Below are 72,089 nucleotides of genomic sequence, written 5' to 3'. Positions count from 1 at the left end.
AATATCATCAGTAGCAACAATTTCAGGATCTAAAAGCTGAAATCTGACTTCATCTAGTTGAGTATCAAGTCGTTGAATGGAGGTTTCAGACTCCTGGGTAGTTTGAGCAGTGAATGTAACAAACAGCCCATTGATAGAAAAAGCTGCTGTTCCTGTAATGACGTCAACATGACAGTTTGGTTTGATATGTCAGCCTCCTCTCCATCATAGAAGAGGCGACTGATGGATCTGATGATCCAGAGCAGTGCTTGCTTCAGAGTCAATACATTTAATCAGCTGGGATTTTCCACTTCCTGCTCCACCGCTGACATAGAAGTAAAATGGATGAGGGTTCAAAGCCCAGAAACTGAATACACCAGTCTCTCACTGCACAGAACACACAGGCCTGGTTCTGGTTCCGGTTCTGATCCATTGTGCGTAACACAGCTGGACCAATTGAAGGCTGTTCCCTGATGACTCTGACTTCTGTTCCAGCATCAGACTGATGACTGGAGTCGGGGCAACATCCTGTTGTTTTCATCATCAGATTATCTCAGATTCTCATCACACTGTAATCTCACAGCTTCAGATTCAGCAGCAAGAATCCACCATTCATCATCACATTGTCTCTGTTTGGTTCTGGTTCTTCCACTGCATCTGAATCTCCTCACTAAAGTTTCTCATGTTTGTCTGTCTTGATGCTTTTCACAGACTCAATGTCCTCAGAACAGGAAGTTGTTTGCAGCCAGAATAGTAGAAGAACTGATGGGTTTGGACCATCATAGTGTTGAAATAATAATGGTGCCGACTGAATACCAAAATGAATCAGCAGCATTTTAATGCTGGGTGAAAAAAGAGCCAACCAGGCAGACAAGAAGGTGAAATCAGAGACAAACAGTTTCTCCACAGCAGAGAAATGGATCACGGCGCTCTTCCTCCACCTCCTCGCCGCGCCCCATCCTCATCCTCCACCACCTCCACTGAGTTCTGATGGGTCGGTTCAGATCCTCTCTGGAGATCAGACACCAGAACAGAGGCGGATCAGAACCAAAGCCAGCAGCTCTGCTGAAGCTCAGGAGAACTCTGAGTCCAGATGTGGACCCTGGTCTCCTCCAGAACCTCCTCTGTTCTGCTGTGGAGGAACTGTGTGGCTCCAGTTCTGCAGCAGGACCTTCTCAGCTGCAGCAGAAGAAGAAAGGACTTCCTGTGTTCAGTTGGATAGAAACCTGGATATTTTCTAGCTTGTGGTTCTGCTTCCAGCATAGATGTTCTCCAGGGTTCTGATCTGGATCTAGTGGACTGTAGAGCTCATCAGGTTTCCTCTCATCCACTTTGAGATCTTCAGCCTCCTTTAGATTCAACCTGAAGCTTCTTCTGACAGATAGCTGCAGCTGATATTTATAGCATGATGTTTATTATTCTAGCCTCAGTTTTCTGTTCTTCATGTGACTCCACTGAATCCAACTCTGATGTCGTCCACTTCACAAGTGATGAAGATCCATTTTTCTTTCACTTCCTGCTGATTTCTTTCCAAAGCTCCATTTTTTCCAGGAGGATCTTCAACGTTCTCTTTAGATGATGAAGGAACTCAGACTGACTCCACCGGCTGGTGCTCCAGGTGAGCAGAAACAAACAAACCCTAAAGTCATTCATAATGAAACCTTAGAACTGGTTCTGGTTCTGATGACTTTTTACCGTCTCTGACATGCAGCTCTGGAAGAAATGAAGAGGCCACTGCACTGAAGCTCATTGAAAACCTCCTGGTTATTCAGCAAATATTGATTTCTGATCTCTTCCTGAGTTCATGTATTAGTATTGTTGTTTCTAAATCAACTTGTTTTCTTTGCATTATTTGAGGTCTGAAGATCTTTTTCCTTATTTTCACCATTTCTCATTTTCTGCTAATAAATACTTGGAATTTCTGAGAAATGTTGTCAGTAGTTCATAGAATAAAAGAACAAAGTTCATTTTACTCAAAGAGTTCAGTTGATTCCGAGTTAAAAAGGTTCTGGTTCCATTGGTGAACCTGGATCAGCAGAATAACAGCAGATCCAGTTTTTATGAAAAGTGATCCTGTCTTCAGGCGTCAACAGAGTAACTTTCCTCTGACTCCCAGTCAGTCTGACCAGTCCTGACTTGTTTCTTCTCTTAAGACTTTCAGACCAGTCCTGACTTGTTTCTCCTCATAACACTTTCAGTTTAAACAAACCTGTTTATTTGTGGCACCAGTCTGGATCTACTGTGGTTCTGTTGGGTCTCAGCTTGTTTTCAGACTTTCTTCATCAACTCTTTGGATCATTTGATCAAACTGTAAGTTTGCTTTGTTTCCTTCTTGAACTTTGTCATCAGGATATTCCTGCTTGTTTCTGCTCTGATGTTTGGACAAATGTTCACTTCTGATTTCAGCTAAAAAACTAAAATCTCTGCTGTTTGAAGGCTAATCTACAGGATTATTAGGTCATTGATAAAACTGGAACCAATCACATGATGAACAGCTGATGTTTTACTGTTTTCTTCTCTGAACTAATTCATCATTTTATTTCCAGGAATCAAACTCCAGACTCAACCATTAATGTCAAACAGTTTCTTGCTGCTTTGTTTCAAAATGACATATTACTTTCACATGTCTTTGATTCAGTCAGATTATGAATTAGTTGAACTTTGATGTAGCAGATACATCACTTGTACACTTGTACAGTTTAATAATTAACTAATTAAAATCCTTCCTGTTGTTCAGGTTGAATCAGTGAATGTAAATGTTGCTCCATGTCTCCATCTAGTGGACTGATAGTAGAAGTGCAGCAGCTGATGGCAGCTTCCTCTGCCTCTCTGCTGTCTGACTGCATTCACCTGACACTGATATGAAGCAGAGAAGAAGAGCCAATCAGAGGAGGAGCAGCGGATCTTTTTCCAGCACTAATGATGTAAAGGATGATCAGAGTTGATGTGCAGATGAATGATGTGTGTTTCCTCTGCAGGTGAAGCTAGAAAGTGTGTGTGAGCTGATGTGGATTCAGCAGCATGGATCAGTGTGAGGACAGAGAGGAGGGAGTCCCTCCCTCTAAAACCACTCTGTGTGGGGAAGATGAGAGCCAGAGCAAAGGTCAGAGGTGAGGTCACCATCTCTAACTGTCCACAGCCCTTTTCACACAGCGTTCACTATATCAGGCCAGAACAGACGTGGTGATGAAGCTGCTGCTGCTCCTCTTTGCTGATTAAGTTTTAATCATCGTGTTTCTGTCAGGATCCATCAGAGACTCAAACCAGAACCAGATCCACAGCCAAAACCAGAACCAGAGACAGAACAGTTTCAGAACCAGAGCCAGAACCAGAACCAGAGCCAGAAACAGAGCCAGAACCAGAACCAGTTTCAGAACCAGAGCCAGAAACCAGTTTCAGAACCAGAGCCAGAACCAGAACCTGTTTCAGAACCAGAACCAGTTTCAGAACCAGACCCAGAACAGGACCAGAACCAGAGCCAGAACCAAAACCAGAGCCAGAACCAGTTTTAGAACCAGAGCCAGAACCAGTTTCAGAACCAGAGCCAGAACCAGAACCTGTTTCAGAACCAGAACCAGAACCAGAACCTGAACCTGTTTCAGAACCAGAGCCAGAGCCAGAACCAGAACCAGTTTCAGAACCAGAGCCAGAACCAGAACCTGTTTCAGAACCAGAACCAGTTTCAGAACCAGAGCCAGAAACAGGACCAGAACCAGTTTCAGAACCAGAACCAGTTTCAGAACCAGAGCCAGAAACAGGACCAGAACCAGAACCAGAACCCAGCTGTGTGTCCTTTAAGTGACAGGTCAAAGGATGACATCATTAACTTTAAATCTCCTGGATCTCCACCATCAGAGAGGTGAGCTGTTTCTAACTGCTGTAACTTCTGTTTATATCTGTTATTGTGGCCATGTGATGATAAGTTCTGTTGGGTTCTGTTGTCATGAAAACATTGGACTGAATTTCAGGTTATTTTTCTTTTCATACGTCAAAGATGTAACACGTATGATGTCTCCATGAAACATGTTCCAATAATGAACATGTTACTATGAACACAATAAAGTTCAACTGGCTCCTTTGTATAAAAATCGAACAGGTCCGTTTGGATCCACAGTCTCTACCTAGAGCTTCACTAGTTTACAGAATCTCTAAATCTGATCTGATGTTTACCTGACATCAATTTAACCATCATTCATTGGACAGTTATTGACTCCATACAGAAAGAATCTTATAAATCCTCAGTCAGGACTCACTCTTATAAACTATTATGTTGACATGACATTTGGACCAGAAACATTTAACTGGGTTTTATTCTGTTTTGTTTAAGTCTAATTTTTCCAAATGAAACATTAATTTATTTTGTCTGATATTAATATTAACACAAGAACAAATAGACAGAAGTGAATTTTATTTCTAGGTTGATATTTGAATATTTCTCTAAAATCTGACAAAAGACAGATTCATTCTGAAATAAAACATTTTCTATGAATTATTTTTATGATTCCACCTCTGAAGTTCAAACATCATCCAACATGGCAGATTATCAACCATTTCTACAGTTAAACTAAATATTTAGTGGATCTGATTGAGCAGTGGGCTTCAGTGTCTCTAACGGACCATCTGGTTCTGATTGAAGCTCCATCAGATCCTCCTTGGATGGTCAGAGTGGAAATGATTCCTGGTTCTACTCCATGTCAGAGCTCAACACTAAGATCACCAAACTGTTCTCTCAGTCATTTCAAACCAACATGTTGGTCTCAGAAACAAATCTTTCTGCTCTTTAAAGAGGCTGGACATTATTCAGGAGGATCAATGATCAGGAACATGTTGGAGGATTGGACCGTTCTGATAGGAATCATTTAGAACATCAGGTTGATGATCGGACTGGTTCTGTTTTTGGTTTACAACTTTTTATTTTACAGTCACAGAAAAGATTATCTTGAAAGCAAACAGATAGTTTCTAATGAGAGTTTTTCTTTCAGGATCCATCAGAGATTCAAACCAGAACCAGAACCAGAACCCAGCTGTGTCTCCTTTAAGAGTGACATATCAATGGATCGTCCCATTAACTTTAAATCTCCTGGATCTCCATCATCAGAGAGGTGAGCTGTATCTAATTGCTGTAACTCTGGAAACTGAACCAGTAAGAACTCAGATGTTTCCAGTTATATTTCCAGAGGTTTGATCCATTATCTACAGAAATCAGCTGCTCTGTTCTCATGAAAACACCTTCATATCTTTATCTCTGGATGTTGATGATGATGTTCTGCTGCTTCCTGGCTCCATGTCAGACTAACAGTGGATCACATTTCCACTGGGAAATACCTGGTAAAGCCATTCTGGTCCATCAGGACTTGGTTCCTGTGTGCATTGTGAGAGCAGTTCAGCAGGAAGGAAAGCTTCATGATGTGGTTGGTGAGATCTGCTGGAACTCAACCAAACTGAGCTGATGTGGACCATCAGAGGTTCTGCTGGTTCTTAATGGGATCAGCAGGAACATTAAATCTTTACAACTACTTAGATCACCTGGTTCACTGCTCACATCCAGATATCACTTCATGGACCTTTACCTTCTGATTGTCTCTGTGTGGACAGATACAATGTGAGCTCACTGGCTTCCAGGGATCTACAGGATCCATTTTAAATCCTCTATAACATCCAGGAGAGGATCCCACATGGACACAAACCCACATATTTCAGACCTCCTCCATGTCCACATCACCTCAGATCTAGTCATCAGAACCTGATGGATGTCCCACACTGTCCTGAAGACCTGTGTGGACAGAGCCTTCACTTCCACTGTCCCCAAGCTCTGGGAAACTGTCTCCACCAGCATCAGATCTGCTGACAGTTTGGACTGTTTGAAGTCCAAGTTCAAAATCAACTTTTTAAAACTGCTACTGGTTTATTCTGGTGTTACTTTTCTTCATCTATGTAGTTAATCTTCCTCTTTCTTAAGTCTTTGTATTGTGTCTATTTTTCTGCTTTAAGGGCTTTTATTGTGAACCTTTTAATGATTTAATGTTACCTGTTGGATGAATATTTCCTGACTTCCTAATTGTTCCTGGTTCCTCCACAGAGTGGACCAGCAGAGCTCAGAGGTTCCCAGGGGTCCATCTGCCCAGCAGAATCAAACACAGCTGGACTCCATATTTATGGTCTGTATATGAACAACAACTATTTTCCATGAGTTCTGTTCAAAGTCACCTTCATGCTGCACTTTGTCGACCAGAGGACTGTCAGTCTGTCCAACATCCATCTGGTGTTTGGCTCCATGATTTTACTCTGATGTTTCCTTCATCTATTATTCTGTTCCAGCTGCTGGAGGACAACATTGTTACTTTTGTGAAGAAAGAACTGAAGAAGATCCAGAAAGTTCTGAGTCCAGATTACCCAGAACATTCAGAGAGTCAGAGAGATGATGAGGTGTTGAAAGGTGATGATGAAGAGCAGAGGAGGAGCAGCAGAGAGGCAGTGATGAAGATCACACTGAACTTCCTGAGGAAGATGAAGCAGGAAAAGCTGGCTGACCATCTGCAGACCAGTAAGAGGATTTCTAAAGAACTTTGAAATGATAGATAAATTACACATTTACTAAAATTTGAAGAGATGGAATCACATTTATGTAAAGCATCTTCAGAATATAATGTTATTTAGGTCTTGATTTTACTTTTTGTCTTATTTTAGAACGTCTTGCTGCAGTTTGTCAACATCAACTTAAATCTGGTCTGAAGAAGAAGTTCCAGTCTGTGTTTGAGGGGATTGCTAAAGCAGGAAGTCCAACCCTTCTGAACCAGATCTACACAGAGCTCTACATCACAGAGGGAGGGACTGGAGAGGTCAATGATGAACATGAGGTCAGACAGATTGAAACAGCATCCAGGAAAACACACAGACCAGAAACAACAATCAGAAAAGAAGACATCTTTAAAGTCCCACCTGGAAGAGATCAACCAATCAGGACAGTGATGACAAAGGGAGTGGCTGGCATTGGGAAAACAGTCCTAACACAGAAGTTCACTCTGGACTGGGCTGAAGACAAAGCCCACCAGAACATCCAGTTCATATTTCCATTCACCTTCAGAGAGCTGAATGTGCTGAAAGAGAAAAAGTTCAGCTTGGTGGAACTTGTTCATCACTTCTTTAGTGAAACCAAAGAAATCTGCAGCTTTGAACACTTCCAGGTTCTGTTCATCTTTGATGGCTTGGATGAGAGTCGACTTCCACTGGACTTCCACAACAAGGAGATCCTGACTGATGCTACAGAGTCCACCTCAGTGGATGTTCTGCTGACAAACCTCATCAGGGGGAAACTGCTTCCCTCTGCTCTCCTCTGGATAACCACACGACCTGCAGTAGCCAATCAGATCCCTCCTCAGTGTGTTGGCATGGTGACAGAGGTCAGAGGGTTCAATGACCCTCAGAAGGAGGAATACTTCAGGAAGAGATTCAGAGATGAGAAACAGGCCAGCAGGATCATCTCCCACATGAAGACATCACGAAGCCTCCACATCATGTGCCACATCCCAGTCTTCTGCTGGATCACTGCTACAGTTCTGGAGGATGTGTTTGGAGACTAGAGAGGGAGGAGAGCTGCCCAGAACCCTGACTGACATGTACATCCACTTCCTGGTGGTTCAAACCAAAGTGAAGAAGGTCAAGTATGATGGAGGAACTGAAACAGATCCACACTGGAGTCCAAAGAGCAGGAAGATGATTGAGTTTCTGGGAAAACTGGCTTTTGATCAGCTGCAGAAAGGAAACCTGATCTTCTATGAATCAGACCTGACAGATTGTGGCATCGATATCAGAGCAGCCTCAGTGTACTCAGGAGTGTTCACACAGATCTTTAAAGAGGAGAGAGGTCTGCACCAGGACAAGGTGTTCTGCTTCGTCCATCTGAGTGTTCAGGAGTTTCTGGCTGCTCTTCATGTTCATCGAAACTTCATCAACTCTGGGGTCAACCTGATGGAAGAAAAACAAACATCTAAGAAATCTTCATTATTTAATAAACCTAAACTAAAGTCTCTCCATCAGAGAGCTGTTGACCAGGCCTTACAGAGTCCAAATGGACACCTGGACTTGTTCCTTCGCTTCCTCCTGGGACTTTCACTGCAGACCAATCAGAGACTCCTACAAGGTCTGGTGACAAAGACAGGAAGTAGATCACAAACAAATCAGGAAATAGTTCAGTACATCAAGAAGAAGATCAGTGAGAAAGTGTCTGCAGAGAAAAGCATCAATCTGTTCCACTGTCTGAATGAACTGAATGATCGTTCTCTAGTGAAGGAGATCCAACAGTCTCTGAGTTTAGGAAGTCTCTCCACAGATAAACTGTCTCCTGCTCAGTGGTCAGCTCTGATCTTCATCTTACTGACATCAAGAAAAGATCTGGATGTGTTTGACCTGAAGAAATACTCTGCTTCAGAGGAGGTTCTTCTGAGGCTGCTGCCAGTGGTTAAAGCCTCCAACAAAGCTCTGTAAGGACACAGATTGATAATGCATTTATGTGGATATAAATCTGCTATTGATGAGGTAAATATTCATGTTTTATTTTATTTATCAGTGCATTGTGTCTTAAAAGTGTCTCTGGGAGACAGATTTCCTTGAGCATCTGGACATAATGTTACATATTCAAGTAGTAAAATATCTCCTTTTAATGCTAAAATTGATTCACTTACTTCCTTATGGAATTGTATAATTCTCCTTCCAGCCTTCTTTTTTCCTGTCATTCTGTCCTTTAAAACTGGAGGATTATACCATGAACATCAATAGGTGTGAAATACAGGGCTGAAACAATTCCACGAATGATTCGAATATTAAAATTCCTCAAGAAAAATGTACCTGCCTCCTATGAAACATAATTAGTTTGGTTTTTTTTGTTCACCTGGTTCCCGCCAGAACATTATTTGAGTTGCGCGGAGCTCTGACTTCTGCCTCTGAGTTCTTGATGAAAGTTAAGTGTTGGCGGCATAACGTCCAATCTTCAAGTTCGGCCGTTGGGGATTTATTGATTGATGATCATGCCTGGGATATTTATTTCAATCGTCTTTGGGGGATTAATCGACATCCTTAAAATGACTGGCAGCAGCATTTCTCCTCCGGGAGCTGCTGGTTCAGAGCGAATGGTGGGAATAGCGATGTGGGGGATTAACTAACGCCATGTCTGTGAAATATTACTATCAGTAATGAATAGTGAAGGTTCAACAGCGAGAGGAGAACCAGCGTCTTTCACTGAATTGTTTATCAGGTTATTTTAGCTTTCTGACTGTGATGCTGATCCAGGTGACTGTTGGTAGTTGAGCTGCTTTACCTGCTGTCTGGTCGCTCAGGATGTCATTTTGTTTCTGCATTGAGCCTCAATGTAGCCAAACTCCATCAAGTGCTTGTTTTATAAATGTCATATTAGATTCGTTGTGTTGATGCATTTTAACATGCTTCACCTTCGAGGTAATTTTCAGCTGCATCACACAAACTTCCCCATTCACTATCAGAGTGTTATGTTACAAGGGTTGTTTGTTGCTGTGCAGTGAGAAGGAAAGATGAGATGAGCTGCACATGCAGGCTGAGAAGTGAGATTAATGTGATCGGTTTTGGTGATCAGCAACAGGAGACAGAAATTGGTGATCACTGATCATACACTTTTTCACGACATCGGCAGATTATGATCAGTGGCCGATCAGTCGGCTAACCTCTAATTAATTCATAAATATCATGTTAGGAAGGTCTAAGGACATAAATGCATGCTCTTGTTTTGCAGAAACTACTTTGGGATTAAATGGACTGTACAACTTTGCAAACAGCAGCCCATTAAAACATTAGGATTCTTTCACCTGGTGCTTAATGTACCTAGGAACAAAACCATCTACTGGTATTTACTGATTATTTATTGGTACATTGTTTCCTAGTCTGCTGCTAGTAAAAGAGAGACAGACTCTCATCAGCAACTGAATTAATGCAGTTTATTGTAGATTTTAATATTTCTCTTGCCAGCCTCCTTGTTGCCTTTAGTTCAGTCCTTCATGGCTGGAGACCCAAATATAGACTGAACCAATTCATAACAAAAAGCAACATGATTATAAATAACACAGTCCATTAAATCAGTAAAGAGGAACATTGTTGACTGGAAAAAAGATATTTTGAAGAATTTTTTAATAACAGATTTTCCTCCCTGTCTCCTCAGACTGAGTGGCTGTAACCTCTCAGAGAGAAGCTGTGAAGCTCTGTCCTCAGTTCTCAGCTCCCAGTCCTCCAGTCTCAGAGAACTGGACCTGGGTAACAACAACCTGCAGGATTCAGGAGTGAAGCTTCTCTCTGCTGGACTGAAGAGTCCAAACTGCAACCTGGAAACTCTCAGGTAAAATGTTCTCAATCCTGGTGAAACCAGATTTCTGTTCATTACCTGCTATAAGATATTATGTAAATTTTATTTCAGTATCAGATTATAACATCAGTAGATGTCTGACTGTGATGAGGCTAATCATGCTAAGTCTTGACACATAAACTCAGCTGGTTTTCATTTATTCCAGGCTGAAAGAACCAAGAAGAGAGGAATGTAGAAAGATGGAGATCAGGCTTTAACTGTTGTGTAACGCTGGACACTTGACAGATTGATGAATACTGCACGTCCACAAAGAAAGATTATTGCAGATTCTTCATCCAACCAGTTTGTTAGACTTTCTCTTTCATTTTACAAATGAAATTTTTTTTAAATTTATCACCTACAGAATGAAATGCAGCTTTATTTCTATTTTATGTTATTAACAGGTGAATTTCCAGTTTCTTGAGTGTTTATATCATAATTAATATAATTTTTTGCATGCTTGCCTCCCATAAAAATATCAGTCTTTGGGTTTTACCTCAATGTTGTCATTTTCTCATCATGTGATGAATTGTGTGTCTGCAGCTTATCAGGCTGTTTGGTCTCAGAGGAAGGCTGTGCTTCTCTGGCCTCAGCTCTGACCTTTAACCCCTCCCATCTGAAAGAGTTGAACCTGAGCTACAATCATCCAGGAGACTCAGGAGTGAAGCTGCTGTCGGCTGGACTGAAGGATCCACACTGGAGACTGGAAGCTCTCAGGTATGGAGGAACCTGCTGCAGGAGCAGAGAAGGTCTGATAGAGGAGGAAGAGGGAGAAATGTCTTTAGTCAGTCTGCTGGGAAACATTTAGTATGAAGATTAAAATTTATTATGCTAATTCAGTATCTGGCTTGTATTTATTACAGTTAAATTATAAATATTGCTGGTAATTTTGGATGTGTAAGTTTGCAAACTACATCCAATTGAAAACGATAAGAATCTTCCACATGGTTCTGTATGAAACCTGGGAAACCAACCCATCTACTGAACCACAATAACATGGTATTCAGAGCAGCAGGGGGCCAAATATAGCTCCATGTGGAACCAAGAGGTTGGAGAGAGAAAATCAGATGAAACTGTTTCCTATCAGAGTTCAGTTTGTCTCTCTGTCTTCACAAACCAGGAGCATCATGGGCTGGGCGGGGCTTCCACTGATGGATCTACTGAGGAAATACAAGAAGCTGATTGGCTGATGGACAGGAAGTTAAAATATGAAGATTAATAACATCATAAATCAGATATTATTGGTGTTGTGTATAGATGTAGTGCTGGATCACATGATGTTATTAGTGATTATAGATCAGCTGTTGCTCACCTGGTGACTTTAGTCAGTGATGATGGAGGAGGTTTAGTTTTTACTGATCACTTTAAGCTTTTATGTTTTTATCTCTGATCTTTGTTTAAACCTGTTAATTTGGTTTTAATGCTTTTGGACACAAATATCTGTTATCCACTGATGTTCTGGATCTTTGATGATATTGAGGAAAATAAAATCATCTTAACTGCAGATTGGATTTAAGTTTTGATCAGAGATTTTGTTTGACAGTCGCTAATAATTAGTAATAAAGAGACATGGCTGAGAGCAAATATAGATTTTAGAATCAGATTAAATGTTTCAGTGACAGGAAGAAAGAAAACAAGAAACATAAATAGAAGAATTGATCAAGAAAGATATAATTATTATCAATAACATGTAGTAACTTTAATGCATATGGAATATAATGGGATGGAAACAGAAAACTGAAAGTAACTGAAAGAGCAGAAGAACATTTAGAGATACGAACTGATGATGTTTGAATGATGGAAAAGAGACAAAAGATGTTGATGAAGGAAACGGATCAGTTCTTGATTTAACACTCGTGTTTAGGAAGATTTCAGCTGATTGTGGAAATTCTTCTGACTAAGAACGTGAGGAGAGCCTGGAGCTAAATAGGAACTGGAAATAATAATGAATTTATTCTGATTCAACTTCTTCAAACTGTCACATCACTCATTCAGGAGTCTAAGGAGTTCAGCTGTTAGATTCCTATGATGATTTACTGAGGATAGAAACATTAAAACCATGTTGGATGGAGCTTCAGACCAATCAGCCCCCAGAAGCAAAGAGGAGAAGAAAAGCAGCTCCATGGTGATCAGATGGATGTTTAAAGATCTCAGAGTGAAATAAATAAATTCAGATTTAAAGCAACCTTAAAATATAAAACACATGAAAAAGTGAAGAAAACTATTCATAATGCAAAGAGTTTTAGAAGTTTAGTAGATCCATCTATATGGCAGTTTATCTCCACCAGGGGCGACATCTGGAAAATGATCAAAAGTATGAATGAAATCAGGGATAAAAGAAATTCCTTGTTTTCCTGAAGGAAGGAAGAATTGAAGTGAATAATGGAAAAAGTAGAAAATGTAGAAATGAGAGCAGAAACTGGTTCAGATCCAAAGTTCTGATAAATTTACTAGGAAAGATAAAAAGACAAGATCAGCTCATCCAGAACTTCTGCAGTGGAGGGAGGATTACTTTCACAAGCCATTACTGCAGCTGCTGGGTTCAGGATGCTGCTTCTTCTTCTTGGGCTCATTGTAAATGTGTGCAGCGCCACCTGGTGGTGCTGGTTGGTAGAGGAAGTGCTGAAAGGTTGGAGGTGTTTGTCAGAGGTGTGTGATGATGGAAGCCTCTCCCTGGTTTGTGTGTCTGAGCTCAGAGATCAAATCTTTGATTCTTGTTGAATCTTTGTTGAATGTGATGCAGCTTCTCCTTTTTAATGTTTGTATTTCTGGATATTACAGTGAGGCCACAGCAGGTTTTCAGCAGCAGGGCTGTTTAGTGTTTCATTCCTTCATCTGTGTGTGGGAGTGTGGATGGATCAGGTATCCAGGTGTTGATCAGAGTTTAGATTGATTGTATTTTAATGCTAATTATTAAATCAGGTTGAGCTTCCAGAAATGTTTCCTTAGTTTCCTGATGTCCTTTTAAGCTTCAGTGAGTTTCTTCAGGTTGTTACTGAGGGATTTCGTTTCGCCTCTCGTTTGGAGGTTTTCCTGTGTTTGGATAAAGGAGTTGTGTTGCGGCAGCACCAACTGTCCTTCCTACATCCACTGCAGTTTGCAATCCAGATGTTGGACTGTTCCTGTCTCAGTGGAGGACAATGTGTGTCTGAGAGACATGTAATGTCCAGGTTTGCTGCTGAAAGAGACTGATGGTCTGACCCCCCTCCTCCTTTCAGGGTGGAGCCTGCTGGAGGCCGATTCTTGACTCCAGGTGTGAGGAAATGTAAGTGTGTTTTTCATCTGATTCATGACAACAAAGCAGCTCACATTCAACCATCTTCAAACTGTCACATCACTCATTCAGGAGTCAAAGTGTCAATAAATGATCAATAACTGCAGCTGGATTGTGTTTGTTCTCTCCATCAGATTCCTGTCAACTCACCATCGACACAAACACAGTGAACAGAAACCTCAAACTGTCTAAAGACAACAGGAAGGTGACATGGGTGGAGAAGCTTCAGTCATATCCTGATCATCCAGACAGATTTGATTACTGGTATCAGCTGCTGTGTAGAACTGGTCTGACTGGTCGCTGTTACTGGCAGGTTGAGTGGAGAGGAGGAGTTAATATATCAGTGAGTTACAGAAGAATCAGGAGGAAAGGAGACCGTGGAGACTGTTGGTTTGGGGGGAATGATCATTCCTGGAGTCTGAGATGCTCTAGTAATGGTTGTTACTCTGTCTGGCACAATAACATAGAAACTCGTCTCTCCTCCTCCTGTGTCTAACAGAGTAGCAGTGTATGTGGACTGTCCTGCTGGCATTCTGTCCTTCTACAGAGTCTCCTCTGACTCACTGATCCTCCTCCACACCTTCAACACCACATTCACTGAACCTCTGATTCCTGGATTTACAGTCTGCTGGTCCAGTTCTGGTTCCCCTTCAGTGTTTCTGAGCTGATTTGAGTCTAAAGAGTCTAAAGTTTCTCGTCCTGCTAGAAAATCTCACTGATTAAAAGATAATTCAGTCTCTATATGTCTGTTTCATTCAGAAACATATTTTTATGGATCCAAACTGTTTCTTGGTTAAACTCGTCTAACAACCCTGGGATTATTCCAGGATTATAACTGTGTCATCATGTTGGTTTTTCTGTTTCCAGTCAAAAATTCACAATGAATCTCAGGATTTTTTTTCTCTTGATTTTTTATCTTTCATTTATCATCAGATTCTTTGAATTTACTGCAGTTTTTCTCAATCACTGGATATTTTTTGTTTCTGTTATCTCCTTATTTTTAAGTAATCTTGGTTTTTTTTTTTTTTTTTTTTGTTTTTTTTCTTTTGTTTTTTTATTTTTATTTTTTTTTCTGTTGTTCCTGTTTAAATGTCAATAATTTTTTTTTCAATTTTAACTTTGACTTGTCATTTACATTTAAATATTCCCATATTGAAACTAGTTGAAGTTGACGGTGCTTTGCAGAATAACAGGGAGATCATGTTATTATATTTAGTTTAAATCAGAACCTGCTGTTGTTGTTGCACATCTCCTCCCATCCTTCTCTCTCTACTCTCTCTCTCTACTTCCTCTTCTGAGAGGACGAGATGAGCTTCCAGCTCTCCGTCTAACGGGGGAAATGAGTTTCCTAAATCTGCTGGGATTCACCCTGTAGAAGTAGGAAGGAGAATTAAAGCAAAGTTTACAGGAGACAAAAACAACCAGATTGATTTTATTGAAGTTTAACTCTATTGCTGGGTCTTGATGTTATTGTGTGATTAACTTTAAGGGTAACTTTATCTATTGTTACTGTTAAATTAAAATCTAGAACATGGGGAACTGGGATGATCTCGGGTTTTCTTGACAGTGAAGAAATTTTCCACCTTGGAAAAAAATCCCAGAAACTGGAAGATCAGATTTGGACAGAAAAGGTCCGATTTCTTTGAAAAATATCTGAAAATTTAAAATATGATTTTGTTAACAAAAATGAATTGAGTCTCTTTGTTGCTGACAACAGCAGACATGGTTCAGCTTAATGGACCCAACATGTTGGAGAAGGAAGAGAGGAAAATATTCTGCTTCTCTGTGATTGTCATGTTATTATCAAATTGGTCATAAAATATTAATATTTATAGAAATACAGCCATCAAACCTGACCCAGTTCTACTGGTTCTGTCAGGAGGAATGGACCAGAACTCCAACAAGCTCTCATGAGAACCTTGTGGAGGAAACCCTGATATTTGACAAAGTTTCATGGAAATTTAACCAAAACCTGAGGAGATAAAATTCAGATTTACTGGAGGTTATTAGAGTTCTGGGTCCTAAATGTTTTTACTACATATAAATGATATTTATAATGAATCTAACTGGTTCATATTTACTTTATGTGCTGATGGTTCTACATTATGAAGCTCTGGGACGTTTTCAGAAGCTTCTTTTTAGAATCCACCATGGGTCCATTAAGCCCACTATGGGTTTAATGGACCACATCCAACAGCTATGATGAAATGTATTATGAAATTGTCCAAATGCACCAAGTCTTGCTGCATCCACCATGTTGGAGCCATTAAATAAAAGCATTGAACAAATTGGTATGGCAAGAAATACAATATCACTAATTTATGGCAAAAGAAGTTTTGATATTTAGTAACAAGACAATAAAAAGTGATGTCAAGCTCATGATAATACAGAAATAAAATGAGTTTATGAAATCTTATTTTTGCAAATGGTAATAGATCACAAATTGGAAGGAAAATCTTGACAGTCTTAAAGCTAATTCAATAAAAAAAATACTTAATTGATCCTAAAGAGAAATTAAATTTTGTTGTAACTCATAAATTCAAAGTCTTCAAAGGGTTTTTGTAAATCATGATGGCGGTTGGCAGGTAAGATCTCTTAACCCTTTCATCCATTAATTATAATATTTTTAAGTCAATGTTATTTTTCCAAAGTGGTTTTGATTTTCTTAAGAAATTTAAAAATGGTCTGAAAAGAATTTTGTAAAACAAAATATATCAAATTATTCAAATATCCACTCAGGTGGACAACATGCACTTACATTTTTTACTAATGAAATGCTTTATATATCAAAATGTAAATATATTTTGACATTAGTTTATGGTCAGTGATCTCATGCGGTGCTTTAGGCCAGTGGTGTCCAAAGTCTGTCCTGGAGGGCTGACATCCTGCATGTTGTAGTTCTGATTCAACAAACCTGAACCAAATGATGATTAGAGGCCTAAGCAGGACACTGACATGATGAGGAGGAAGTTACAACCAGGCAGAATCAAGAAGTCAAATTTCTTTCATTTGTAATGAGAATCTGAGCATCTGGTTTGGTTGATCCAGAAGGTTCTGGACTGATCCAGAATCCCAGAACAACTGGACTTCAGTCACACCTTAAACAGAACATTTTTCTAAATCCAGAGTGGACCGCTTGATTTCTTTGGACCTGAAACATAAAGTGCTGTGAAAAGTATTTGCTCCTTTACAGATTATTTCTGTTTTGCCTTTTTGTCGATCTGAAATGTTTCAGATCATCAAACTGATTTTAACATTTGATGAAGAAAAACTGATTAAATATAATAAACAGTTTTCAAATTATGATTTTATTCATTAAATGAAAAGAGCAAAAAAAAAAAAAAACAACAAACAAAACCAAGACAAACTCAAAGCTGGAAAAACAAGACAAGAATTGAAATAATTAAAGAAAGTTTAAATTACTGTTAATGGCAAGAATACAAAGTGTAGACTGAAAAAAGTTCAGATAGAAAAACAAACTTTTCAAACTTTCACTCTTTTCTACATAAATCATCCAAATCAAAGCAGCAAAATATTTCCTGTTTATTTTTCTAAAACATCTTCAAGGATTTCCAGCTAAGTTTGTAGAGAAACTAAAAAAAACATCATAAATCTTATTTATTTGTTTAGCAAATATTTTAACGAGAGAAAAACATTTTTATCTCCTCACTAAATTATTGCAAACTAGAAATCCCTCTAACTGAAATACAAGTGTTTTAATATTCATCCTAAATAAATCATTTTCTATTAGTTTATAGTTTCTTTCATTTCTAACAATGTTTTTCTTTACACCATGAAAGTTTATTATAGACTTTGTAAATAATCAATGTTGTTCTGATCTTTACTAAATCAGAACATTTTAAAGTTTTCACTTTCATTTATTTATTTCCTTGTTACTAAATATTAAAATGTTTCCATAATTTAGTGTTAATCTATTTTTGTCACATCATTAATATTTGTAATTCTCCTTCCATTAAACTGTTGCTGCTCCAAACTGACCAGATCAAAATAATGAATCAGCAAATAAAGTAAATGTTAACAAATCAGATGCATTGCATAAATTATTTATGTAAAGTAATAAAGTTTAGGATCCAGTTCTGACCCTTGTGGTTTTCATCAGGTAACTTCTAGTAAATTATAATTCATATTATTTGTACATTTTGATGTTTTGAGTAACTTTTACCCAGGAATGTGAAATTAATCATGATTCAGAAATAAGAATAATTATATAAATATATATTGGAGACAGTTTATATGAGCTATAGTAATAATCTGTATTATAATAATGTTATTTCAGCTGCAGTAGTTTGGTGATATCAGGAACTACTCATTATTTTGTTGGATCTTTCTGATTATTTTCAGTTTGTATTTATAGTCAGTTCAGTTACTGCTGCAGGAATCAGCTGTTATTTTTCTCTGGACTTTTTTCTCCTCATGATTCCATCATGAAACATTTTTTCATCAGAACTTCTCTTTTCCTCATGAAGGTTTTATCAACACGTCTCTAATTTCACTGCAGATTTCTGCTGCTCTGAAAGAAGAAACTAAACATCATGTGAGTTGTGATGTCATCAGTCCCACCACATCCCTCACATTTACTTTCAGTTTTAGAGTCAGACTGTTGTTCATATATTCTTCATCAACTCTTTGGATCATTTGATCAAACTGTAAGTTTTCTTGTTTTTTCTAATTGAACTTTGATTTACTTGTTTGTTTTTTCTCTCATGTTTTTAGAAAACATCCACTTCTGATTTGTGGTCAAAGTTTCATCTCTCTTCCTTTTAAAGTTTAATCTTCAGGATTATTAGATTAGTGATGAACAGCTGATGTTTCTTTGGTTTTTCTCTGAACAAATTATTCCATGTTTCTATTTCCTGGATTCAAACTTTGAGTTGTTTCCCAAAAAAGATAGAAGATTAAACCATGATTTATCAGATATCCTGACTTAATTACACCTTGATTTGGTTTCTCAAAAGCAACAACACATATGTTACATTTATCCAATTATCCACATATGTGACAATTTATCCTCTGCCAATAACCTGGCAGAGGATAAATTGCTGTTCTTAGTTCATCCTGGTTCCCCAAACCCATCAGAAACCAAAGTGTTTATCAGTGATTCACCATCTTGTCTGCATGTTTTGGTCTTTTCCCTCCTGAAATAAAATGCTGCAAATTCATGTTGATATTCAGTCATGTACTATTATTATTTTTAACAATATGATGATAGAAAATACTATTATCAAGCTTAAAAAGATTTATGTTACAGTTTGTTTCAGAAGACTGATGTTCTAACTTTGTCTAATTACACAGTGAGGTTGTAAAAACCTCTACATATAAAAAGCAACATGTTGACAATATAAAAAACAGGACATGTGGTATGAAAGAGGGAGAAATGATGGAGAAATGAGGTGAGCAATGCAGCAACCTGGTTTATTGCAGCAACCTGGTGCGTTGCAGCAACCTGGTTGCTCTGTGGAGGATGAGGGAGGGAAACGGCAACGCTAGCATCTCAGTGGGGAGCCAGACTCTGATGACAATTTTCTCACTATTACACCTCAATGCCAACTCCAGACAGACAAACTTATGATCGGTTCTGCTGATCTTGCAAATTCTCCAAGGTTTATTCCTGAGGTTTTAGGAACTGCAACTGAACTGTTCGTCTCAGTAAGAACCAGTTCTTGTTTGTGGTTCTGCTCACACAGCATCTGAGTCTGAATGTTCACAGCAAGGCATTTCCTTGTATAAGACAGGCAGCCTCTCAATGGGCAGAACAGCTGCCAATGTTTTCTGAATTGTATGATATACCAGAGAACTGACGAGCCCAAAAATCAGAAATCCTGTCATGAAAAACTGAGTTTTATATACATCTTAAAATCCTCAACCAACAATATGGACAGATGCAGGGCTTTTCACATTTTTATACTGTTGTTTTTCTAAAGAGGGAGAGGAAATGAGAAACCTGTAACAGGTGATTTTTGCTGTTTGTTTATTGTTGACATGGTTACCTAGACAAGTCGCTGTTTGTGGTCAAACTTGGTCACTTTAAGGTCTGTCAGCTGTCTGTAAGATGTTTCTTATGATTTGTGTAGATTAAAACAATTAGTTTGATAAAACAGCAAACCTGAAGTGGACTGAAAGTCCATTAATCCATAGAGCAGCGCGGAGACGGAACCGGGAGGATTTCATCAAGACAGGTCCATAAGGACCAGAGCTGGAGCTGATTTTCTTCAGATTCCTGTTCTGCAGCTCATCTCCACAATGTCTGTGTTTAGATGCTACATTAATGCCCCAATATGGTGAAGATATGTTTTATTTTCCTGAATGTGAATGAATCAGGGATGATGACACCATATAGACACAATCATGATAAGATTTAATTGGTGGTCTGATTTATAACCCTAATCATTAATTGCTTTTCATTTCCAGTGACCAAATTTTAATCTCTGCTGTTTGAAGGTTAATCTACAGGATTACTGATGAACTAAAATCAACCATGATGAACATCAAATGTTTTTTTCTCCTCTGAACAAATTGATTCATAATTTTTATTTCCTTGTATCAAACTCTAGTCTCCACCATTAATGTCAGCAACAGTTTCCTGTTGCTTCCTTTCAAAATAAAATAATATTAAGATGGGTTTGATTCAGTCAGATGATTAAATAGTTCATCTTTAACAGAGCGAATAATCCACTTGTAAAAATTAATAATTAACTAAAATCCTTCCTGTTCAGGTGAGTCAATGAATGTAAATGTTGCTCCATGTCTCCATCTAGTGGACTGATAGTAGAAGTGCAGCAGCTGATGGCAGCTTCCTCTGCCTCTCTGCTGTCTGACTGCATTCACCTGACACTGATATGAAGTAGAGAAGAAGAGCCAATCAGAGGAGGAGCAGCTGATCTTTTCCAGCACTAATGATGTAAAGGATGATCAGAGTTGATGTGATGAATGATGTGTGTTTCCTCTGCAGGTGAAGCTAGAAAGTGTGTGTGAGCTGATGTGGATTCAGCAGCATGGATCAGTGTGAGGACAGAGAGGAGGGAGTCCCTCCCTCTAAAACTACTCTGTGTGGGAAGATGAGAGCCAGAGCAAAGGTCAGAGGTGAGGTCACCATCTCTAACTGTCCACAGCCCTTTTCACACAGCGTTCACTATATCAGGCCAGAACAGACGTGGTGATGAAGCTGCTGCTGCTCCTCTTTGCTGATTAAGTTTTAATCATCATGTTTCTGTCAGGATCCATCAGAGACTCAATCCAGAACCAGAACCAGAACCCAGCTGTGTGTCCTTTAAGAGCGACATATCAAAGGGTCTTCCTCTTAACTTTAAATCTGCTGGATCTCCACCATCAGAGAGGTGAGCTGTTTCTAACTGCTGTAACTTCTGTTTATATCTGTTATTGTGGCCATGTGATGATAGTTCTGTTGGGTTCTGTTGTCATGAAAACATTGGACTGAATTTCAGGTTATTTTTTCTTTTCATACGTCAAAGATGTAATACGTATGATGTCTCCATGAAAAACATGTTCCAATAATGAACATGTTACTATGAACACAATAAAGTTCAACTGGATCCTTTGTATAAAAATCAAACAGGTCCGTTTGGATCCACAGTCTCTACCCAGAGCTTCACTAGTTAACAGAATCTCTAAATCTGATCTGATGTTTACCTGACATCAATTTAACCATCATTCATTGGACAGTTATTGACTCCATACAGAAAGAATCTTATAAATCCTCAGTCAGGACTCACTCTTATAAACTATTATGTTGACATGACGTTTGGACCAGAAACATTTAACTGTGTTTATTCTGTTTTGTTTAAGTCTAATTTTTCCAAATGAAACACTCATTTATTTAGTCTGATATTAATATTAACACAAGAACAAATGAACAGAAGGGAATTTTATTTCTATGTTGATATTTGCATCTTTCTCTAAAATCTGACAAAAGACAGATTCATTCTGAAATAAAACATTTTCTATGAATTATTTTATGATTCCACCTCTGAAGTTCAAACATCATCCAACATGGCAGATTATCAACCATTTCTACAGTTAAACTAAATATTTAGTGGATCTGATTGAGCTCTGGGCTTCAGTGTCTCTAATGGACCATCTGGTTCTGATTGAAGCTCCATCAGATCCTCCTTGGATGGTCAGAGTGGAAATGATTCCACATCCAGTCCCCGAGGGCCGGTGCTCTGCAACATTTAGATGTGCCTCTGTTGCACCACACCTGAATAGAATAATTAGGTCATTAGCAAGGCTCTTGAGAACAAGGAGGAAGTAATTAAGTCATTTCATTCCTGTGTTTTGTACCTGTGGCACATCAAAAAAATGCAGGACAGTGGCCCTTGAGGACTGGAGTTTGAGACCCCTGGTTTACAGTCACATAAAAATTATCTTGAAAGCAAACAGAAAGTTTTAATGAGAATTTTTCTTTCAGGATCCATAAGAAATTCAAACCAGAACCAGAACCAGAACCCAGCTGTGTCTCCTTTAAGAGTGACAGGTCAAAGAATGAGTTCATTCACTTTAAATCTCCTGGATCTCCATCATCAGAGAGGTGAGCTGTTTCTAATTGCTGTAACTCTGGAAACTGAACCAGTAAGAACTCAGATGTTTCCAGTTATATTTCCAGAGGTTTGATCCATTATCTACAGAAATCAGCTGCTCTGTTCTCATGAAAACACCTTCATATCTTTATCTCTGGATGTTGATGATGATGTTCTGTTGCTTCCTGACTCCATGTCAGACTAACAGTGGATCATATTTCCACTGGGAAATACCTGGTAAAGCCATTCTGGTCCATCAGGACTTGGTTCCTGTGCATTGTGAGAGCAGTTCAGCAGGGAAGGAAAGCTTCATAATGTGGTTGGTGAGATCTGCTGGAACTCAACCAAACTGAGCTGATGTGGACCATCAGAGGTTCTGCTGGTTCTTAATGGGATCAGCAGGAACATTAAATCTTTACAACTACTTAGATCATCTGGTTCACTGCTCACATCCAGATGAATATTTCTTGACTTCCTAATTGTTCCTGGTTCCTCTACAGAGTGGACCAGCAGAGCTCAGAGGTTCCCAGGGGTCCATCTGCCCAGCAGCATCAAACACAGCTGGACTCCATATTTATGGTCTGTATATGAACAACTACTACTTTTCCATGAGTTCTGTTCAAAGTCACCTTCATGCTGCACTTTGTAGACCAGAGGACTGTCAGTCTGTCCAACATCCATCTGGTGTTTGGCTCCATGATTTCACTCTGATGTTTCCTTCATCTATTATTCTGTTCCAGCTGCTGGAGGACAACATTGTTACTTTTGTGAAGAAAGAACTGAAGAAGATCCAGAAAGTTCTGAGTCCAGATTACCCAGAACATTCAGAGAGTGAGAGAGATGATGAGGTGTTGGAAGGTGATGATGAAGAGCAGAGGAGGAGCAGCAGAGAGGCAGTGATGAAGATCACACTGAACTTCCTGAGGACGATGAAGCAGGAAAAGCTGGCTGACCATCTGCAGAAAAGTAAGAGGATTTCTACAGAGATTTGAAATGATAGATAAATTACACATTTGCTGAAGTGACGGAATCAAATTCAAAAGATGATTTTCTTTCATGTCTGATTTTCGCTATTTGTTAATTTAGGACATCTTGCTGCAGTTTGTCATTATAAACTTAAATCTGGTCTAAAGAAGAAGTTCCAGTCTGTGTTTGAGGGGATTGCTAAAGCAGGAAGTCCAACCCTTCTGAACCAGATCTACACAGAGCTCTACATTACAGAGGGAGGGACTGGAGAGGTCAATGATGAACATGAGGTCAGACAGATTGAAACAGCATCCAGGAAACCACACAGACCAGAAACAACAGTCAGACAAGAAGACATCTTTAAAGTCCCACCTGGAAGAGATCAACCAATCAGAACAGTGATGACAAAGGGAGTGGCTGGCATTGGGAAAACAGTCCTAACACAGAAGTTCACTCTGGACTGGGCTGAAGACAAAGCCCACCAGAACATCCAGTTCATATTTCCATTCACGTTCAGAGAGCTGAATGTGCTGAAAGAGAAAAAGTTCAGCTTGGTGGAACTTGTTCATCATTTCTTTAGTGAAACCAAAGAAATCTGCAGCTTTGAACACTTCCAGGTTCTGTTCATCTTTGATGGCTTGGATGAGAGTCGACTTCCACTGGACTTCCACAACAAGGAGATCCTGACTGATGCTACAGAGTCCACCTCAGTGGATGTTCTGCTGACAAACCTCATCAGGGGGAAACTGCTTCCCTCTGCTCTCCTCTGGATAACCACACGACCTGCAGCAGCCAATCAGATCCCTCCTCAGTGTGTTGGCATGGTGACAGAGGTCAGAGGGTTCAATGACCCTCAGAAGGAGGAGTACTTCAGGAAGAGATTCAGAGATAAGAAACAGGCCAGCAGGATCATCTCCCACATGAAGACATCACGAAGCCTCCACATCATGTGCCACATCCCAGTCTTCTGCTGGATCACTGCTATAGTTCTGGAGGATGTGTTGGAGAGCAGAGAGGGAGGAGAGCTGCCCAGAACCCTGACTGAGATGTACATCCACTTCCTGGTGGTTCAGACCAAAGTGATGAAGGTCAAGTATGATGGAGGAGCTGAAACAGATCCACACTGGAGTCCAGAGAGCAGGAAGATGATTGAGTCTCTGGGAAAACTGGCTTTTGATCAGCTGCAGAAAGGAAACCTGATCTTCTATGAATCAGACCTGACAGAGTGTGGCATCGATATCAGAGCAGCCTCAGTGTACTCAGGAGTGTTCACACAGATCTTTAAAGAGGAGAGAGGTCTGCACCAGGACAAGGTGTTCTGCTTCGTCCATCTGAGTGTTCAGGAGTTTCTGGCTGCTCTTCATGTTCATCTGACCTTCATCAACTCTGGGGTCAACCTGGTGAAAGAAACATCAACATCTAAGAAATCTTCATTATTTAATAGACCTAAACTAAAGTCTCTCCATCAGAGAGCTGTTGACCAGGCCTTACAGAGTCCAAATGGACACCTGGACTTGTTCCTCCGCTTCCTCCTGGGACTTTCACTGCAGACCAATCAGAGACTCCTACAAGGTCTGCTGACACAGACAGGAAGTAGCTCACAGACCAATCAGGAAACGGTTCAGTACATCAAGAAGAAGATCAGTGAGAATGTGTCTGCAGAGAAAAGCATCAATCTGTTCCACTGTCTGAATGAACTGAATGATCGTTCTCTAGTGGAGGAGATCCAACAGTCTCTGAGTTCAGGAAGTCTCTCCACAGATAAACTGTCTCCTGCTCAGTGGTCGGCTCTGATCTTCATCTTAGTGTCATCAGGAAAAGATCTGGATGTGTTTGACCTGAAGAAATACTCTGCTTCAGAGAAGGTTCTTCTGAGGCTGCTGCCAGTGGTTAAAGCCTCAAACAAAGCTCTGTAAGGACACACATTGTTAATGCAGTTATGTTCATAAAAATCTGCTATTGATGAGGTTAACACGTATTTATGTTTCAGATTATTTATAGGTGGATTGGCTCTTCAAAATGTCTAAATTGAATAGTATTTTAGATTTTTGTCTTACTTCAGGTTAACTTAGAAAGTGAGCTATTACTGTTACAGGTTAAGTTTCTAAACTAACAAAAAGTAACTGTTAGAGATGGTCAATAAACTGGACTGATATTTTTTGCAATATTAACACAGGTGTTATGCCAGATTTACCAAGGTTTATTTTGTCATTGTTTTTACTAAATTAATTGTAAGAATAATTGATAGATTACTCAATTACTAAAATATTTGTTTTAAGCATCCCTAGTAAAATAAAGTTTTCTGAAAAATATTTTTGATAGGAAAAAAAATAAAATCATGAGGAATTTTTTTCATAACAGATTTTCCTCCCTGTCTCCTCAGACTGAGTGGCTGTAACCTCTCAGAGAGAAGCTGTAAAGCTCTGTCCTCAGTTCTCAGCTCCCAGTCCTCCAGTCTCAGAGAACTGGACCTGAGTAACAACAACCTGCAGGATTCAGGAGTGAAGCTTCTCTCTGCTGGACTGAAGAGTCCAAACTGCAACCTGGAAACTCTCAGGTAAAATGTTCTCAATCCTGGTGAAACCAGATTTCTGTTCATTACCTGCTATAAGATATTATGTAAATTTTATTTCAGTATCAGATCATAACATCAATAGATGTCTGACTGTGATGAGGCTAATCATGCTAAGTCTTGACACATAAACTCAGCTGGTTTTCATTTATTCCAGGCTGAAAGAACCAAGAAGAGAGAATGTAGAAAGATGGAGATCAGGCTTTAACTGTTAGTGTAACGCTGGACACTTGACAGATTGTTGCATCATCAGAGTACAAAGAAGCATTAATGCAGATTCTTCCTCCAACCAGTTGTTAGACTTTATCATTAATTTTACAAATAACAAAATTAGATTTATATCACCTACAGAGAGAATACAGTTTTATTCCTATTTTATGTTATTAACAGGTGAAACTCCAGTTTTCTTGAGTGTTTTTCTCACATTTAAATATCCAGTTCAGACCTTGGTCTCTACCTCAATGTTCTCATTTTCTCATCATGTGATGAATTGTGTGTCTGCAGCTTATCAGGCTGTTTGGTCTCAGAGGAAGGCTGTGCTTCTCTGGCCTCAGCTCTGACCTCCAACCCCTCCCATCTGAAAGAGTTGGACCTGAGCTACAATCATCCAGGAGACTCAGGAGTGAAGCTGCTGTCGGCTGGACTGAAGGATCCACACTGGAGACTGGAAACTCTCAGGTATGGAGGAACCTGCTGCAGGAGCAGAGAAGGTCTGATAGAGGAGGAAGAGGGAGAAATGTCTTTAGTCAGTCTGCTGGGTTTATTTAGTTTAAAATTTATTATGCTAATTCAGTATCTGGCTTGTATTTATTACAGTTAAATTATAAATATTGCTGGTAATTTTGGCTTTGTAAGTTTGCAAACTACATCCAATTAAAAACTGTAGGAATCTTCCACATGGTTCTGAATGAACCTGGGAAACAACCCATCTACTGGAACCACAATAACATGGTATTCAGAGCAGCAGGGGGCCAAATATAGCTCCATGTGGAACCAAGAGGTTGGAGAGAGAAAATCAGTTGAAACTGTTTCCTATCAGAGTTCAGTTTGTCTCTCTGTCTTCACAAACCAGGAGCATCATGGGCTGCGGGGCTCCACTGATGGATCTACTGAGGAAATACAAGAAGCTGATTGGCTGATGGACAGGAAGTTAAAATATGAAGATTAATAACATCATAAATCAGATATTATTGGTGTTGTGGATAGATGTAGTGCTGGATCACATGGTGTTATTATTGATTATAGATCAGCTGTTGCTCACCTGGTGACTTTAGTCAGTGATGATGGAGGAGGTTTAGTTTTTACTGATCACTTTAAGCTTTTATGTTTTTATCTCTGATCTTTGTTTAAACCTGTTAATCTGGTTTTAATGCTTTTGACACAAATATCTGTTATCCACTGATGTTCTGGATCTTTGATGATATTGAGGAAAATAATTAGTAATAAAGAGACATGGCTGAGAGCAAATATAGATTTTAGAATCAGTTTAAATGTTTCAGTGACAGGAAGAAAGAAACAAGAAACATAAATAGAAGAACTGATCCAGAAAGATATAATTATTATCAATAACATGTAGTAACTTTAATGCATATGGAATATAATGGGATGGAAACAGAAAACTGAAAGTAACTGAAAGAGCAGAAGAACATTTAGAGATACGAACTGATGATGTTTGAATGATGGAAAAGAGACAAAAGATGTTGATGAAGGAAACGGATCAGTTCTTGATTTAACACTCGTGTTTAGGAAGATTTTCAGCTGATTGTGGAAAATTCTTCTGACTAAGAACGTGAGGAGAGCCTGGAGCTAAATAGGAACTGGAAATAATAATGAATTTATTCTGATTCAACTTCTTCAAACTGTCACATCACTCATTCAGGAGTCTAAGGAGTTCAGCTGTTAGATTCCTATGATGATTTACTGAGGATAGAAACATTAAAACCATGTTGGATGGAGCTTCAGACCAATCAGCCCCCAGAAGCAAAGAGGAGAAGAAAAGCAGCTCCATGGTGATCAGATGGATGTTTAAAGATCTCAGAGTGAAATAAATAAATTCAGATTTAAAGCAAACCTCTCAACTTTAATGAATTTATGTGTTTTAAAATATAATGCTTTTAAAATATAAAACACATGAAAAATGAAGAAAACTATTCATAAGGCAAATAGATTTAGAAGTTTAGTAGATCCATCTATGTGGCAGTTTATCTCCACCAGGGGGCGACATCTGGAAAATGATCAAAAGTAAGAATGAAATCAGGGAATAAAAGAAATCCCTTGTTTTCCAGAAGGAAGGAAGAATTGAAGTGAATGATGAGGAAAAAGTAGAAAATGTAAAAATGAGAGCAGAAACTGGTTCAGATCCAAAGTTCTGATAAATTTACTAGGAAAGATAAAAAGACAAGATCAGCTCATCCAGAACTTCTGCAGTGGAGGGAGGATTACTTTCACAAGCCATTACTGCAGCTGCTGGGTTCAGGATGCTGCTTCTTCTTCTTGGGCTCATTGTAAATGTGTGCAGCGCCACCTGGTGGTGCTGGTTGGTAGAGGAAGTGCTGAAAGAGACTGATGGTCTGACCCCTCCTCCTTTCAGGGTGGAGCCTGCTGGAGGCCGATTCTTGACTCCAGGTCCATGGAGACTGAAGCGATGTAAGTGTGTTTTTCATCTGATTCATGACAACAAAGCAGCTCACATTCAACCATCTTCAAACTGTCACATCACTCATTCAGGAGTCAAAGTGTCAATAAATGATCAATAACTGCAGCTGGATTGTGTTTGTTCTCTCCATCAGATTCCTGTCAACTCACCATCGACACAAACACAGTGAGCAGAAACCTCAAACTGTCTGAAGACAACAGGAAGGTGACATGGATGAAGGAGCTTCAGTCATATCCTGATCATCCAGACAGATTTGATTACTGGTCTCAGCTGCTGTGTAGAACTGGTCTGACTGGTCGCTGTTACTGGGAGGTTGAGTGGAGAGGACTAGTTTATATATCAGTGAGTTACAGAAGAATCAGGAGGAAAGTAATCAGTACAGACTGTTTGTTTGGATATAATGATCATTCCTGGAGTCTGAGATGCTCTGATTATGGTTATTCTGTCATACACAATGACATAGACACTTGTCTCTCCTCCTCCTCTGTCTCTAACAGAGTAGCAGTGTATGTGGACTGTCCTGCTGGCATTCTGTCCTTCTACAGAGTCTCCTCTGACTCACTAATCCTCCTCCACACCTTCAACACCACATTCACTGAACCTCTGATTCCTGGATTTAGACTGTGTTGGACCAGTTCTGGTTCTTCAGTGTCTCTCAGCTGATTTGAGTCTAAAGAGTCTAAAGTTTCACATCCTGCTAGAAAATCTCACTGATTAAAAGATAGTTCAGTCTCTATATGTCTGTTTCATTCAGAAACATATTTTCATGGATCCAATCTGTGTCTTGGTTAAACTTTTTTACACAACCCTGGGATTATTCCAGGATTATTCCAGGATTATTTCAGGATTATTCCAGGATTATAACTGGATCATCATGTTGTTTTTTCTGTTTCCAGTCAAAAAATCACAATGAATCTCAGGATGTTTTGTCTCTCTCTTGATTTTTTACCTTTCATTTATCATCAGATTCTTTGAATTTACTGCAGTTTTTCTCAATTACTGGATATTTTTTGTTTCTGTTATCTCCTATATTCTGAAATGAATCTTGGATTCAAATGTTATTTTTTGTATTTTTACTGCAGTTGTACTTCATATTTTTTAGTGAACAATAAACACATTTAAATTTAAAATATGATTTTTGTTAAAAAAAATGAAAGCAGCATTCTTTTTCAACAGCAGACAAATTACAGTTTAATGGACCCACCATGTTGGAGAAGGAAGATAGGAAAATATTCTTCTTCTCTGACCTAAGAAATGATGATTGTCATGTTATTATCAATTTGGACATAAAAAGTTAATATTTATACAAAGAACCTTCAAACCTGACCCAGTTCTACTGGTTCTGTCAGGAGGAATGGACCAGAACTCCAACAAGTTCTCATGAGAACCTTGTGGAGGAAACCCTGATATTTGACAAAGTCAGACAGTTTCATGGAAATTTAACCAAAACCTGAGGAGATAAAATTCAGATTTACTGGAGGTTATTAGAGTACTGGGTCCTAAATGTTTCTACTTTATATAAATAATATTTATAATGAATCTAACTGGTTCACATTTACTTTATTTGCTGATGGTTCTACATTATGTAGCTCTGGGATGTTTTTAGAAGCCACGCATGCACAGGGAGAACATGCAAACTCCATGCAGAAAGACCCCAGGCCAGGAATTTAACCTAGGACCTTCTCACTGTGCAGCCCTCCATCAATAATCAGCAATACAATTCTCTCTGCATCTGAGAACGACTCTCTTTCTTTTATCTAGAACTATCAACAAAAAAAACAGAACAAAACAGATGAAATAACTACAAATGTCCTCTACAGAGGACAATTTTTCAACTTTCAAATACTACAATAAAATACAGTCCAAATACTTCATAGGATGTTTTAATATGCTGCTAAGAGACTTATTTAGAACATGCCAACAAAACTTTAAACCAAAATTTGCACAGTAAAAAGTGTGCAAATTTTGAGAAAAATTAAGTTAAGCACTTAAGCACTAAATTAAATTAATCACTTAATTTTTCTCTTCCCATAAAATCTGCTTGTACAGATGGACGCCATTTTTCTGAATGAGGAAAAGGAAGGTTCAAAACATTTGATATCCCTGAAAAGAAAAGCCCTAAATGTCCTCTGTAGATAGCTAAAGGACTTACTTCAGCAGTATGCAGTGGGGGTGGGAAATATTCAAGTTTACAAATGACCTCTATGAGGACAAATTTGAACTACTGGTAGTCAGGAGGATTTTACGGGACGAGTTACAACAGATAATCCACTTGCAGAGATTAAAAATGAACTCGCAAAAACACTTCCTGTTCAGGCTGAATCAATTAATGTAACTGTTGCTCCATGTCTCCATCTAGTGGACTGATCGTAGAAGTTCACCGGCCGGTTTGTGGTTTCGTCACCACGCAGCGTCAACGGTCACGTGGTCTGTGATGTGACGTAAACTGTGTGTCGTATGCGGAAGCGTCGGGCTTTATGGACGGTTCTGCCAGTTCTCACTCTGCTTTTCTGGCTTTTATCGTTTATTGTCGTCATTTTGAAAGGGAGCGGGTTTATTTCCAGTCTCCAACGAAACGTTCAGATGCGTTTCTCTGACATCCGGCGGCCAGAGAGGACGTGAAGGCGGCAGAACCGGCAGAATGGACCCGAACCAGAGGAGGCCTGGTTGTTTACTCCAGTAGTTCCGCCATTGAGGTTTTATTTGTCCACTGAAGTGATGGTGAGGATCCTGGGAACATAAATATATGCTGCCGGTCAACATGGAGGATAAATACAGCAGCAACGTTTTGTCTGGAGGGAAACTGGGAATGGTGGAAGTTCCTGATTCAAGGTAACATGTTTATTTATCAGTTCATTTCAATACAGCTTTTATTTCCTGACCCATTTTTGGCTGTTAGGATTATTAAAGTTGGTTATTTTCCTTGACGCCAGGTTAATTTGATTCAATTTCTGAAGTTTGCTTAGAAAATAAAGGATTTCCCCCTATTTTTATCTATTCAACCCTTATAATGTGTTCTGAAACAGTTCATTTATCTAACAGTTTAATTTATACTGTTTTCCTGCAGGTTAACCAGATACATTGTTCTGCTGATCCTCTCAAAGATCCTGAAGGCTTTAGGTATTTTTGAATCGTATGACATCCTGAAAGTCGTTCATATAGTTCAGTTCATCTTCATATTAAAGTTAGGGTGAGTATTTCTGCTCCTCTGATTCCTTCTTGAATGGTTTAGTATTTATGTTACATTAAGAACATTGATGTTTGTTTGTTTTGCAGGAGTGCTGTTATTCTGCTTGTCTTTCAAAAACCCTTTTCTTCGGGGAAAGTCATCTCAAAGCGGCAGGTTTGTTGGATTCTCATTTTTACTGCTTGTTTTTCTAAATTTGCTCTAATAAACTTCTAGGCATTTATAGTCAGCCTCTATTGATTAGTATTTTGTAGAACTTCATCTGGAGACCAACAACTATTTTCAACAATTACTTCTTTTTAATAAAGTTATTCTCCAGGATTTTGGTATCGTTTTTGTACATTTTTTTGTGATCAACTTTGCTAATTTTGAATTTCAGACATTTTTTCTTCTTTAAACTACGTCCAAAATCGACATAAGGAAGAGAAAAGATGAGAAAAAAAATCAAGGCTATGTAGTAAACTAGAATATACTGCCACCTGCAGGTTGGAGGTGTCATCACTTAAACTCAGTATTTTTTTTTCCCACAATTTTCACAGAAAAGTTTTTAACTTGTTTATTATGCAGATTATTTCATTGGTAACTTGAACTTTTTCATCAATATTAAAGAATTATTGGCTTAAAACAAACTTCTATTTACTGTCAAAGTTTAGGTCAGTTTTAAGATATTCGCTCTAAAACTAGACCAAAATATATTTTAAAGATGAATCTGCTGTGATTAATTGAAGTGTTTTCCTTTTTCTCTGTTTTAGTGGATAAAGTTGGTTAAAACATGCTGTTTTCAGCTGCGTTATTTCCCTCCTGGGCTTCTTTGGTCTCACTCTCTGTGGACCTTTAAGGTACATTTTTACAAAACTTCAATATATTTTCACATTGTTTCCCTGCATGATCTCTAATTGCAACAGTTAGAATTATTTAACTCCTCAGATTCATTTTTGTAATGATAATTATTTATTTTTCAGGACTTTGCTGCTTTTCGAGCACAGTGACGTTGTGGTCGTCGCTCTGCTCGGCGTTCTCTTCACTAACTCAGGAGGCGGACCGTCCAAGGTTACTGGATGTGATTTTGATTTTTAGTTTGTTTTTGGTTAGAAATGAGTCAGACGTCTCTTGAACCCAGCAGTACAAAAAGAGAACTAACTTGAAAACAATAATTTCTGTTTTTTATTTAGATAAAAATGTTTTTTGTTGGAATAACATTTATTAAGGACCTTAGTTGATTCTGTATAGTCATGAATCAATTAATAAAACAAAATAATCAACTGATCAGGCCAAACTTTATTCAATCTAAATCAAGCAGAAAGAATTTTTTCATTGTCAAATGGACTCTGGTAGAAGATAGCTTGAAGCGCCCTCTAGGGGCCAGATATGACGCTGCATTCTTGCTGCTGATGAATGGATGTGTAGCTCTGACTGGATCCAGGTACCTGAACCGGTTCTGGTTACCTGAGCAGCTTTTTCTGTGGCTTCCTGCAGACCAGAGGAGCAGCTTTGTTCATCATCGCTGTGATCTGCCTCCTGCTCTTCGATAACGACCATCTGATGGCGAAGATGGGAGATCATCACCGTATCCTTTCACCCAGAGTTCCCACGGTTTTGGCTTCAGTCTGGTTTCACTGGTGGGTTCTGTTTGGGCCTTGACTAGAACCGTAACACAGCGGAGGGACACCATGACAGCGCGCTCACACACTTCCTCTACACGGCCATTTCTCTGCTTGGAGTCGCAGATCACAAGGTGAGGAAAACTTCTTCTCTACGTGTAGAGCAGCACATTCCTGTAAAAACCTTTCAGGTGGCTACAAATATAGAAATTAGCATGCTAGCCCCTCATTTTTCCAATTAGGAAACAGGAATGCTTAAATCTTTGTTGAATTCCAGGAAGATCATCATTTTTCAAGATGTCTGCCATTTTAAGCCTTTCAAAACAATTAAATAATGCTCTAGAATGTTTTGTGGTTCAGTCTTTCCGTCCATTAATTCTTAATGTGTTTTGCAATTAACGTTAACTTTTGCAAGTTTGTATTTAGTTTTAGCTTTATCTAATTTTATTATGCATGTAATTTTAGCTTACACTAATTGTTTTTATCTTTAGAAATTTTTAATATTAGCTTCTGTAAATTACTAGCACTAAACTTTAATGGTTTAGTGTTAGCATCTGCTAATTTTTAAAGTGTTTAGTACTTTAGCATTAGCTTCTGCTAATTCTTTGTGTTCAGTAGCTTAGCATTAGCATAGGTGTGGCTCTAGAGTAGTAAATTAGTGGTTAGTGAAGCTAATGTTTTGGTTAGCTGTGCTGATTTTAATAGAAACAGATATTCTCTATTATAGCCATGGCGGCCATTTTGAAAGATCACAACTTTATCAATGTGATAACAATGTGTCTGTGATAAATATTGGTGCAAAAAAATCCCTTCTTGACTATGGCGGCCATCTTGAATTTTTCAGGCTTTTCAGTCAAAGTGAGGGACGTTCTTGATGTTATTTCTGAGGATTTTGTGTTGTTTCCTCTGCTCTGCCTGCAGGGCGGCGTGGTTCTGCTGGTGATGTCACTCTGCCTGAAGGTCGGCTTCCACACGGCGTCCAGGAAGCTGTCGGTGGAGATCGGCGGAGCCAAGCGGCTCTACGCGCTCGACAACCTGCTGTCCGCCGCCGTGATGCTGCCCTGGGCCGCCGTCCTGACCGCCACCACCGAGGTGACGATCCGCCTTTGTCATTTCCTTCTTTCCTTTCATCCTCACTTTCTCCTATCCTTCTTTCCTTCCCTGTTCGTTCCTTTTGCTTCTTTTATTCTTCATTCCTTCTTTTCCTCCATCTTTACATCATTCCGTCCTTTTCTCATCCTTCCTTTCCTTCACATGACTCCTTTCCTTAATCCCTTAATTTATTTATCCCTAAATCTTCTCATCTATTCTTTTTTAATCCTTTCTTTATTTGAACTCCAATAAAAATAAATATTTGAAATTTTACCATTTAATTGAAAGTCATCAGAAAAACAGACAAAATTCTCCATATATTTATTCATATAAACTTTATATGAATTTTCAGTCATAAAAGTAAATATTTCCACCTTCTGTTTTTAATTTTTTTAATGTATAATTATTTATTATTTTGACACTTATTCTATATATTTTTCAAATGTTAATGAACATAATTTTGTTGTGCAGAGCAAAGTGGACTCCTGGTCTTCGCTCGTCGTCCCGTTCGCCATGATCATCTTCTCCGTCGTGATCCTGGAGTTTTACGTCGAAGCCGTCTGCAGCGCCAAGATGGAGGCTCCGCGCTGCGCCCGCTACGGCGCCTTCGCCCTCTTCCCGGCCGCGCTGGCGCTGGCCAACTTCTGGACCGGCTCGCTGCGCCGCCCGCCGCAGCTCGCCACCGAGCACGTGCTCTCCGGCGGAGTCATCGTCAGCGCCGTCTTCTTCGTCATGGGTGGGTGACAAACGGAGGCGGAACCGACCGCGCCTCAGTTCGCCCTCTGACCTCCACTCTGCCCCCACCTGCAGCCTCCAGCATCCTGACGGCGCCGTCCAAGAAGGGGCAGAAGGGAACGCTGGTGGGCTACTCGCCCGAGGGAACGCCACTGTATAACTTCATGGGCGACGCCCTGCAGCACACGTCGCAGTCGCTGCCCGCTTCATCAAGGATTCGCTCAAACAGATCCTGGAGGAGTATGACTCCCGGCAGATCTTCTACTTCCTGTGTCTCAACCTGGTAGGTCGACCAAAGACGACGAGACACTCACCAGAAAATACAGAGATCGTTGTGGTGCAAGGGTCAAAGGTCGCAGCATTAAAGTCGTAACAATGCAAAACTGAAGTGAGAAATACCAGGATCAAATGATACGATAAAAGTTTTAACATTATGAGAATAAATCAAGGGACGGTTGCTAACGATGCTAAGTCATCTTAGCTGCACCTTTAAAAGGTTTAAAGTGGTTGACCTGAAGTTGACCCCTATGTTAAAATCACCGTAGCATCCAGAGTTGTTCGTGGTTTTCCGCAGGCCTTCACGTTCGTGGAGCTGTTCTACGGCGTTTGGACCAACAGCCTGGGCCTGATCTCTGACGGCTTCCACATGCTGTTCGACTGCTCCGCTCTGGTTCTGGGCCTGTTCGCCGCCCTCATGACCCGCTGGAAGGCCACCAGGATCTTCTCCTACGGGTAAAACCGCCTGAGACGCGCCGGCCGCCGCCGCCGTTCTACGGAGCACCGCCGTTCTACGGCGCCGCATTAGGGCCAGGACAAAATCTCTGCCAAAAAAACCCTGAAATCTTGAGATTAAGCTCAAATATTTTTTTGAAAAAAAAACTGACACATTTTTTTTGTTTTAAAGTCCAATATTTGCTAGAAAAACTGAGTAATTCTGATAATTTTTCAGAATTTCCAAAAGTTGAAAATATGCAACTTTTTGACATTTTTGGCTCAAAATGCCAAACATTTTTCTATCAAATCCAGAGATCCATCCCAAAAATTTTATGAAAGAGTTTTTAAAATTATTATAGACAAGCACAGAAGTCAAAGCATCATTTTTCACATGGACTGAATGAGGTCCAGTAAAACTCAGGGAAAAGTAATGATTTTCTTTAGCTTGGTTCAAATTCCTGCTAATAAACAGCTGAAGCTTAGAGCTGCTGAAAAGTCCCATTGAGCAAAGAGAAATTGTTTTTAATTTGAAAAGTCCCTCAAATGAGGGACACTCCATGTGTCCCTCATTTGTTAGAAAAAAGAAAATTTCTGAGTTTGAAAACTCGAATAATTTGCCATAAATAGGAAATTTCTGAACAGCAAAATGACAATTTTGTAGAAGTTTTGAGATTAATCAGAAATTTCTTAGAAAAACTGAAAATCTGCTTCTAAAATGTTTTTTGTTTGAAAAAGAGAAGATTTTTCTACTTGAAATTTTTTTCTACTACAAATTTTTTTTTAAGCTCAAATTTCTTTTTTCTTGTAAAAAACTTCTGAGATTAATTTGAAAATTTAAAGTGTTGCAGTGTTTTTACTTTCGTAGCTCAGAAAGTTTCTCATTTTTTCTAGACATTTTTTTAAAAATTGTATCAGAAATGACTCCTCGTGTCTCGTGTCCCTCATGCTGTGGTCTGCTGGGTTTTGGTCTTGCAGGTTCGGCCGCGTGGAGATCCTGTCTGGGTTCATCAACGGCCTCTTCCTCATGGTCATCGCCTTCTTCGTGTTCGTGGAGTCGGTCACCCGCCTGCTGGATCCTCCCAACATCAACACCGACATGCTGACCGTGAGTTTTCCCTCCACGGCACGAAGCTTTCAGCAACACAAACTCCGGATCAAAAGCCAAAATAAACGGAGTGAAAACAGTCGGGTTTGTTCTGGTTCTGGAAGAACTTTGTTGGGTCAGCAGAGTAAACACAGTCGGGTGATTTAAGCTCCTCCAGATGTTTGACAGAAAATATTATTGTTGTTATTAGCAAACAGGATTTAAAGAAGAGAGTTCTGGGTCGGGGTGGCCTTCAGAACCAAACCTGATCCGGTCCAAATGGAGCTCTGATTTATAGAGGAGCTTTATGAATGAATGAATGTGTGCGAGTGAAAACAGTTGGTGTCACGACTGTTTTCTACACTTTTAAACACGTTCACCGCCCTGAATGGAGAAACAAACGGTTCTCTGGTCAGATGGGTCGGGTTTAATTGGACCTCACACGGAACAAATGATCTGGATTCTCAGGATCAGGTTACGGGTCACTGCAACCTGCAAACATCCAGGTCCAGTGAAAGAGACACAAACTACGGAAGACAATTAGAGCCACTAAACATAAAGAAGTCTGACTTTAATCTCTGAATTCAGTTAGCCCTGAATTTACTCTTTTTCCAAAGAATGTTTTCTTTTTTTTCAGATTTTTTTAAAAGTATTTTTCTGAATTGTGATATAATCTCAAAATGTTTCCTTTTTTTAAGAAGAATTTGGCCTGTTTTTTGTCTAATTTTTGAGGTTTTTTTCTCCAAATTCTGATTTTAATCTAAAAATTCTGGCATTTTTTTCCAAATTCCAATTTAGTCTGATTTTTTTTCCCCAAGTATTTTACCTTTTAATTTTTGTCCCATTTTTCAGTTTTTTTTTCTCCAAATTTTGATTTTAATTTTTATCTTTTTTCTAGAATTTTGACCTCCTTTCTCTGAAATCTGACCGTAATCTCAAAATTCAATCGTTTTTCTTAATTTAGTTTTTTGTCCTCCAATTTCTGTCATTTGATGCCAGAAGATTAAAGTCAGAATTGTGAGAAAAAGAGATTTATTTTTTTTTCAGTGACTCTAATCCTCGTTCACCTGAAACGATAATCTGTGGTTCCTGCAGCCGGTGTCGGTTGGCGGTCTGCTGGTCAACCTGGTGGGAATCTGCGCCTTCAGCCACGCCCACTCCCACGGCGGGAAAAGCTGCTCCTCTCACGACCACGGACACTCGCATCACGGCCACGCCCACGGCGAGCACAGCCACGCCCACGGTGGTCATGGCCACGCCCACGGCGGCCACGCCCATTCCCACTCCCACGGCTCGGGCAGCAGAGGAATGAACGCCAACATGCGAGGTTTGTCGCTGCGGCGCCGAGGAGTTCGTGGAAACGCGATAATTCTCTGAATTCGTTTCGTTTCTTCCAGGAGTTTTCCTCCACGTTCTGGCCGACACTCTGGGCAGCGTCGGCGTCATCATCTCCACCATCCTCATCCGGCAGTTCGGCTGGCTGATCGCCGACCCGATTTGCTCGCTCTTCATCTCCACGCTCATTTTCCTTAGCGTCATCCCGCTGCTGAAGGACGCCTGCGAGGTTCTCCTCCTGAGAACTCCTCTGGAACAGGAGAAGGACCTGAACGGCGCGCTGGAGAAGGTGAGGAGGCCCAGATCCTCACTTCTTACACCAAAGTTTGAGATTATAGCAACAAAATGAGAGTTTTCAACACATCATCTCAGCTGAAAGAAGAAACTGGAGTTAATTCTGCCATCATTATGCAGATGCTAATACTGCTAGATGTTATTTAACAACATTTAGCAGCAGCTAACAAAAACTCTACACTAACATTGTAACGGTGGAAGCTAAATCTAATGCTACAGTGCTATAACAGCATGTTATTAAGCGGTAGCTAATGCTAACATGGTACTAAACATAAAGCGATGCTACATGCTAAATCAACCAGGATGGTATTTACCAGAAGATAATGCTTAAGCGCTATAACGCGGTATTTAGCAGGAAAAAGCAAAAAAACCGCTACATTACCATTGTATTTAGTGGAAATTAAAGATACACTAGCATGTTATGACCGTAAACTAAAGTTACAGCGAAATATCAAAATGGTACTTAGCAAAAGCTAACCCTAAAGCGCTACACCAGGATGCTAAGTGGAGGCTAAAGCTAAAGTGTTGTACCGACATTGTATTAAGCAGAAAGTACCATTAAGTGCTAAAACCCGACTTCTTCATTTATTTTGTCCTGTTGCAGATTGAGAAGATTGAAGGAGTTGTGTCGTACAGAGACCCTCACTTCTGGAGACATTCGGCCAACGTGATCGCCGGGACCGTCCACCTGCAGGTCATGTCAGACGTGGTGGAGCAGCGGATCATCCAGCAGGTCGGCTCAAGCCAGTTTCCTTCCACAGCTTCGATTATCGCAGATTATGTTGCGCAACTCGATTATCTGACTGTGGCGTCTCCGCGGCTCCAGGTGACGGCCATCTTGAAAGACGCCGGGGTGAACAATCTGTCGGTCCAGGTGGAAAAGGAGGCGTACTTCCAGCACATGTCAGGACTCAGCACCGGCTTTCAGGATGTTCTGGCCATGACGCAGCAGATGGCGTCCATGAAATACCCCAACGACGGGACTCTCATCATGTAGCGCCGTCTAAAGACTCAAAGAAAAACCCTACAGATGTACAGTTTGTGTAATAAATCCGAATATGATGGGTTCATATTCTTGTTCTGACGATTCCTGCACGTTTTATTTCAAAATGTGACAACAAACAATCTTATTCAACGACAGTCTTGGGTTTATTTAAGCGATGAGCATTAATCTAATGCATATAAGTGTGAAGGAAAACACCGTCTGACAATCTGTGGCGCATCAGTGCAGAGAGAGCCTGATATATCTGATATGTTGCCCCATTCAAAACTGAGTTTCTTTAATCCACATGTTCCAGCTGACATGTAGGAGTCAACAGCGCTTCGGGTTGTCTGATGTGCAAAAATAAAAAGTGAGGAAAGTGGAGGGTTCATGCATCCTACTGCTGATGTTTCTACTCGATCTCGTTGGAGCTTCCCACGGCGACGCCGACCTCCGTCTCTGCAGGAAAACACAGAGGAGTCAGGAATATAATCTCGGATTATGTGATGTAGTTGAGAGGGAGAGAGGGTCACCTGGGCAGGGACCGCTGTCCAACATGATGTCATCGATGGCGATGTCACTCCTGACTGAAGAGCCGCGAGTCGCTTCAAACACGATCTGGGAAAAAAACAATTAAATCTTTTCTGGACAACTAAACTTTAATTCAACTTTAAAATAATACAGGCTGAGATAATCGAGGTATATCTTAGTTAAAATAAGTTTATGTTGCTTAATTAAATAAACACTGCTGAAGCTAAGCTCCATTGAATTAACAGGAGCTAATATGAGACTAAAACAACAAATTTCAAACTAAAGGGAAAATAGAATCTAATATAATAAAAAATAAGCTAAGGAGTGATTATATAAATTAAATAAGCCTTGACACTGGTTTAATACACTAAATTATAATAAATTAAGCTTTGCTAACAATTTATATTGAGCAAAACTAAAAACATGCTAAATCAATATTTTAGCTTGCTTTTTAAAATGTAACTAAATCAAATAAAAAATGTTAAACTTAGCCAGAGGACATGCAGAAGAGAAAAGACAAGAAACTGTGAGCTAAGTTAAACTTAGCTATGCTAACAGAATCTGAATGAGAATGAACTAAAGAAGCTAAATTTAACTAAAGGAAAGTATTTAAAATTTTGATTTAGGAGATCTGCTAAAATACTACCTTAAGCCTTATGAAGACAAGAACGACTAAGCTAATATAAGCTGGAATTACGTAAACTAAAGGCTATGCTAGGATTTTTAGCTTAAGCTAACATGTTTGGGATTTGTAACTTCTGGATTTTGTCAAGTTTAAAAAAGTCAGATTTTCTTGTCTCTTGTCGTCTTTCTTTCCAACTGCTTGATCGTTTTAAGCCTCTGGATGAAACACTGAACCATTTATGGCTGATGTTGGCTTCACTTCCATGTGATGATGGATAAACGGGAGTAAGAATCCAAAATTATCTCCTTATCTGGGTTAATGTCATGGCAGCAGCTCAAATGTTGTCATCCTTGTTTTCTAGTTTTCACCATCTTTCACTCTGTTTGTTTGGATTCCTCTACAGAAGAGAGACGATGATATAGAAGAGAAATGTTTCCACTAATTCAACCTGAAAACTTTAACATACATGATGTTTATTTACAGCAGATTCTGTTGTTTTCAGAAAGAAATTAACAACAAAGGTTATTGGAAATACTTTGTATTTGCTTAAACAGGGCAGGTCAAAGCTTTTTGGGGGCCCTAAGCAGATTTTCATTTGGGGCCCCTCACACCAATATGCTTTATGATTCCTAAGATACTCATCTACTATTAATAGCATCATTTTAACATACCAGCTCTATTATAGTCATTTATTTTATTTGAACCTTACAGGAACAACAAACTAAACAATTGTTTGGATTTTCAGACAACTCAGATTAATTATGACGAATGTTTAAACCAATATCTTAATATCACTTCTAAAAATAACTTTCTTCATAATCCTCAAGAACATAAACGTGTTATGTCAGATAATCATCCTTAATGTATAGATATACTCAAATATATACAGTAATATAAGTAAATGTATATATACTTTTTGTTTCTTTTTCACATGTGAAGGGACTAAAATATATTTTAATAAATCAACAGTAGGAGGATTTATCTCTGTCTCACCTGATGGTGCCTCTGGCTCTGATATTCCACTTGGGCTCTCAGCCAAGCCACGCTTTGCTCGCCGCTCCGTTGCCACAGCAACGCCTCCTCCCCGTCCTCGTCGGCGAACCCGGAGCTTCCCGGTTCCCGACCCGTACATGTGGTAGAAGAACCGGAGACACTGAGAGCCCCGGGTCCCCCGGACAGGACGGGACCGCAGCCGCGCGCTCTGACCCGGCAGCATGGGTGACGACGCCTCGATGTACATGTAGTACCCTGTCGCAGGCAGAGGGGGCGCTGTCTGAGGGACGCCGCAGCAGAAACAGGAAGTGACGGGGGGTGACCTCACCGAGTCCTGTGGTGTGGTCCCCTCTGGGGCCCGTGTAGGAGGTGGGAGTGGGGCCCCTCCTCTGGTGCCAGGCGGCGCCGTCTCTGTGTTTGTCCTGGGAGTATCCGCAGAGTCCGGCCTCGAAGTCGCAGTGTCCGGGCAGCGGCGCCGACAGGAAGCCTGAGACGAAACCACATGATTGGTCCAAACCCGAGAAAGAATCTCTGGTAGAGAACAAACCAACCGACTGATACGACACCAGGAAAAACTATTTAATTAACTAAATGGATAATAAATACAAATGTTGAAGACATTTTAAAAAATAACCCACTTACTCCAATTAAACGAAGAAATTTAAAGGTACAAAAGAAAAAAATATATAAAGAACAAACTGCTTAAAAAAATTTGATAAAAATTGAAAAAAATAAAAGTAACTTTTTACATAAAAAAGATAGTTAAAATAATCAAAGTAAAAACAAATAAGATAAATTAAAAAATGCATGAAAAAAAATAAAATATAAAATAATAAATGTTTACTTGACAAAAAAAAAACTGTTTGCCCCAAGTTAAGAAAAACAAATTAACATATAAAAATGTTAAAATTGTCAGATTAAAGTGTATAAATCCCTAAATCCGGTTTAGTGTTGGAACAGACAGTCGTTGTTACCGGCCGTCAGCTCACAGTCTCCCAGCTTCAAGCTGATGTCGTCCAGCGCCACGGAGCCGCAGTCCCAGAAACTCCTGCAGGTGCTGACGAACGCCATCTGAAGGAGACAAACAGGAAGTGAGACGCTTCTCCCTCTGGCTGCTGACCAATCAGTGATCTGCTTCACATCAGTGGAGCAGTGGGAGCTTCTAGCTGAGTGGAAAGGTGAGAAGCAAAAATGTAAAAAAGGCTGTTGGTTCTGGTCCATCTCTGGAACTTGTTTAGAAATTTCTTCTATTGATTTTCAGGCTTTGATTTATTTATCAAAGTTCAAACATTTTTAGATTCAAACTATAAAAAGGATGGATGAAAGCTTTGGAAAATATATTTTTCCAAACTTCCACTCCTCAGTATTTCTCCAGGAATTCTGCCCATTTTTTTCATCCGTTTTGGTTTTATTGTTTTTCCAACTTTAATCCAAAGTTCCTGTGTATTTTTTCTCTCATGTTATCATTTCGTTTTCCTCTGCAGCAGTCAGGACTCATTTTCCCGTGGTTTCTCCCTCCCTCCAGTCTCTCTCTGTTCGTTCTTCCACATGCGGTTCCCTCTCGTCTTCCACTGACCTTGGCCGGCTGCGACGTCTGGAAGGTCACGTCTGCTGAGATCCAGATTCCCCTGGACTTTTCGGCCTGGGTCCAGATCTTCTCCCGCCGGCCTCCCTGCCGCAGCAGGTAAACCAGCGCCTGCTCCGTCTGGTTGAAACCTGCCACAGTTTTTATTCAGAAAAACCCGAGATTCCTGCAAACCGTTCACACCAGAGACACTTCACAGCCGGAGTCGACTCACCTCTCAGAGAGAAGTAGAACCTGAGGCAGAACTGCTGTTCCCCGGCAGCGTGGGGCTGATCACGCTGCTAACGTAGCCGGAGCGCGGGCCCATCCGGGAGTGGGCCAACAGGAAGGACCCTGGTGGGAGAAGGTGGCATTTATTTTCTGGTGAAAATCTGTTTTCAACTACAAATGCCGGCATTTCATAAGAAAGTATTGGTTTTTATTCCTCTCTGACAAAACTCCTTGAAACTGAAGGAAAAAAGTGTGAAACTGGTGAGCACACTTCTGCAGCCGTTCCATTTTCTCTGTTTCTTCCCCCCGATTTCTTTTTTAAAAGGAAAAAACCTACAGGAACAAAATAAAACCAACAGTAGAGAAGAAGATAAAAACATAAATCAATACCTAAAGTCATTACAGAACATGGATGTCAACATAGTTGAAGCTTTAGCATTAGCTTCTGCTAAATAACCTGTTGAAATAGCTCTTTAGCATTAGCTTCTGCTAAATAACCTGTTGAAATAGCTCTTTAGCATTAGCTTCTGCTAAATAACCTGTTGAAATAGCTCTTTAGCATTAGCTTCTGCTAAATAACTTGTTGAAATAGCTCTTTAGCATTAGCAGAACTAATATTTCTGATTAGTTAGTGCACAGAATTTCATTTTAATTCAGTTTAATGAACATATTTCACCATCCATGTTGTGCTGAATCTGGGAGGTTTGGTGAAATATGTCATTAAGTCGTGTTTGCAGTTTTCTCTCACCTGCTCCTGTGGTGTGGTCTCCATTCCTGAAAATGTTGGGTTTCACCGACACTCTTCTCCAAGACGATGCGACGCTGCGGTCCTGGGTGTAGAGGCAGAGACCAGATTCAAAATCACAGTTGGCGATGGACGGATCGAAGGCTGGCTCTGTGGAAGTAATGCCAGGGATCAGCATGTTGGCTCTCTGGGAGAAATGATTTCTGCGGCTCTCTCGGTGTTTGGTTGGCTTGTTGGGATTCATGATGTCACAGCTCACCTGTGTCTTTGTTACAAAACTCTGAAGAAAAGGAAATGTCGTCCAGAGCAACATGTCCGCCTCGCGGGCTGTTGAAGCCCACTTCAAAAACCACCTGGAAGTAAAAGAGAGAAACAGAAACCCATAAAAAAGCTGCATGTCAGCTCTTCCACAAATCTGAAAAATATTGCAAGTTTCCTGTGTGCATATTTTATGTATTCATGGCAACCAGAGCAGAAGGAAATGTGGATTTACTGTAAAAATGAGGAGAGTGAGAGAGATATCCTCTGGACACAACCAGAGACTCTTCATGGACAGGAGACTCTCTGGTTCTTGTGCCAGGATGAGAATCCAGTCGTTTGGGTTTGGTGGAAGAGTTCAGGTATCACACGGGTTGGTGCCGTTCCAGAGACTCCACCGGCAGTTGGACTGGAAACTGGCGGTGAACCCAGTTGAACCCAAATGCCTGACATGACATCAAACTAGTGGACATTTTCTGTCCAACGATCAATGACTGTGTAGTGAGACGGCAGCAGGTCGACCCAAACTGCAGCGCGGTCCAGTATGCTGTCTGATGGACCAGTTGGACTCTTACTGACCCAAACGCCTGGTGCCGTGGCAGTGTATGTGCTTATAGAATAAAGTTCCACAGAGCTATGACTGCCTGACCTGCACTGGGTATGGAGCCTTCAGGTCCACCTGCACAGGGATCCACTCTCCTGGGGGTTGATAAAATCGACCCGGTTGTCGGACTCGGCTTTCCACAGCTCCTGGTACTGGCCCAGACGGTCCCGGGTGAAAACGGTGAACATGTTCCCTCTTTCCTCGCTTCGCTGGTACTGAAAGCTCAGGCAGCCGGACATCGGCGTGGTGGCCATGGGGGAGACCAGCGTGGCGACCTCTTTGAAGGTCTTGGCGTAGCTGGAGTCGACGTACATGAAGTGACCTGAGGAAGACGAGCAAACCTGGAAGAAGATTCCCTCCACCACGGAGGCGGAGTCTGCAGCTTCCTGCGGCTTCAGGGTGTAGCAGTTAGCTAAATGACTATAATCCAATCGGATGCTCCTGATTGCAGGTTTCCAGCTGTGAGTCCCATAATCTGCTGGTTTGTTTTTCTCAGTCTAAAAATAACGCTGAGTCATGCTTTTAGTCTCAGACACACACAGTGCTGCAAACTACTTTTTTAGTTTATTTATTGTAAAAGATTGTTTGGGTGTCAATTAGTAATTGATTATTGTGATGATTAATCGATTAATCAATAGTGCAGATTTTCCATTGGTTTAGTCAAATTAGCCTCCCATTAATTGGCTTTAATTGATTAGCACTGGATAGAATGTGAAGCTAAAATTAGATGACTTTATAAGTTTTAGGTACAATATAAACAGACAGTTTTTCTTTTATCTTAAATGTAAAATTATTTGTAAAATTTTTGGCTGTTTTGATTATTTTGTTCTTCTAGCAAACGGCCTCTTTAGAGGCTGGACTCTCCAGTTAACGATTAATCGATTAGTAAATTAATCGATGGTTATTTCAAAGGTCAATTAATCACGATTAATCGTTTCAGTCTTTGTGTCGTTACAGAATTAAAAGCAGGACTCCCCGCCTCACCTGTCTTGTTGTGGTACGTGTGATCGTCCGGCATGCCGTTGTGCAGCAGCTGGACGCCGCCGCCGCCGACGTACCAGTTCACGTTTACGTTCCACTGGTTGTTGTAGCCGCACAGGTGAGGCTCCTCAAAATCACACTCTGCAGACAGGAGACGGAAAAATCAACCTGAGTTTGGACAAAAACTAAACCCAAACCATCTGCTATCAGCAATGACCAGAACCTACAGGCAACATTTATAGATTAACATAGAATTATAATAATTTATTTAATCTGCTTATTTCTGTTGTTCATAAGATAAATGCAGTTTATTATATTTAAAAAATACCTGGAGTCTCTAGTTTGTCTGCACTTCATGGCCAAATCAAAGCTGTTTGCTAAAGAAGCTGCTTGTTCAGGATTTCAGCAACAAATCAGGAAAATTAAAGGAATGAAAAACTGAAATGATTCATTAGCAGGTAGAAAATCCAACAATTCTTTTCAAGTGAGAGAAGATTTCTAAGATTGTTTTCTAAGGATTATTTTTACAAAATGTGACTTTTCAAGCTCAGACATTTTCTGGTTTTAATTTTAGATCATTTTTGAGATTAATTTGAATATTTTTTGTTTTAGGGAGAGTTTTTGCAAATTTTCAACTTTTCAAGTCAATATTTCTGACTTTTTTTTTTTACATTTCTGATACTTTTTTCTAGCAAAATTTTGAATTTTGAAACTCACAACTTGCAAAGTTTCTTCCAGCAAATGTTTGACTTTTCACATTCAGATATTTTGTTATTCTAGAACATTTCTTACATTAATCTGAACATTTCTCAGTTTTTTTCATCTTTTCATACTCAGAAATTTACAGTTTTTCTAGAAAGGGTGTCAGATTAATCTGACACCCTTTCTAAATCTTTGACTTTTCAAACTAAGAAGTTTCCAAGTTTTCCTATGTCATTTCTGGAATTAATCTCCAAATTTCAAAGCTTTTTGGCAGCAATGTACTCCCTCTTTCTCTACTTACAATACAGTAAAAACAAAGGTTCACCCTGTTGCTTCTTGTGTTTGTTTTGTTTTTCTAAGTGCTGCAGAAACGAGCAGCAGATGTTGTCCATCAGGTCGTGCTGTTTCGCTCTGATCTGAGTGGAGATGTGAGAGTCGAACAGCAGAAGCGCCGTCACCCACCCAGGCAGTATCCGGGGGTGATGTGGATCTCAAAGATGGCCACGCTGCTCCCTGCGCTCGCTCCAGCCTGACCTTGGATCACAATCTGCTCACAACAGGACGGGAACACCAGAGAAGTGAAAGCAGCAGATTTACTGTAAATTAGCACTAACTGAAAACATGCATGCAGTTTTTCTTGATGCTTTGACAGAAAGCGGCGTTAGCAGGACTCTCTGCCGGTGTGTTTATGTGATGAGGGGCCCACACATGACGGAGGCCTGGCACCTCATCATCGTGGTGCCGGTCCAGTCCGCCGGGCTCTGCCTCGCCTCTCAACGTAAACACCAGCTCTGTGTTTACGCTACGATAAAAGCTCTGCGTATCGGACTAACTTTAGACTGACGTGGAGAACCGGGCTGAGGAGGTTCTGCTGCAGCAGCAGAAAGTTCTGATTAATTCATCAATAATGATCCAATAACCGAACTCCATTGGAAAACAATCAATAAGATGAAAATTCACAAACAACATGGAGGGATGTTTAGTTTTAATGTTGGATGTTTTGCTGTACGGTTGGATGTTTAGTCGGATGTTTGGCTGTACGGTTGGATGTTTAGTTGGATGTTTTGCTGTACGGTTGGATGTTTAGTTGGATGTTTTGCTGTACGGTTGGATGCGGACTCTCTCCTCACCCTGAACGGCTCCGAGGCGTTGTGCAGATCCACGCTGGCGATGACCCAGCTGTCCGATGGCGTCCTGCTGCTCCACAGCGGCGTGTCGAAGCTCCGCCCCTCGCTGCGCCGCAGAACCTCCAGGAGACCCGACCCGGCGATCTGGTACACCAGCCGCACGCAGCTCCACTCGTCGTGCTCCAGGGATGGGCTCAGCAGGACTCCGGTCGCTTCTCTCTTTGGTTCGATGCCAGAACCTGAGCTGCCCTCCACGTCGTCGCTCGCGGTTTCCACAGCAACAAAATGTCCTAAACAAAACATTTTTGCTAACTTCAAGAATGTCCAGCACATTTAGCTACCCCAATTACATTTCTTAAATAATTCTAAATAGCCAATTTTTTATGAATTTCAGTTCAACATCTGTGTTGAAATTTTAGTTATCAACTGTTAAGAATTCTTCAAGTAGCTAGCCGTTTATATTCATGCTCTTATTTTGAAGTGAGGAGACCGTTTCCTCTTGTCATGTTGTCCACAACAGCAGGCAGTAGTTTAAAATTTAGTGTTTATAATCTGCTTTCTCTGGTTAATTAGGCTAAATAAAATTAGCAACAGAGTTAGCAATACTCAACAACTATAAAAACTAAAATTCCAAAGAATCAAACCATACAGGAAGGTGTGCAATAGCAAGTTTAATCCACTAGAGGGTAATATGCTGTGTTGTGAATGCTAAGGCTAGTTAGCATGGCCTCTGATGATGACAAATAAAGTTTTCCTGTAAGTTGTTTCTCCACTACCAGTACAGGAGGGTGATTGACAGCGCTAAGACCCTCCCCCTGGCTCTGATTGGCTGTTTTTGGTCGAGAGAGATGCATTTCTTCAGTGACGAAAGGAAAAGGTGGAGGAGATCCATCTTCACCTCATTCTGGATCAAAGTTACACACTGCAGCTTTAAAAGCCACATAATTTCCATCATTTTCTCCAACTCCAAAGCTCTTTACTCCGGTGTGCATTCCTCGCTCCAGCATCTCATCCAAAACAAATGCAGCATCCGTCCCTCAGCGCCCAGTTATGATGTAAAACAAAACAGCAGAAGTAGCGAATAATTTCTTATACGTTGAAGTTACACAAGATACTGAAACATGGATTATACAGCTAATTTCAGTCCAAAAAGAGAAAGGATTTCCCTTTGGGAAAAGCCCCAACAAACTAAATGCTGTTTATATGAGAGTCTCTGAAACAATATTCAGAAGTGAATATGGTGATCCAGACCAGGATTTAAAACCCAGTCATAAATCTCTGACCCAGTTCAGCATAAAATCCTCCTTCGTGACCCCTGTGTGCCTCAGAGCGTTTAGAGCTCAGTGGTCTGTCATTTATTATTTGCCCCTGTGGAATGCTCTGCAGCCCTGCAGCTCCGCAGAATGAGAGGAAAACACCCAGAAATGGAGACTCAAACAGCCACTTAATGGGAAACTAATTTCACTCGTGTTTGTCAATAAATGTCAACTAACCGCATCCAGTGAACAGTAGTTGACATGGGTTTGCTCCTGCTGGTTAGTGTGAGAAGAGCATAAACAAAAGCAGAAGAAAGAAGGAATCGACAATTAAAGGCTGCGCCGCCACTGAGGCTTTTTAACAAGCGTCAGGATGTAGCAACCAGGATGGAAACAGTTGGAGGAAAGCGACTGAGTCATGAGTCACGCTGCCGCAGCAGGGCAGTTTTTAGTCTAGTTCAACCAGTGATGGTGGATGGAAACAGAGAAAAGCTTACAGAAGTTTTTCCAGCGCTGTCTGATTTGTGGGTGGTGCAGTAACAATTACAGAATATCTGTTTTTGCTCTTCAGAAATACTGAAAAGCAGTTATTCAACAAATTAAGTTTAAAAAAGAAACTAACTCGCATCACTAAGCTAATCTAAGCTAAGCAATGTAAGCAACTGTAAAGTACAAAAGTTTTCACATTAATTAGTACAGCAGACACTAAAATATTAGCATTATGTGATTAGCTGCTAGCATGACTAATGCATAAAATGTTTCATTTGTAGTAAAAACTGATTTTTGAAGGAAAGAAAATCAACTTCACTGCCCGCAGGAAGTTAGATTTCATATTCTGAAAGTTGCAGTTTATCAAACATCGACTTCAGGATCCAATATGGCCGCTCCTCTTGGAAACGGTAGCAAGCTGTGGTGCAAACATGTTTATTTCATTGTTCATCTAAAGACATTTTCTAGTAAAAAATGGAAGTTCTCTTCTTTTATTTTTATCTACAATGGCACTGATATAATTATAATTTCTAATTTAGTCTTGTATATTATATGTAGCTTATGTTTTTTCTGTACTTTACCATTAGGCAAACATTTGAGCTAAGTAGCTAACAAGTGAATATTTGCAAGCATGTTCATTAGCCAGTTAGCTTCTTTGCATCATGAGAAAGTGTAAATTTATTGCCAGTTGGTGTTTGTTTATCAACCCGTATGTGTCCAGGTGTATTTGGTGTAAAAAAATCAAAATAAACTTGGCACTTCTGCATTTAAAGCTGATGTAGTTTCAAATATCAGGATTCTACAACCACCATATGACCACCTGCCTTAAAGTTAAGAGAAACAAGATCCTTTGCTTATCTTTAAACACCATGAACAAAGTGACCTGGAGTGTGGCCTTGAAATAGGCCACACTCCATGTGACAGTTAAGTTGACGCAGTCCAGCTGTTTGTGCTAGCTCCAGAGGTCCATGCCCCCATTCTTCCTAACTCTGTGCATAATCGTTGCTTTTCAGCACAGACACATGAACGCACAACAAAAGGCAGAGTAATCAGTGTAATCACACGATCTGAGCTTCATTCATCAAGCTGTGAGCTACACAAATATACGATGACATAACTTCGATATGGGATGTAGCGCTCATTCATATGAGCTGCACTACAAACCCGAGGGGGAAAGCCGAAATGTGCTATTTCTCTCTCTCCAGATGTTCTCTGATGCTGCAGTCAATGCAGACCAGATGGACCTTTTTCTACGGAGGGCTTTTATGCTTCAGCCAAAGAAATCAGCAGCAATAACAGCATCTTGAAATTACATTCTGCATCCTTACAGCTGCAGAATGTAACTTTTATATATATATATATATATATATATATATATATATATATATATATATATATATATATATATATATATATATTTTATTTTACATATAAAAAAATCGAGCTCCTCTTCTTTGTTGTTTTTTTTTTGTTTTGTTTTCTAATGGTATAAGTAGCCATTGAGTGACGATGACAACAGAAAATAACCCACCATCTTAGAACTATCCCTCGCCTCACTGTTATCTGATTTATGACCAATATAACCAAATTACAGTTATTACTTGATTACAATTTTTGACTACTCTATGCTTGCCTACCAAGATGGCGGTTCAGAATCACTTCCGGTTTAGACTTGTAGGAACTGTGTACTATCTAATTACAATATTTGAGCTAAATGATGACAGTTATTATTGATAGTTATAACATTGTCTTGGAAAATATGTCGCCTTATAACAAGTGGTACCAAGCTACCAGATACATCTAGCACAGCATGTCCTGAATGCTAACGCTAGTTAGCATAGCCATTGATGACTGTGGATAAACAGTTTTTCTGTAATGTTAAGTTTTTACTCTGATTGGTTGTTTGTGGTCATTAGAGGAGGCCATGAGAGGAGGAGGTCAATCCGTACATTTTAGCACAGTGATGGTACGGATTGGGCTTCCGGAACAGATCCGGTCAGCTAGCATAGCGGATAAACAATTTTTCTGTAACGGTAATTTGTTCAGATTGGTTGTTTTTCGGTTCGTTTCGGCGATAGCAGCTCAGAGCGGAAATAAATGTATATTATACATTAAACTAAGATAGTGACAATCTCAACAAACAAAATGAAAAAACATTTTATCATATTGATGATACAAAAAGTGCTTTCGGAATCACTACACTTCAGCTAGCATAGCGTGTCGTAAATGCTAATGCTAGTTAGCACCGATAATGGCGGACAAACCGTTTTTCTGTAACGGTAACTTGTTCTGATTGGTTGTTTCGGTCGCGAGCAGCTCAGGGAGAAGGTGAAGGAAATCGATATTTATTATGCAATACATTCACAACATGGTGACAGTCTTAACAAATGTGGAAAAAACATGTTTTATGGTGACACACAGTAGCGTTAAAGGTGAAGTAGGGAATCAAAGTACCGTCTCCGTGCAGCGTCCAGCTGGTGAAGTCTGAGTCTGACGCATATCCGCAGGTGTTGGACTCAAAGTTACATGAGCCTGGCAGCAGCCGGCTGTGGGCTCCGACTGCGGCTTGGAGCGCAGGAATAGAAACGGAGGCAGAGGAGACGGTTAGTATGAATCATCGGCAAGTGTCGTTACTCTCCAGCAGCAGTGAGAGCTTACCGACAAAAGCCAGGAGGGAGATCTGCAGCATCGCAGCTTTCTGTCTCAGGAACAACGCCATCGCTCTGTGGTGAAGTCCAGAAAGTAAAAAAAACAGAGAAAGTTTTTTTTGTTTGCAGAAAAAGTGTTTGCAGGTTTTGTCTGAGTGTCTCTCCAGCTCAAAGACTGGCAGCACACTGCAAGGAGGAGGAGGAACAGGGAGGAGAAGGGAGGGAGGAGGAGAGAAGGTGAATGATGAGCTAAAAAGAGCAGAAAACTTGGATGTGGAGAGTTAACAAAACCTGATCGAAAAACACTCAGAGGCACTTTGGACTTTATCAAAACCAGCTGGCACCATTCAGCTCAGTGGAAATCAATCTACACTGCAAAACACAACATCTCACCATCAATCTACACTGCAAAACACAACATCTCACCATCAATCTACACTGCAAAACACAACATCTCACCATCAATCTACACTGCAAAACACAACATCTCACCATCAATCTGCACTGCAATCTACCAAGTGTTTCTACTGTAAATGTCTTATTACTCTAAAACATATTCACAGCAAATGTGTTTATGATCCAATCATACTGATACCGATTATCCATGAGCCTAAAAACCTTTTATTGTTTTACTGCAACGAATATTTGACAGTTATGTTCTCATTCCCTTAAGTAAATAAAGTTGCAGCACTATTTTCCACTGGATCAGAAAAACTTGGTCTTATGTTGTGTTTTTTGCAGTGCATTACAACAGTTACAGTAACAGATTGTAACAGTTGAATGAACTCAGACTCAGAGTGAAGCATGAAGGGGGAAAAGAGCAAAACCCTTAAAGTAAAACAGATTTACAAAGGCTTGAAGTGATGCACAGACACAAACGTATGGAGGAATTATGCTGCCAAGATTGGCAATAAATATAGAAATAAAATAAATGGTTTGATATCAGAATTATTTAACTTGCTTTATTTTATTAATTACTTATAACTTATTATTTTCACATTATGTATTTATTTTATAGAATTTACTGTCTCATTTAATTTCTATTTGTTTTTTTTTCATATTCTGTATTTAATATATATTTTTTAATTTAGTTATTTTCAAACATTTTATAATTAATTTGTCTGTATTCTCACATTCTGTATTTATTCACTTGTTTTGTCACATTTTATTTATTTTGTCTCATCTTCTGTTTTTAATATGTTTTATTTATTGTCAGTAAGTTTTATTTCAGCTTTGAATTTTAATTGTTTTGTAATATTTTGTGTTTAATTTTTATTTCCAAAGACTCTTACAAAGAGGACAAGAGGAAAAAAACATGAGGGATGTGATAAAAAAAAAAAAAAAATCTGTAATAATCGAGCAAAGCTGAAAACGGAAAGAGAAACTAAATCAATGGATTGTCAGTAAATAAAAGATTATTCATTATATTAAAAGTTACAATTATTTATAAGAAAATTAATGAAATAAAATAAGCTAATTCATTAAACAATAAGATGGAAATAAAATAGGAACATTTAATAGAAATAATCTTTAAAAATTATGAGAAAATATTATTGTATATCACACATATAATAAAATATGTTCCTATTTTTTTGTTTATTATTTTTTGGATTCACAGTTTTTACTTTATCCAGCCATTTTCATTTTTTTAATATGCATTTATAACAATTTTGGCAGGATCAGTCCTCCATAAAAACATGCTTCGTTGAGGAATGGAAGGCAAATGATGCCTGGTTTTCATTAAAATCTGAAATCTATCTTAGTAGAGACACTTTTTATTGTGTCTCTACTAAGCTTCTGAGGTTCCTGATTTCTGTTGGAGTTTCTCCAATAAAATATTATTTAAAAGCATTTTCATCTTAGATTTCATTTTTATAGACGTAAATCTTTCCATCTTCCTTTGAAGCCGTCAGGTTTTTCCTCATGTTCTCCCTTTTAATCAGGTAATGCTGTTTCCCCCCATAATTGGAAACATATCAATAAAAAAAAACCATAAACGACTTAACGAGTTTATTGACTTTGTTACCGAGCAACAGACATTTTTCATCAAACAATATTAAACAGAGACGCTGCCGGGCATCAGCAGCTTAAATAAAGTGAACTACTAACAATGAGGTAACCGACTGAGATAATGAGGCTCAAGTGGCTGAAAGACACGACACTGAAGGATGCAGTGACCCCTAGTGGCCACGTCTCAGGACTGCAGCCTCCTTTGGAAGAAAACCTGCAAAAACTGCTGCAAATGTTCGCTTTAAAGAAAGAAAAAACGCTGAAACTGTTTAGGAAAAAATGTATTTGAGGCTGAAATCTGCAGCATTTTCAGCTTTATTGATTTTGGAAACTAATTCTGCCCATAAAAATGAAAAAGATCAGTTTGTTTACATTAGTTTAAAGTTATTCATTTACAAATTTATTGGAGAAAATGACATAAATGTTCAATGTTTGCGTGATGATCAATAAAAAAAACTGTTCAGTATCAAGTAGGACTCAACGAAGGATACAAAATAAGGACAGAGGAAAGGAATATAAGTAGGGCACAAGGGAAGGAAGGAAGGAAGGAAGAAAGGAACAAGGAATGAAAGGAATGAAATGGAGGGGAAAAAGGATTCAATGGAGGGAGGAAGGTAGGAGACAAGGATGTGAGGAAGGAACGAAGGGAAAGAAAATAAGATGGGATAATAGGAAGCATGGGAGGAAGGAAGGGAAAAGAAAAAAAGGAAGGAATTAGATAAAGAAGGACACAAATAAGAAAGGAAAGAAGGAAGTTAAAAAGGAAGGAACAAACGAAGGACAAAAAGGGAGGAATAAAGGTAGGACACAAGGTTAGGAGAAAGAAAAGGTTAATAAAAAACAAGGAAGAAAAGAAAAGGAATGAAAGATGAGATAGAATGAAGGGATGATTGCAGGAAACAAGGATAAAAGGAAGGAAAGAGATAAATAAACGCCATGTTGTCCGATTTGAATTGTCTGAGGGTAAAATATGAAACTTCCTGTAATTTTTTCCTGTTGGCTCTAAAGTGAAATCCTAGCAGAAGCTGCAGGTTTCTGACCGGCGGAGGAAACAAAAGGAGAGCTGTCCTCTTCCTCTGGAGACGCCGTGCAGTGGAACAAACTTTCCACTTTCCCTTCAGCAGCCGATGAGGAAAACAGAAACATTTCTCCGATCTCTCCTCAGTCACACATTTCTGTGTTTTAATTCACGTTTCAGTGTCAGATCTCCTCCAGGGCTTCATTTTCCCCCTCAATGTGTTTTCTGACTCACTGCCCAGCTGGTTCTGCTCAGAGACGCAGCAGATTAAAAACCTTCTGAATCGCCTGTAATTTCCAACTGGTTTGCATTTCCGACTTCAGTCTTCGGTTTATTTGTTTAATTTCCTGCGTCAGCGAGGCGAACGCAGCAGGAATAACCGACATGCCGTCCATCCAGAGGCGTTTATACGGTTAGCATGATTTGACCTCTAAAACGCTGCTGGAGGAAAAACGCTGGAGCCCTACAGGAGCTAAAAATCACTTCACACTGACTTTTAAGATGTTTCCCTTTTCACTCATTCAAAGTTTCCACATTTTGTATCTTTAAAAATACAAACTTTAATGTATTTTATTTGGATTTTGCATGATAACATGCATAATTAAGCTTTAGCCTCCTCTAACTACCAGCTAAGCTAGGTTGGTGGGATCTAGTAACTATCGCTCAGCTCATTGGTTGCCTAGCAACAACCTGCTGGGTAACAAGCAGTTTAAAGTCCCCCCCCCCAAACTTTGGTTGCCTAGCAACGACTCCCTGAGTAAGTTGCGCAGCAGCAGTTTCATGTTTCACCACCGCGCCTCATTCGCAGCGGTTTCACTGCAGGAACAAAATAAACAGACAGTAGAGAACAAAATATGAACAAAAATACAATATCTAAGCTAAATTGAATCAAAGTAACGGTTTAGCATTAGCTTCCGCTAAGTACCGTCTTGGGATAGCACCTTAAGAGTTAGCAAAATTAACGTTTGTGATTAGTGTTTTAGCATTAGCTTCTGCTAACTCCTTTGTTGGTGTAAACATCAGTGGAACCAATGTTTCTGATTAGTAATTAAGTAATATTATTTTTTTATTATTATCTTCACTCTGTACACCCAGCCTGACCCCCAATATGGCCCCCAGTCTGACCCCCAGTCTGACCCCCAGCCTGACCCCCAGTCTGACCTCCAGTCTGACCTCCAGTCTGACCCCCAGTCTGACCTCCAGTCTGACTCTCAGCCTGACCCTCAGCCTGACCTCCAGTCTGACCCCCAGTCTGACCCCCAGCCTGACCCCAGCCTGACCTCCAGTCTGACCTCCAGTCTGACCCCCAGTCTGACCCCTGGTCTTCCTGTCGTTTTTTCTCCAGTTGATCCCAGATAACTTGATGACAGAAGCTACAGTTTTGTGTGGCTGTCTAGTTCCAAATGACGTTTTATTCACGTTTTCCAACACATTTACAGAAATGATTGACTCATTCTCTGACAGTAGGAGAAATAATCTGGAGAATAATCTGGAAATAATCTGGAGAATAAAAGCTACAGATTACGTGTCTGATTGATCATCTTTGCTCTCTTTCTAACCTGAAGGTTTTCTCACTTCCTCTGGCAACAGCGAAGAGTGGCGGCCCCTCTGTGTGGGATCAAGGTCGCGCCGGATGGTAATAACACACCGGATGCCATGGTTACCGGCCCGCATCACCACTATCCCTGCATCACGGGCCGTCGTCACGGCAACGGGGAGCTCCTGAGGGAGACGGAGGCGTTGGTGACGCAGACGAGTCGACTGCCGCGTGTGAAAACGGGGCTCTGATGCCGGAGGATCCGGATGGAGGCCAATCCATCCACGTTTCTGGAGAACTTCCTGCGTTTTCCACATTCCACACACACAGCAACAGCTGCATCATTTCTGAGTCCAAACTCAGACAAGAATCCTAATATTCCCCTAAAACGATGGACACTATCACTTTTTAAAATCTACACAGAATCAGAATGTTTGTTCTCAAAAAACAGATTTTATTTATGAAAAACTGGTGATTTGTGGGCAGAAATGTAGTAAAAACAGATATAATCATACAAATACAAGCTGATAAATCAGAAACGGCTGTTTTTACCTGATTAATTTATTTATTGACATGATACAAATTACTATTATTTTATTTTCAATTTTATTGCCATAATATTGTTTCATTAATTAGTTTTCTGTCACTTTTTTAATCACACACTGATTTATTTTCTCTCATATGTTCTTTTTCATATTTTGGACAGAATTGGGCACATTAACTAAGATAATACTTTATTAATCCAAGGGACACAACAAATATTAAAAATAAGAAATTACTTTATGAAGCCATTTATGTATTTCTATTTTTGCTAATGTGGACATATCAGTCCTCCATTATCAGGAAATGAAAACAGCAATATTTATTTATGAATTTATTTATTTAGGGAAACTGAATAATATTGGAGTTTAAATAAACACTTGAAATATCAAAATCTGTTTATGAGTTTCAATTTATTTAAATTACTGAAATAAATAAACCTTTTTCTAATTGTATAGCATAAAATATGAATTTATTTGAGTTACATTTCATTTCAGCGGCCGCCTTTAGCGGCAGCGCGCCGCAGCGCCCCCAGCGGCCGCCGCCGGCAGCGCGCCGCAGCGCCCCCAGCGGCCGCCGCCGGCAGCGCGCCGCAGCGCCCCCAGCGGCCGCCGTTAGCGGCAGCGTGCCGCAGCTCTCTGCAGGTTGCTGATGGAGTAGGCGGGTCGAGCCGCTGTTTTCCAGCATCAGCTGCTGCCGCTGCCGCTAAAGGCGCTTTGTGCTTCGCTAATCCGCTCTGATGTCACGGTGCGGAGGGAGGGGGCCCAGCTTTCCGTCTTAATCCCACCAGGTTGTCCGGAGGAGGAAGCGAACCGAGCCGAACCGAGCCGACCCGGGCGGGACGATGTGGACCGGAGCCGGGCCTCTGCTCCTCAACATGAAGGTAAAAGCGGCGGCTGTCACGTCCGATTGTCGCTCATTTCTTCTGTTTCTGGGATTATTTTTGCACTTGCGGGGAATCAGGAACAGCGACGTTTATTAAAACCCTCCGACATTTTTGGATGGATGCATTTCAAAATAAATGTCATGAATTTGTAAAACAAGGCGGCCAAGGACGTTTGGTTTCAGCCTCTAAATGACCAAACAGGCCCGGAACCACAGCTTTTAAAAAACAGGAACATTTGGGCCCAAATGAAACCGAACCACAGGACGGATTTAAGGTCTTCAAAATAAAAGCACCTGCCTGTCTTCTTACGTATTTATTTTCGTGAATTCATCATCCTGAGCGGTCGTGACGCCTGGAAGATGATAATTGATGCATCCCAACACAGAGCATATGCTGCTGGTGTTTGTCACGGTGTGTGACTGACTGACACACACACACACACACACACACACACACACACACACACACACACCACACACACACACACACACTGAATGAATCAGGCTAGGCAGAAATACTCACATGACCTTTAATGTGAAGGTTTCTTAAAATAAAATGATATATAATCAGTTTTTTAGCCTTTTAAAAATCCTTTCTCTCCTAAATGTTTCATATTTTTCACGCATTTCAAGCGTCGGAACAGTAATCACACCTGTAGAATCACCTTTAATGTTTTTTTTGGGTTCTGTTTCTGCCTGTTTTTCACGTCTTATGGATTTTGAAGAATTTGTAAAGAATTTTGCACATGTTGAATGTTTTCAGTTGGTCTCATCTGAACAAACTGCCGTGTTCTGCCATGCAGTTTTACAGCCAGGCAAATTAAAACACAAATAATTAATATAATGTAATATTGTGAGAATAACATTGTAATAACACAATAATAAACTCAGGATACATAGAGAATGCAGTTATATCAGAATAAACGCATATTGCAGAAAAAATTTGAGATTAAAGTCATAATATTAATGGAATAGTTATAAAATAGTTGAAATAATATGAGAAAAAGTCGTAATGATACAAGAATATTGGTTTTGCCAACAAAAACAAAACATGTTCAGGAGCAGACGGATGAAGAAAGCTAAAAATTAAAGTCTCACAGCCATTACATGTAGAAAATGTCTGATTTTTGTATTATAATACAGGCATTACACCGCCACCTACAGGCCTGGAGTAGTTACTACTGCATTCCAGGTTACTTTATATGTTTGAATGGATGAAAATCTTTCTAAAAATGATGATTTTATGAGAAGTTTTATTAAAAATGGCTTTGGTCAGACAGTTTTTGTGGATTGGGCGTCTAAAGCAGCCGGCTGAGGCGCTAACCCGGTTCCTCCTCTGCAGTGGACTCAATCTGCTGACTGTTGGTTTCTGACAGCCTGCTTTCAGACGGCACAACAATCAGAAACCATATTTAATTTATATGCTTCATGTTCCTCTTTCTCCGCAGGTTTGGATGTTTATTTTATTCATGTTGAGCATCTTTGACAGGTCAGAGAGAGAGAGAAGCAGAAAGCGTCTCTGCATGAAGTAAAACCAGAACAGGAAGATTTACACTTGGTTTCTTTGTGCAAACAAACTGTAGGGATTTAAAATAGTCCTGGACGTCTGGTCCGCTCAGCACATGCATCCAGAATCCGCTGCAGCTTGAGGCGTCGTCAGGAAACGTTCAGCAACTTAATGATGCCTCCAATCCCCCCCAGCAGCTTTCACTGCAGTTGGACAGATGGAGGCGGCTCCGGCCGGGTCCAGCCGTCGGTCTCGCTGCCGGGCCATCTGTGACCCAGACTGCCTTTTCCTCCCGACTCTCTCCACATGCCTGCTGCTCGCCAGCGCCTCTAAGCCCCGAACAGGGACGACTATTAGCCTTTCTGGTCCCATCCTGGCAGTTGGTGCTCAAATTACCGGATCGCCATTAACCTTTAACCTTTAACCGGTTCATCTGTCCCCAGTCCAGACGTTGTTATGTCCACATTTAAAGGGGATCTGTTCTTCAAAATTCACTCATTTTGCATGTTTTGGTTCTTTAATTTCTGCTTCTGAAAAACAGCCTCATTGTTTCATTTCTGGTTCTTGAATCGTAAACATTTTTAACTGATTTGAGTTGAATAATAAAATAACACAACTGTTACCTTTAAGTTCGCTACAGCGGGCCGGATTTGGCCCGCGCACCTCGAGTTTGACACCTGTGGAGAAGAGACAGTTTGACTTTTCTTCCTCTCTGCTCTGCATCCATCAGTCCCTCTTGTTTCGACTCCTTAGGGTTGAAAGGTCGTAGTTCAGGTAGTTTTATTCTAGTTTTTGAAATGTTGATCTGCTGCTGCATCTGGTGAAAAACCCAAAGAAAACGGCACCTTGTTGCCATGGTTACTTGTCGTAGAAACTGTCAGAAAGTAAAAAAAAGTAAAAACATCCTCCTCTCTGCACCTGAAATGATTCAAACATGCAACAATGGAACCAGGAGAACAATGAAACAAATGATCTGATGTTTGGGTGAAATAACTCTAGAGGCTTTTTTTAATCTTAAACCAGGTTTTCTAGTTTCTGTTCCTCCTTTTCTGGAGCTCATCTGATATCCGGGGAAGTTGCAGTAAATGCTGGTCATCTCCTGGACATCGGATTAAATAAACGTCAGAACGGATCCGGTGGTTTTCCTTCACAGAGCGTATTTATTATTCAGAGTGCGGCCCGACCCGCTCCCCTCTGTCAGCTCCTATCAGGTACCAGATAAAGGTCCCTCCTTGTCCTCCTGCCCTTCCTCCTCCTCCTCTTCATCCTCCTGGTACCATCTGCCAGCTGCTGGCGGACGGATGAACGATGGAGATTAAAGTGATTCCCAGAGGATTTACATTTTTAGTATTAGTGAAACAAAAACAGGGCGGGGCCAAAGTTAAACGTCACAGTTTTTATACCTTCTGAACGTTTATTAGTTTATTTCACTGGGATTTTATGTGACACCAAACACAAGGTAGAAGATAAATATGTCTTTTCACCTCTACTAAGCTATAAAGCTATATGTTAAATATTTTATCTCTCTATGCTAAGTAAATATTTAACAAGCTAAAATTAGCTTCAGCCGATTATCTTTACAATAAAAGGAAAAACATAAAGATAAAACCTGTCAGCTTGTTTTAAATAGTTTTCCTAATGGTAGCAGACAGCTATGCTAGCTAGCAAGCTAAATATACAGTTTGCTAACTGATATCATAAACAGTAGTTTTGCTAGCACTGAAGCGCCGCACAGACATTGCACTTCATGAAGAGAAACTTCAACACTGATGTCAAACTTTATGCGACTGAACGTTTCCAAAACAGCCGAGCAAAAATAAGTTTTATAACTTATAAGAAAAATAATGACTTAGGTGAAGCTAAGCATTTTCAAAGTTAGCATAAATGCTGAAGTGCTAAACAGAATATTCACTATTAGGACGTTAGCAGAAGTGTTTTTGTGCCTCATGAACAAACGCCCGTCTCTCGTCTCTTTCTCTTCCAGGTCGGTCTGTGAGTGGGTTGATGATCTGCAAAGCCGTTCCGAGTCCAATCCCGTCCCAGCAATGAGTCAAAAGTATCAGGAAGATGCTGCAGGCGAAGCAGACGAGGAGCAGATGGGGGCCTCTGTGCCTCCCAGGGCCAGGCAGTCCAACGACACCAACGGCGAACCGCCCGTCCGTCGCTCCTGGAGGCCTTGTCAGATGCAGAACCAGGATGGGGAAATGCCTCCTCACCATCCCCACCGGCACCACCACCACTCTGCACATCACCATCACCACCCCGCGGGTCGCGGACCTCCTCGTCACCGCCGCCGGCCTCCATCAGGGCAGGTTCAGAGTCCCGGTTCGGCCCCAACCGTCGTCTCCACCAGGCCGGACGGTGCCGAGGGCCAGGATGCCGAGCCCCGTCCCGTGCAACAACACCGCCCTGCCGTCACCCGCTACCGCCGGCATGGTGACCCGAACCCCAGACTTAGGAATCACAGACCGAGGCAGCAGTTTAGAGAAATTCAGGTGACTTCGCCTGGCGCCGGGGAGAGAGAAGGTGCAGCTGAGATTCGGGAGCAGGAAGTCTGTTTTGTTGATCCTGTCCTGAACCAATCACAAGACAGAGGATCTCCTCATCAGACTCCAGTTGCCGTTGTTACTCCTACCCATGTCAGTTCTGCTCCTGCAATGGGTGACGTGCAACTTGAACCCCAAAACGCACCGGCTAAAGCTGAAGACTACGGCGAGTACAAAGCCGAGCATGAAGAGGAATCGGAGGAAGTGAAAGAGAAAGAGGAACACAAAGAAGTAGAGGAGGACGGAACCGTCCAGCCCACTGGAGGAAACCCAAGCTGCAGCCACAATGACAGAGCAGAAGAAGCAGAGAGGGTGGAGGAGGACCGGGTCGGCGTCATGGAGAACGCAGAAGAGGATCCTACGGCTCAGGGAAGTGAAATTACAGATCTCTGCTCAGACACGGAGAGCGCCGCCTCGCTGAGCATGGATGGACCTCTTCACAGCCCGCCTCCTTTACATTCACCGACTCCTCCTTCCTCTCCGGACGTCCCGCCTTTCCCCCAGCTGGACCACTTCAGCGAGGACGTCAGTTTGAGCTCGCTACCTGACAACAACCCTTTACCTGAAGAAGAGGAAGAGATTGCTCCGAATCTTGCTCACTGTCTCACTCAACTTCTTGCTCAGAGTCTCACCCTAAAACCTATGCAGAGTTTTACACGGAGTCCCACCAGAAGACGTACACGGAGTCCGGCTTTGAGTCGTATTCGGAGCCAAAATGTCACCCAAACTCTTTCCCCGAGCCTCTGAAGACCTCCTACCCCGAAATGCAGCAGGAAGCTTGTCGACAATCTGGTTGGAACCCGAGTCTAACAAGGCCCAGCAAGAGTCCCAGCAGGAGACCTTTGTCGGACATAGACTGAAGAGTGTTCAAAAGGGGACGCTATCCTCCCCTACGGAGAGTTCCCACCCCACTCCGAGGCCGGGGAGGAACCGTGGGTCCCGTCCCTTCCCTGTGGACCGCTCTGTTGGCTGCCGGCTGCACCACTACGACGGCAGTCCGACAGCGAGGGCGATGGCGCTGATAAAAGCCCTCTATCCAAGACCGGCAGGCTGGCATCCAGGCCGCCACAACCCCAGTCTAAGACCCAATCACCCGGACCGGCCGGTTTGGGCGAAGACAGGAATTTGACGGGTCTGTCAGGCGACGCTACGAAAGGATCGGGAGATGCCATCAGCCTGGCAATTAAAGACATCAAAGAGGCAATTGAGGGAGTGAAGATCAAGGCGGTGCGGTCTCCCTACACACCGGACCAACCGGTGGAGCCGATCTGGGTGATGAGACAAGAAATCAGCCCAACGGAGGACGCATACGCAATGCAAGCCAACGTTAGTACAACTTTCTGGGCTTACTTTGGGTTAACTTTGGTGAGAATTTGTAACTTTTTCCAGTGAAGAATCTGTTCCTGCAAACCAAGTGAGATTGTTCAGTCTGTGGTAGAGAATCAGTCAATTTTCTGTAGAATTGTTCAGAATTTCTCCTTCTGTTTGCCGATTGGTCCATTAGAAGTTTTTTGCTAGGTACTAACATGCAACTCTTTCCGCCATCTCCCCTCCCAGACGTCTCTCACTCCCCGTTCGCTCGGCTCTGGAGTCTCCGTCCCGCTACAGCGTCAGTCCTCTGAGAGCCGAGACGTCCAGGAACCCGCAACACACCATCACCACCACCAGGGCTACCAGTCGCAGCCACGGACGCCGCAGACCTACACACCCACAACGCCGACTCAGCATCCGCCAAGTCAACGTCTGCAGCAACAGCAGAGTCCGGAGCAATCTTCTGCTCAAGCGCAGCCATCGTCGCCCCTTCAGAAGGCGTCGATACAGGAAGTAAGAGCTTAACTTATTCAATAAATATTTATAATTTATTAATATGCCAAAGTATTTATAAACTCTACCAGTTACTTTGTGGATGCAACAATATTTACTCAAAGTATCTTTTTTTTAATTCATAATCCTATTCTCAACTTTAGAGTTAAATTTAATGTTCTGCTCAGCAACTTAGTTATAGCAATTTAAAGATTATAGTCAGTTAAATCCCCAAAGCAGAAAATCCTGTGGAAGGAAAACCTTTCTAAGGTCCTGCTTTGTGTAAATGAGTTTTTGATCTTTGGTGTGAAGTGACCCGAACGCTTTGTGTTTCTGTGATTTCTCAGATTCGACGAGCTCTTCCTCCCTTTCCCACGTTTGTGGACGGTGAGTGAAATCCTCAATATAAACAAAACAAATGATCCTTTTTGTTTTAGAAGATGTCTTCAGATATAAACTGCTGCTCTGCATATACAGTAAAATTAACTGAAATCTAAATACACAGTTAAATCTTTTCCTGTGCATTTTGTTTTGTTTTGGTGTGGATGCTTTTGTTTGAAAACCATAAACCGGTTTTCCTGCCTGCTCGATCGTTAGCTTTAGCTAAAAAGTGTTCTTTCGTCTGAACCTTCTGGTTTTGGGAGGGCAGAAAAAGACTTTGGGGCAATAGAACTGGTGCTAAACAAGCAGTAGCACCAGTTAAACAGCTGGATCCAGTTTGATAGAAAAGCCTTCCAAACACCAACAAATTAGGGTTTAGTGCGACGTGTGATTATCAACATGGCTGAGTTTTATGCTTTAGCATCATCTCTCGGTAAATACCATGTTGTAGTAGCATTCAGCATTAGCTTCCGGTAAATAAAAATGTTTTTGTAGCATTTTAGCATTAGCTTCAGATGAATACTATATTGGTGTAGCATTTTAGCATTAGCTTCTGATGAATACCATATTGGTGTAGCATTTTAGCATTAGCTTTCAGTAAATAAAAATGTTTTTGTAGAGCTTTAGCATTAACTTCTGGTAATAAAAATGTTTTTGTAGCATTTTAGCATTAGTTTCTCCTGAATACCATATTGGTGTAGCATTTTAGCATTAGCTTTCAGTAAATAAAAATGTTTTTGTAGCATTTTAGCATTAGTTTCTCCTGAATACCATATTGGTGTAGCATTTTAGCATTAGCTTCCGGTAAATACAAAGGTTTGTGTAGCATTTTAGCATTAGCTACACTAAGTGTTGGGAAACTCCTGATCATTAGCGTGAACATCCAAATCAAAGACCGTTGACATGGAGACTTTGCTGTTAACGTCTGCGTGGTTCCTGCAGTTCCAGGACCGTGTGACCCTGAGGATCTGATTGACGGCATCATATTTGCTGCGACCTACCTGGGCTGCACCCACCTGCTGTCAGAGCGGACGCCCTCCAAGAGCGCGCGCATGCAGCAGGCGCAGGAGGCCATGAGCCGAGTCCGGGTGAGAAACGACACAGACGTGACGGGAACGTTTCACTGGAGGGGATCCACGACACTCTGATCCAAAACTATTTTTATTTTTTTATATTAATTTCTTCTTCCTCACTGATTGGCCTTGCAGCTCATTAGTATAACATCCTGCCTGCATCTTGAGGTCTTTTATTTTTTACTCTTGGGTTAATTAGCATAAATAACCTCAGAGTTTTACTTTGTCACTAATTATTCAATTCTAAGTCACTGCAGAGATTCGTTACATTTTTTAAAATGAATTAAAAGCTCATAGTTTTTGTTTTCGTGCTCCAGACTCGCTGTCACGTTGCTCTTTTTGAAGTCAGGTGACGCTGCCGCGGCTTTGTGGGACGGGATTACGTTTGGATCGCTGCGTCCTTCCCAGAGTCGGTCCGGCTTTTCCTCCGGGGCCCCGCTGCTCGGCGACGGCGCCGGGGCCCCAGAGATGTCAAACATGGTTAGCGAGAAGCTTTTAGCTTCTCTCTCTGGGAGCAGAACCACCAATCCACCAAGATTTCTGCTTGTATTACCGTCCAGGAAGTAAATGGTGCATAAGCCACAAATATATATGAAAAAGACGATAAGTGGAGAAATGAGAGAGCTGGCAGGCAGAGAGGAGAGACGAGATATTAAAGCTTCTTTTAAATGTTTTCTATAGATCTGGGTCCAGATCTTATTAGCATTCCTCCTGCAGCCCAAGCTCATCCTGCAGCCTGGATCCAGAAACACTTTATTTACTCCAGAAATAAAGGAGTTGAGAAATCAGAGCTGAAATTTGGCTGTAATCATGGATACAATTACACTGCAAAAACACAAAATATTACTGATTATTTTTGGCTTCTAGTGCAAAAACCTCAGTTCACTAAAAATAAGACAAAACTAATTTACAATAAGTTTTCAGCAAGTTAGAGGAGTTAGATTTAAGTCAATGACTCTTTAATTTTGATAAAAATGTAAAGATTTTATCAAATGTTTAAAAATTTATTTTTTTTTAAATTAAAGAATTTTGGAAAAAATTACATGACTTTTCATATCAATGAAAAGTCATGCTTTAACTTAAATAATCTGTACATTGCAAATTAAGGACAAATATACAAGAAAAAAAACACAAAAAGTACATTTCTGCCAAAAAAATTAAAAATTAATTTTGAGATCAGAAACTTTCTAGAAAAAATAAAGTTTGGAAAATTTTAAAGTTTGAAATATTTCCAGAAAAACACTCAGAAATTCTGCAATTAATCTAAGAAATTTGAGAAAAGCTAAGGAATTTATGACTTTCAAAAGTCTAAAATTTGCTAAAAAAAAAAAAAACTTCACATTTTGAGAATGTGCAGTTATCTGAAATTTGAGGAAAAAAATAAAATTTGTAGTTCAACAAGTCTAAAATATTACAGGAAAGAAAAACTAACATTTTAAGATTCACAATTTTTTGAGTTTAATAAGTTTAAAATTTGCTATAAAAAAAATCAGACAAAAAAAACCAAAACATTTCCGAGTCTGAAAATTTTTTATTTTGCAGAAAATAATGAACAAAATCAAATATGTCCTCCTAACCCTTAAGATGCATCTTAAAATCTTAAACATTTTCAACAAAAAGAAAAGAATCTGTTTTTAATCGATGCTTTATTTGAACATTTCCAGAGGTTTCTGAGTTAATTTTGGTCGCATTGTGACTCCGTCGGCCGCCTCAAACACATGCAGTCCGTTGTGTCCTCAGGCCGCGTCGTGTCACTCCGATGCAGAGGAAACCGGTGATGATGTCGGTCGCAGACGCCACCGGCGTCCTGCTGCTGCCAAACATGGCCGCCGCTGACCTCCCACACACGGAGACATCAAAACAGAAAGCTTTAAGCCTCTTTTGTCCCTTTGTTTGGCATTCGAGTCAATCTGCAGTGGACTGAGTTGTTCTGAGATGTTTTCTGCTTTCTGATCTGCAGGCGGCTCAGAAACAGGCGAAGAACAGGAAGAAGGTGAGTCGATGCTGGGCGGCTGCGTTTCTGTGAAAACTGGAGCTGATTTGCAACCGGAGGTTTTTTCGTTTCTGTGTTTCCGTAGAGTCCAGACAGCGAGAGTCCGTCCACCGCCGAGGTCGACCTGTTCATGTCCACACAGAGGATCAAAGTCCTCAATGCAGACACGCAGGTAAAAAAACTAAATCTGAGCTGAAACCACAGCAAAGCAGGAAAATACACCACCACACCTTCTATAGAAGCAGCTGAAAACACAAATGTCACATTTTATTCAACGGAAAGTTTACAAAACGAAAGGAGAAGCTATGTGAGCTAAAGGCTTTTAAAGTTAGCAATTGTATCTGCATTAGATTAAACCAAAGACGGTGATATCATCTGGTCTGATTTGTCTCCTGCAGGAGGCGCTGATGGACCTGCCGCTGAGAACCATATCGTACATCGCCGACATCGGCAACATGGTGGTTCTGATGGCGAGGGGTAAGATGGTGAGGTCGCGCAGCGCTCAGGAGAACCTGGACCAGACATCGGAGCAGACGGACCTGAACCACGACGACAGGAGGATGTACAGGATGATCTGCCACGTGTTCGAGTCCGAAGACGTGAGTCACCATCGAGTCGTAACGAAGAACTGAACACGTTTTAAAATGTTTAAACTTATTCCGATACAATATTATAAACTTTTATTTACTTCTGAGTGATTTCTCTCACTTTTGGATCCAGATTTGATTGTTTTAGACAAGTTCTTTATAAAACATAGAAATTATTTTTGAAATCTTTTGTGCATTATTAAAAACACAAAATGGTGAAAAAAATCAAACTAATTTTATTTAAAATGTGTTATTTTTTTTAGTTTCTACATATTTCAAAAAATGTTTCAATAACAAACTTTATGGCAAAATTTTAGCTCCATACATTTTAGAAACTAGTCAAGGTTTTATTGTTATTTTTGTTTTCTTAAAGAAACTTTATGGCCCCAAATTTGCTCCATAAATTGAAGGTTAAAAATTATTTTTTATTTTTCCAGTTTCAAAATTTTCTTAATGGCCCCAATTTAACTCCATAAAAGTTTGGAATACTGTAATAAAATAGGAGCGGAATCTCTTTACAGCCAAATCGTTAGTAATTTGAGCAAATATTAGTTAAATAAACCGTGTTTTAAACAGTTTTTGTTTCATTTCAGGCGCAGCAGCTCAGTCCATCGGCCATCCTTCAGCGTGGCCTACCAGGAGTTCCTCAGGGCCAACGGCATCGACCCCGAGGACCTGAGCCAGAGGGAGTACAGCGACCTGCTCAACACTCAGGACATGTACAACGACGACCTCATCCACTTCTCCAAGTCCGAGAACTGCAGAGACGTAAGCCTGCCACCAGAGGGAGCTAAACTAACTTTGTTTGGTTCCCCTCTTTGTTATGCATAAAAAATATTCACTTCTTCTACTGAACTTTATTGTGTGTTTTCTAAAAGAGCATTAGCAGCTCTGCTTTGGCTTGAGGATTTACTCTCTGGTGGATTTAAATGAACATTTGAAGAATCAGCAACAAAAGTCTTTTTCTCCCCAAACTGCAGACGCCCAGAGGAAATAAGTATGGAGTGAAACTGGGCCATTAAAGTTTGTTTAAAAGAAAAGACAAAAAACTAAAATTATATTTTAAAAAATTGAAAGGTATTTTTTTTTCAGTTATTTCAGTTTTATGGCTCCAATTTTGCTCTAAAATTGGCCCAAAAATGTTCAGTTCCAAAAAGAAACTGAACATTAAGTTAAAAAACAAATTTTTAGATTTAGTTTAAAAAAAAAAAAAAGAAGTATGGCGCTACGATGGTGCCATAAAGTTTGCTAAAAAAAACATTTAATGAAGTTCAAAACTGCTTTCCAGAATTATATTAAAAGTAACTGTTGAGAAATTTTTGCAAACCAGACACCAAAGGATGTGAAGCTATAAAATGTTTTTTCTTTTTTGAAACTGTAAAAAATACAAAACTCAAAATTAAGTTCAATAATTTTGATATTAAATAAAAACAAAACATGAATTTGTTGTGCGTTTACCATAAAGCAGCATCTCCTTCTCTTCTGTTCTTGGTCTCGGTTATTTTTGGCCTCCAGCAGATTTAAATGAACAGCTGGATTTTTCACACAGCTGTGCAGCAGCTTCATAAAAAACCTTCCTGATCTGAGCGAAGGCGAGTTTCTCAAAGCGTTTCCCACCTGCAGGTTTACATCGAGAAGCAGAAAGGCGAGATCCTGGGTGTGGTGATCGTGGAGTCGGGTTGGGGCTCCATTCTTCCCACCGTCATCATCGCCAGCCTGATGCACGGCGGGCCGGCCGAGAAGTCCGGCAGGCTGAACATCGGAGACCAAATCATGACGATAAACGGGACGAGCCTGGTGGGATTACCGCTCAGCACCTGCCAGAGCATCATCAAGGTACCTGCAACGTCCTCCTGCTCCTCCTGGTTTCCCTCCTGAGAACAAACGTAACCGTGTTTTTGTTTCCTTCAGGGTCTGAAGTCTCAGTCGAGGATCAAGATGAACATCGTCCGCTGTCCTCCGGTCACCATGGTGCTGATCCGACGGCCGGACCTGCGGTACCAGCTGGGCTTCAGTGTCCAGAACGGGATCGTAAGTAACGAAAACGGACAGAACTTTGGCAGAAACAGGAAATGACAGGAAGCAGACGGTGAAACAACACGGAGGCACTTCCTGTGGGAAAGAAAACCAAGTTTTGGAAAGTTCTAAACAATCAACCCTGAACCAAAACCTGGAGGCCAGGAAACCAAAAAGATGTCAAATTACCAGAATAAAGTTTGAATAATACAAGATGTCGTTTATGAAACACCAGTACTTTGTCACATGGTGGGAAAAAAGCTGCATGAGAATCAAGTCACAATATTAAGTCTTAGTAATAAGACTTAATCACAAAGTATTATTAGTAAGACTTTGTAATTAGCCGTTCATTGAAAACATCTCAATAAAATAGTGACAAGGAGGAATATAGTTTTTTTGTATGAGGCAAAAAAATTACACATCATTAACAGCAAAACAGAAAAACACTGGACCAGGAATACTTTCTATAAAACAAGACATCTTAGAAAGTTAATGGTTTAACTTTTACTTTGGGTTTCAGATCATTTCTTATTTCCTGGACGTTTTGATTGGCCGTTCTTCCTCTTCTTCCTGCAGATCTGCAGCCTGATGAGAGGCGGCATCGCTGAGCGCGGCGGCGTCCGCGTCGGCCACCGCATCATCGAGATCAACGGGCAGAGCGTCGTGGCGACGCCTCACGAGAAGATCGTCCAGATCCTGTCCAACGCCATGGGAGAGGTGAGGACAGAAACCAGTTCCAAACTGGTTTCCAGGACAAAATGTCTACCATGAAGTAAATCATTCATTTTGAGCAGAATTTCTACTCAGAGATAAAAAAACAATGTTCTGGTTTCTTCTCCAGATCCACATGAAGACGATGCCTGCAGCCATGTACCGTCTGCTGACGGCGCAGGAGCAACCCGTCTACATCTGAGCTGCTCTTCTCCAAGCTCCGCCTCCTGCCGTTTTAAGCCCCGCCCCCAGTTTAAGCCCCGCCCCTCGTCCCAGATCGATCTCACTGGACTTGCCTTAATCTGTACAGCTGGCTGTCGTGTAAATCGTCTGCGGTGTGGCAGCAGAAGGCAAACCGTCTCACTTTAGGCCGAGTGTTAATGTGACATTTTAGGTTCGACCAAAGATAATCTGTGGTTTGTTTGTTTTTTCTTGTGAATATTTAGGCTGCAAACAGAGACGATATTAGATCAGGTTGAATAGCCGTAATATCTGAATGTATTTCAATCATGATGGACCTATAATATGAAAGAGGATTGCATGTTCAATTCTGCAGAATAAATGTATGAAAATACAATCAATTTTGGGCTTTTTGGTTATTAGAAAGAAAAAGTAAAAATTACTGAGGTAATGAAGGTTACATACGTCATAGATAGAAAAAAAATCTAATATATGGAGATATATTGGTGTCAAAAGGCAACAGTTTGATAACTTTATGCTGTCTTTTTTCCTCAATACAATATATATCAAATAAAATGTAAATATTTTACTGTATGTTTAATGAATTTACATCTTAAATACAAAAGTTACAAGAAAAGTTGAACAGTAAAATACAAAAAACATTGTAATGCAAAAATTAATTCACAATATTGCCAGACTGGTCGTAATTTTACGAGAAGCTGCAATAAAAGAAAAATGTCAGTAATACCAGAATAAGTCGTAATACCACAACAACTCCTACACAGTAATTAAATAAGGAAGTTGAGCATCTTGTGAATGTTAAATTATCTAAATATTGAAAAAATTATTTAAAATATTAACATTAGAAAGTACTGCAACTCTAAACATCGTTTTAAATCTAGAAACAAAAAAAATCCAGCATCTTTCACGTTTTATTTCCCCTGCAAAAGGTTTAAAAGTGAAACAAAGAACAGAACCGAAACTTTGAAGAATGTGTAAAAAAAATGTTTTATTCGTCTGAATTTTCCAAGAGTGAGCAGTGAAACACTCGGGAGATCACCAACTACAAAAACCACAAATCACAAACTAAAAAGACATCGTGATTGTCGCCTCTTCCCTCCTGTGCACAAACACTGAGACTAGAGTGGGTTTACATCGT

At 40.3% G+C, this 72,089-nt stretch overlaps 2 protein-coding genes and 1 pseudogene across 2 annotated transcripts; 2 read left to right on the top strand and 1 right to left on the bottom strand.

Annotated features, from left to right (window-relative positions):
- The first annotated feature begins 30,864 nt into the window (after positions 1 to 30,864).
- On the top strand, positions 30,865 to 39,494 carry LOC129379631 (proton-coupled zinc antiporter SLC30A5-like). The gene is given in 18 exon segments (XM_055060441.1): positions 30,865 to 31,197; positions 31,433 to 31,555; positions 31,642 to 31,708; positions 32,305 to 32,319; positions 32,321 to 32,391; positions 32,515 to 32,602; positions 33,029 to 33,119; positions 33,211 to 33,287; positions 34,075 to 34,245; positions 34,717 to 34,981; positions 35,056 to 35,181; positions 35,184 to 35,263; positions 35,555 to 35,712; positions 36,670 to 36,799; positions 37,874 to 38,105; positions 38,176 to 38,402; positions 39,012 to 39,140; positions 39,234 to 39,494. Coding segments are annotated over 18 exon segments (2,307 nt in total). The 5' UTR covers positions 30,865 to 31,111; the 3' UTR covers positions 39,405 to 39,494.
- Positions 39,495 to 39,623: 129 nt separating this feature from the next.
- Positions 39,624 to 52,311, bottom strand: LOC129379632 (MAM domain-containing protein 2-like). Its single transcript, XM_055060442.1, is given in 18 exon segments — positions 39,624 to 39,848; positions 39,923 to 40,007; positions 41,539 to 41,644; positions 41,646 to 41,793; positions 41,867 to 42,025; positions 42,513 to 42,609; positions 43,115 to 43,254; positions 43,338 to 43,373; positions 43,376 to 43,456; positions 44,082 to 44,228; positions 44,338 to 44,431; positions 44,986 to 45,066; positions 45,069 to 45,262; positions 45,925 to 46,062; positions 47,086 to 47,170; positions 47,754 to 48,040; positions 51,950 to 52,060; positions 52,154 to 52,311. Coding segments are annotated over 18 exon segments (2,097 nt in total). The 5' UTR covers positions 52,215 to 52,311; the 3' UTR covers positions 39,624 to 39,801.
- Positions 52,312 to 57,881: 5,570 nt separating this feature from the next.
- Positions 57,882 to 71,410, top strand: LOC129379647 (amyloid-beta A4 precursor protein-binding family A member 1-like; annotated as a pseudogene).
- The last annotated feature ends 679 nt before the right edge of the window (positions 71,411 to 72,089 follow it).

This window comes from Poeciliopsis prolifica, unplaced genomic scaffold (assembly GCF_027474105.1).
Source record: "Poeciliopsis prolifica strain line A6 unplaced genomic scaffold, Auburn_PproV2 SCAFFOLD059, whole genome shotgun sequence".
Taxonomy (NCBI): domain Eukaryota; kingdom Metazoa; phylum Chordata; class Actinopteri; order Cyprinodontiformes; family Poeciliidae; genus Poeciliopsis; species Poeciliopsis prolifica.
The sequence above is the reverse complement of the archived record's forward strand: the minus strand, read 5'-3'. Positions and strand labels throughout refer to the sequence as shown.